The sequence below is a fragment of the Arachis ipaensis genome, chromosome B7 (genome assembly GCF_059453495.1).
Source record: "Arachis ipaensis isolate K30076 ecotype BB chromosome B7, ASM5945349v1, whole genome shotgun sequence".
NCBI classification, from domain to species: Eukaryota; Viridiplantae; Streptophyta; class Magnoliopsida; order Fabales; family Fabaceae; genus Arachis; species Arachis ipaensis.
Window position 1 is genome coordinate 131938728 of NC_142442.1, and position 72089 is coordinate 132010816.

The following is a 72089-nucleotide window of genomic DNA, read 5'->3' on the forward strand; positions in this document are numbered from 1 at the left end:
GTCGTTTAGGTCTCCAGCATGCACAACACATGAAACTGAGTTTGAAGCTGAATTTTCTTGTCTTACTTTATTTACGCTTCTTCTTGAGGTTGATGATGCTCCATTGGTGGCCATTATTGATATAGCTAGAACTCCTCACCACCAGCGTACACGAACAAATGCAATCAATTTAATGATTAGGGTTGTCACTCGAAATGATGTAATTTTGAGGGAGATAAACTTATTTGTCCAATTTTAAAAACCGAGTTAATATTCAAAATGGCTCCTGAAATTTGACCTTCGACGTAATTTAGCCCTTAAACTTTCAATTGACTCAAATTGTACCCTAAAATTTTGACTCGTACCTCAATTTGGCCCTTCCGATGTTTTCCGTCATCGAAAAGCTGACATGGTAATTTTAAATGATACGTGGAATTGTAACGGTTAGATGATGTGGCCAAATTTTTTAAGACATTAATTTAACCCCTCACAATTTGAACATAAAACCTAGCGCAGCCCCAATTTTCCCAAGTCGTAGTAGTCTCTCCAAAAGTTGGAGCAGCAGCCAAGGCTTAAGTAGTTCTAGCAGAGCTCATTTGCATGGTGACTAGGTAAAAAAAATGATTTGTATAGAGAATTATATTCATTGATTTTACTCTGTGTATATGCTTATTGATGAATTATATTCATTGTGGTACTTGTTGTTTCAAATAGTGGGAAAGAAAGCTAATCCTGATGCTACTTTTCTTGATATTGAGAAATCGTATTATAAGAAGGGGAAACACGTTGAGGTGGAAGAAGTTCCATTTGAAGGTTCTAAGGAAAGGAAGCCATAGAGTGAATTGGATAGTTTGGATTTGGTGCGGCCTATTCCGCCTAAAGGGGCAACCTTCCAATCCAGTGATAACGAAGTTCCATTGGAAATTAAAAAACCGAGCCAATAGCAAAGTAATGCAAGGAATGTCAATAAAAGTATTCTGAAAAAGCCAACAAAGGTAAAGTGGACTTGTCTATGCAAGTTGCACTACAGAAAAAGCCGTAAAGGTATGTGAAATTACTATTATAATTGTATATTTTTGACAATCTTATTTCGTTGTCTTATTAAAGCAACCAAAAGCGGAAGTACTTTGTTTAACCTTTTTTTTGGTATGTGTGCATGCATGTAGCTTGAAGGGGAATCTGCACTAATTCATCAATCAGAATTATCATGGGATGCCACTTTGAACAACCCAGCATCATACTTCAAGATTGGTGAGACTACTATGATTTGAGGAAATTGGGGCTGTGCTAGGTTTTATGTTCAAATTGTGCGGGGTTAAATTGATACCTTAAAAAATTTGGCCATGTTATCTAATTGTTATAGTACCACCTGTCATTTAAAATTGCCAAGTCAGTTTTCTGGTGACGGAAAATGTCGGAAGGGCTAAATTGAGGTATGAATCAAAATTTTAGGGTACAATTTGAGTCAATTGAAAGTTTAAGGACTAAATTGAGTCGAAAGTCAAATTACAGGGCCATTTTGAGTATTAACTCTTAAAAACCATTCTTTCACTTATATGCCACTTGTGCACCTGTAACACCAGGTCATTAAAACGGGAGTCACGTTAGACTTTTTCGTTTGGTCTGGCGGAGCCATTTGAACGAAGAGACTAATATGTCCAACTTTTAAAGAGGTGAGAGATTTAAAAGTATTTTTAAATGATCAAAGATAAAAATATCCGTAGGATAAAAGTCAGTGACCTATTTATTTTTTTTCCTAAAAAATTTTAGTTAAAAAAAAAGAAAAAAATTTAGTTAAATTTAATTACAAAGATAATTTATTCACCTAATATTTTTTTTAACTATGTCCTATTTTTATACTGTTTGTTCACCATATATTCAATCTTAATTCTCATCATTAAAAATAGGATAAAAAACGCATTTAAGCCAAGGAGAGAAGTATATTACGCATATAAGCCAAACAAGAATATGATGCAAGAATCAGCCAAAGCAAAATATAATGTAATTCGAAACAACTTTATTCGAATTACATTCCTTAATAATTCGAATCAATACAGCTCGAATTATTCCAAACCATTGCCTACAAGTAATTCGAATCAACTTGGAACGATTTATAAAAGCATAATTCGAATTGTGTCAATTCGAATTAGTAGGAACACGTGAGTAGGAGGAAGTTTGAATCAAATTGATTTGAATTACTCACTTTTCGAAACAAATGGTAATTCGAAACGAGTTGATTCGAATTACAAGGGGGTGGCTTATATAAGGAGTTCGAACCAAGGTCATTCGAATCAGTTTTTCATTCTCATACCCCACCAAATCCCAGAGAAAACGACCCAGAATCGGTCCGAGAAAGACTAGAGCGGCATACTCAGGCGATGGGGGACGATCCGGGAAGGCTGTATCGACTGGATGGAGTTGCTCATATCGCCGGGGTGATCAACGACGAGGTTAGTGGTTTTTGATAGTGGTTTATAATATTGGTTTATGTTAGTGGTTTATGCAAGCGGTATTGCAAGTAGTTTATGTTAGCTATTTTGCATGCGGTTTTATTGGCGGTTTATGTTAGTGGTTTGGGTTAGTGGTATTGCATGCGGTTTATTCTAGTGTTTTTTTTTTTTTTGCAATTTTGATGTTGGTTTATTTTAGCGGTTTATGTTAGCGGTTTAGGATGGTGGTATTGGAGGTGGTTAATTGAGTGGTTTTGCATGTGGTTTTCGTAAGTAGATTTGCATGTGGTTTATCTTAGTGATTTTTTGGATGCGGTTTTAGTATGCGGTTTTGCTCGTAGTTTACTACAATTTGCTTTTGCATGTGGTTTTTAGAAGCGGTCTATGTTTGCGGTTTTTGTATGCAATTTTGGTAGTGGTTGACTATATCTGCTATTGCATGTGGTATCTGTTACTTGTTTACGTCGTGAATTGTATCTCTTAGTGGTATTGTAAATCGTTCTAATTATGCGGTCCATGTAATGCGCAGCCCCGGCGTTGCATATCGAGCATGCGGCGGCAGCAGGGGATGCGACCCGATGAGAGGTATGTTCCGTACTTGCAGATGGCCGGATTATACCATCTTGTGAGACTGAACGATAGATGGTTCCGATTGGACGAGCCCCTTGTGAGTGCCTTCGTGGAGAGGTGGCATCCGGAGACGCACACATTCCACATGCCGTTCGGAGAGTGTACGATCACACTTCAGGACGTCGAGTACCAGTTGGGGTTGCCAGTGGACGGACGTTACGTCAGTGGTTGCCTGACAGACTTCCACGTATACATACAGGGTGGCAGGCCAGCTTGGCAGTGGTTCTAGGAGTTGCTCGGTGTGTTACCTCTCGCGAACCAAATTCAAAAGTTCGCAGTGAACTGCACCTGGTTCCAGGAGACTTTTGGAGAGTGCCCCGAGGGGGCCGATGAGGAGACGGTGAGGTGCTTTGCCCGTGCCTATATCATGATGTTGTTGGGCACCCAGCTGTTTGCCGACAAGTCCGGCAATCGTATTCACATCAGATGGCTACCGTTCGTGGCTAGGCTTGAGGAGATGGGTGGCTACAGCTGGGGGTCGGCGGCACTAGCATGGTTGTACCGGTGCATGTGCCGAGTGGCCAACAGACATGTCGTGAAGTTAGCTGGGCCGTTACAGTTACTTCAGTCCTGGATCTTTTGGCGGTTTCCTGGTTTTAGGCCTGCTGGGTATGATGCGTTCAGCTGGCCCCTAGCCTCGAGGTACCACTATCGTAGTCTACTATTCATCTTTATTTTATTTATTTTTAGTTTCGCATGCAATTTTATGCTTTTTCGAATCATTCATGAATGCGCAACCATGTTGGAATCCTATGCAGGTGGTCAGGTTACAATCCTGGGGTTAGCGAGAAGAGACCGCGGGTGCAGATGGCTCGACTGAGGATCGACATGTTACAGGCTAGGGATGTGAGTACGCTAACCACCTATGTATAGTTAGTGTTTTTTTCAGTTTATATGGTATAACGATTTTGTCTAATGGATTTGATTTGCTTTTTTCTGTTTATATGGATGCCCTATAGCACACCTGACGTCCTTCAGGTTGTCCATCCGGAGGTCTTGGAGCCTCGTCATACGATGTTATGGCGGTGTGTGACGTCACTGATATATTTTACGGTGGTTGAGTGGCATCAGAACCATGTGCACCAACTGAATCAACCATGTGCACCCATTCCTAAACTCAGAACACTTGCCCACATACCGGCAATAGTCAGACTCAACTACCTTGTACTGTACCCCTCGGCGGATGCTGTAAGTCTTCACACTCAACAGGGCCTCATCTTTATCCTGAAATTGTTGACCAACCTGGAACTCTGTCATACCAGCAGACCCTTCTGCATCTCTAGCGCCAAATCCAGCAGGCTGCCCAAGATCCCCCTCCTGCCTCATGGCATCCAGGTCCAATGATGAAAAATGTGGAGGGTACTGCTGTGTGCCAGAGCTAGAACCACCTGCAGCCCCTCTCGGGTCACTCGCTCCGATATCATCACCACTGTCATCAGCAATCATATCCGGCTCAACATCATCGTCCTCTGGATCATCAAACAATCTGTCTCCAACACCAGCCGGTGCAGCACAATGTACTGAGGTCGGAAGATATTCCCCTGTTCCAACCTCGTCGCCAACATTGCCGCTGAGATCAACAGCGAACGAAGGGGAGGCGACAGGCTGGATGGGTGGCTCGTACGCAGGGACGGAGGAAGAAGCAACGACGGGTCTCGAGCTAGAACCGGCCACCGTGGCTAAAGTGTTGGTATTCCGGTTCGAATCCCCCGAGCTGGATACCACATCAACCAACTTTGCCAACAGCTCTGGTGTCCTCACCTCGGGAAACTGCCGGCGACAATGAAACATGACCTGCAAGTCCTCATCACTTCCGATTGTGAAACAATCATACTTCACGGTATCTTGGAGCACCGTGGTTGGAATGCGATAGAAAAACTTCTTAACCCTTTTCACACCTTTCAGACTAAGTTTCAACAGTACAGAGCTAACAATGTCATCATAGCTCGTCGTAGGCCTCACGATAATACAGAGAGGATCCTTATCGGTGAACTTCACACCGGACCGAGTTTTTCTCTTAATCGATCCTCTGTGGTGAACCAACACTAGAAAACTATCCTTACTAGCCATCTGACCCCTCTAATGAGAACAACTCACGTTCACATCATATATATACAGCTCTTCTTCACAGTAATTCGAATCATCTTCATTCGCACTATATATATGTAATTCGAATCAAGACATTTTGAATTAGCCTTTGTTACCAAAAGGGAGTAATTCGAATCAACATGATTCGAACTTCCTCCAGCATCACGTGATGTTAGTAATTCGAATTGACATAATTCGAATTATGCTTCTATAATTCGATGCATCTTGATTCGAACTACTTTGGCATATGAGTTGGGAATAATTCGAGCTATATCAATTCGAATTATGTAGAAGTATAATTCGAATTTTGTTGATTCGAATTACATTAAAGTTTGCTTTGGTTGATTGATGAATGAGAATCTCATTTGGCTGATTTGCGTAATATAGTTTTCTTCTTGGCATATATCTGTTTTTTACCCTTAAAAATAGGTATATAGAAGAATCATTGTTAATTATGTTGGATTGTGGAGATGCTAAAAATTAAAAAATATTAAATATAAATTGAAATGTAATAAACTAATAATTGAGAATTTTCTTTAGACAGAGGTATATTATTAGGAATGGAAAGTTAAGTATCTAGATTCCTAAGTAATAAGAAAGGATAATGCTAAGTAAGAAGAAAGTTGGGAAAAAAGTGATGAAGATTGTTTGTTTTAGAATAAAAAGAATATTATAAAAATAAATGTACATAATGCATATTCTCTTTAAAAATTTAGTTATTATCTTTATTTTCACATAAATACATAATAATTAATTTAATAATTAATTTTTAATATATATTTAATATTTTTGAATTGATTTATTTGTAGTTAGTTTTTTTATTGGTGTCTTACCAAAAATAGCAAGAAAAAAAAAACCTAATTATGGAAGGTAAGAGTGACGGGTGTAGACGTGGCAGGATGACGTGGCATGAGAAGCTGGTTGGGTTCGAAACGTAAAATGCAAGCAGCGAGAGTAGCACAGTAGTAGCCCTAGACTCTCCTAGTAACGACGCGGAACATTGTTTGAAGATTCCTAGTCTCCTCGGTGCATAAACTTTGACTTTCTTTTCTTCATATTTTTAAATTTCCACAACTACAATATAATACACTCTAGTAAGTTGTTTATTTATTTATTGTTTTTTAAGTTTTAACTGCGGATCGGAGGCTTAAGATAAGAGTAATGATTTGATGCAAGAAAAAGAAATGAATCATATATGATATGAGGGGTCAACGAGAAATAAAATAAGGGTGTTAATATGTGCGTAGAAGTGGTCATATCCTTGTGCCATTCTATGACCAAAGACTAGTCCGAGCAAAGAAAATCTCTCTCACTCGTCTCTTTTTCTTTCTTTTCTCTTGGTCAAACTTTCTTCCTTTCCATTACCTATTTTCTCTGTTTTCCCACACTTTATTTTTCTCGTATATACATATATCATCTCCATGCTCATTGTTGTTACTTAAAAACGAAGAGCCATTTATTCTGTGGCATAATAATAATGGAGAAGATGATGATGATGGGATTGGGAGAAACGAAGAAGTTGAGAGAGGAGCTAGTACAAGGTTTGGAACTGGCGAGACAGCTCCAAATCCATCTTCACGTGGCTTCCACTCCCCATGAAACCCGTGACTTGTTGATCCAAAACATTATCTCTGCTTTTGAAAACGCCCTCCACATCCTCAGATGGACACCGCCACCCGCCGCCGTGGACCCCTCAATCTCACCTGCAATCAGAATGTCCCAAGAGTCTCCACCTTTGAGCACCGGCAGCCCCCGCAGCGAAGACTCCGATAGAGATTTAAGGGATCACGATCCCAATGCTTCCAAAAAAAGGTACACAAATTATACTAACAGTAGCATTTAATCTATCAGGTTATTACACACTTATATAAGTTTAACAAATTACACGTGGCATGCGTGAATAACATGATGCAAGTTAGTTTTCCAGGAAGAGTTTGCCAAGATGGACAAAACAGATTCGAGTTGGTCCGGGAATGGGAGTGGAAGGGCCTCTTGACGATGGATACAGTTGGAGAAAATACGGCCAGAAAGACATTCTTGGAGCCACCTATCCAAGGTATATATACCACCAATCAAAGTAAATTAAACTCCACGTATATTTATACATAAATACTTCAGGACTGATTTAGTAGCGAATTTTTTGCATACACGTAACATTTTTTATATTCTATTTTATAATCTTAGTAAATTTAGAATTAAATATTTTATAAAGTTTGTGTACATACATACGTGTATGCAGAGGGTACTATAGGTGCACACACAGAAATGTTCAAGGATGCTTGGCAACAAAGCAAGTGCAAAGATCCGATGAAGACCCCAACATGTTCGAAATCACATACCGAGGATCACACACATGCACCATGGCTTCATCATCATCCAACAGTGCTTCACTTCCTGCACCCACAACTAGTCCAAGGAACCCAAATAATAATGTTCTGCAAAGCCTTGACCAACAACCACCTATGATGAATGAATTACTCTTGAACCTCAGGGCAGGGTTGAGGGTCCAAACAGAGAATCTGGATAACTGTTCTTCCTTCAACTTCCCTAGTAATTCAAACCATGTTTTCTCATCACAAACACCACCACCACAACCTCAACCTATGCTTGGTGATAATAATTTTCCTTCCTATATGTCCCCTGCTACTTCTGGGATAAGCCAATTCTCAATGTCTTCTGGGAATCAGATCAATGATATGATCTCTGCTTCAAATTCAAACTCACCAACCGTTGGATTAGACTTTTCCTTTGACCAATTTGATTTGGACGGTCATAACAACTTCACATTCGGTAACCCACAATTTTTTCCTTAGTTTAAGTTTTTAGAAGGAATGATTTTGACTATTCATAATTCTGAGAAGTAGTGAATAAAAATTAAGAAATTAAAATAATATAGAGTTGCTTTTTTTTTTTTTATCTGCTATGAAGTTGCAGACTTTTCTGGCTTCTAGGAAGGAAAAACATTGTATTTCCATGTATTTGTTTTTAAGAATCTTTAACTACTTGTACCTTAAGAATATAATGTGAAATATAATTCTAATATTATTTTGTTCTAAGGTAACTTTTCGTTTCTTCTCATAGGCAACTCAAGCTATCAACTTAGTTATTTTGTATTTTAAAGATATTTTTTAACATAATAATAATTTTAAAAAAAATGAATGAATTTATGTATTGAAAGTATAAAAATCATTTTTAATAAAATCATTTTTATAGTATTTTTAAAATATATCTTTAGAATACATATAAAATTTTTAACTTTTTTAACTGTACTTTTATCCTTTTTTTTAATTTTGACTTTGACTTTGGATAGAAGAATTTTAGCTTTACTAACAAAAAGACACTAATGCATTTGTATTTCTTTCCAAATTTTGTCAATTTAGTGTTTTGATGTTCTTAATTAAGGTTTCAAGAAAGAATCAGCCTAATTTTTTTATGATTCGTAAAAATGTATGAAATTTGTGCTACTTAATTATGCTGATAAATAAGGAAGAGGGAATTATATCATAAATTTTGTAAGTAAAATGTTACTATTATTTTAAAAATAAATAAATAAATGAATAATTATTACTATCATAGACCTTTAACTGAAGGTTTGTCGTTGAACTGGTCTCGTTTTGCTTATTTCAAAAGGAAATCAATCTTTATTATCGGTCAATTAATTAAGTCCCCAAATTGTTCCTTTTCCACCATGAATGAGGGTTGACCATGAATGGAATTAAGGCCAATATTGCTAAGAAGTTCAATGATATATGGGCTTCAAATTTGATGTGTTGTTCTGAACTATACCACTCATGAAATCCAATAGAGTGGGCCTTGGATTTGCTATCTTCATAATATTTTCTTATTTTGTTTTTGTCCTGGTTATAAGTTAATTATTGAAGCGGCGCTTCTGTGTTTACTGTTTAGTTTGGTATGACTTTATAAAAATTAAATTCAGGTTTAAACTATCTTAAGAGTTTTTTTTTTTTGTCAGTAAATTGGACAGCTCAATTTTAAGTACTCTAATAGATTAGATAATCTTCAATCTTAAATACACAATACATCCACATATTTCACATACTCCACACATTTATTATATTTTTTCTCTCAAATGCATCCTCTAGAATTTAAACTCTAGACTTTAGTAGTGGGGAGGAGGTGAAACGCGCCATTTGAGCTAAGACTCTTCGGCAAACTATTTTAAGAGTTTAATTGGTCTTCAAGTCAACTTAGACATATAAACACACACGGTTGAGGTCCAAAAACAAAATCACAAGGGTTGTTATCAAAAGTTTAGGGTGGTCAAATTTTTTTAAAGTGAAAAAAATAATGAAACATCGATCTAATCAACTTTAAATCAAATGATGAGATTCACATATAATAAAAGTTATAAATTAAACCGTGATTAATCTCTTATATTATTATTTTACAAATATTTTTATTTTAAAGAATCTTTTATATATATAAAAAAAAGTAAATTATTATTTCTATTCACAAACGTTTAATTTATAACGGTGACAAATGAAAAAAATAATTTTGTATTTATGAAAAATTAACTTTTTTTAATAATATTATTCAAATACTAAAAAATAATTTAAAATTTTCAAACTATTCCTCTTGACCTAACTTACCTCATTGTTAATTTCTAATCTCTAATTTTTCATCACTACTATTTCAATGGGAATGAATCCTTTCCAGTGGAAAAAAAACTGGATAGTATTCAATGTAAGATCTCACTTTTTATTGCTCTTTCTCTCCTATTTAATTTTGGTCCCACTTATAAAATTAAAAGTGAAAAATTTTATTCTTTTAAGTATTTAAAAAAATGGAGAAGATCCATTTTCCTATTCCAATCACAACCCTCCACTACCATTATCTAAATCCTTCCTCATCCAAATTTTGTTCCGGACTACCACCACCAATACCACCGCCTCCTTCATGTTCTCAATTTTTGCCCTTTCCACCATACTAACATTCACATTTACGAAATTCTCTTTATTCTTCTCTGTGGTAGGAGCATTCTTCTCTAAGGTTGATAATACTAACCTCATTCGATGCTATTCAATCTGATCCCACGCATTTAAGTAGGTGGGTAATCCGACCCGCAACAGGTTGGGTCGAGGTATAAGTAGGGTCTGGTGTAGGTTTATGTTTAAGGGTGTGTTTGGGGTTCACGTTGGAGAATAAAAAAGTCCGTTTAAGTGTCTTAAACGTCCCATTATCATGTTTGGCAACTTTTTAGGGTGTGTTTGGCAAACGCGTTGAGGAGGAAAGAAGCACGTTTGAGTCTCTTAAAAGTTTCACTTTTATGTTTGGCAACTTTTATTCTTCTGAACGCAGAAGTGATTCTGCCTTTAAATGTACGTTCAGGAGAAGCTAAAATTTGTAGCTTCTGCGTTTCACGTTCATGGTGGCTGATTATCTTAGAAAATTAGGTGAAAATTTTATTTCTTTTTTACCAATCATATTCTTCATTTTCTTCTATACAAAGGATACTAGTAACTATTACCATCACAGTTTTCTATAGTTCTTCCTACTTGTTCTTAGTTCCAATTTTTTTTCATCAAAATAGTTCAAATTTGTTTCAATCACTAGCAAAGTGAATATTTTAATTTTTTTATTATTTTTAGTACTCACTTTCATATTTTAATTTTTATATTTTTTATTGTATTTTATATTTATAGGATAAATATTTTTATATTATTTGTGTAGTATTCTAATTTCTCATGTTATATTTTTATATGAATTTTTTTATCATTTACTATATTATTTTTTATATGTATATTTTTTATGAAATTTTTTTATTTTTGTTTGACTTTGTTCATGTGATTTTTATTTATTTTATTATATTTTTTTTATTCATTGACAAATGTTGTTGATTTTTTTTATTATGCTCTAATTTTTAGATATTTTTATTATTATTTGTTCATATGAATTCTTTTTTTTTCTATCCTCCTTTACTGCATTGTATTTATGTTGTGTATGAATTTTTTTTATTTTTTTATTTAATTTTATTCATATGAATTTTATTTACCTTTTATTGTATTTTTTTTGTTCATATGATATATGTTGTTGGTTTTATGACATTTTTATTATTTCTTATTTGTATCAATTTTTTTATTCTTTGATGTACTCTATTTTTGTTTTGTATTAATTTTTTATTTTTTATTCTGATTTTATAAAATTTGTAATTGTAATTATTATATACTACATTTATTATCAAAATTTTATAATATAAATTATGATCTTATAAAAAAAAGACAAAATAAATAAAAACTAATTATAAGTAACAATAGAGTCATAGATAATGAAAAATAGTTGATACAATAAAGGAAATGGATTATAGTCCAAAATAATACTAAATTAAAGAAACAACATTTATTTTACTATAATCAATTTTGATATAAAGATTGCCAAACATAAATCACGTTAACACAAACTTATTTTTCATCAAAATCAATTTTGCAAAATTAATTTTATGCAAACTCCCGTTTGCAAACTGTAATCCAAACACACACTTAGAACTCTTAACCCAGAAGTGCTTTCACCTTTGAACGTGCGTTCACGTGAAGCTAAAAATTACCATTGGAGGAATTAGATAAGAAATTTATTCCATATCTACCAACTGTACCCTTCATTTCTTCTATAAAAAGGATGCACATAACCACATAATTTCACACTCTCTATATGTTCTTCTCTGTATGTTTTTTGTTTCAAATTTTTTTTCCAGATTTATTTTTATCACTGTCAAGGTAAAGATTTTAATTTTTTTTATTATTTTTAGTTCTTTCTTTCATATTTTGATTTTTATATTTTTTATTGTATTTTTTATTCATATGATAAATATTTTTCATATCATTTTTTTGATATTATTTTTTTAATTTTCTATTGTTATATTTTTATTGTATTTTTTTATTTATATGACAACTATTGTTGATATAAATTTTTATTTTTATTAATTTTTATGATATTTTTATTATTTTTTGTTTATATAAATTATTTTTTTATCTTTTATTGTACTATATTTATGTTGTGCATAAAATTTTTTATTTTTTATTTAATTTTATTTATATGAATTTTATTTAATTTTTATTATAATTTTTTTGTTCATATAATATATGTTGTTGGTTCTGATTATTATATATTATATTTGTATGAATTTTTTTTGTTTTTGTTTTTTGTTTTTATTGTACTTTATTTTTGTTTTTATTATATACTAATTATAAGTAACAAAAGAGTCATAAATAATAAAAATTTATAGTCCAAAATGACACTAGATTAAAGAGTACTAACGACACTAAAATAAATTATAAAATATTTTTTTTGTTTAATATTATAAAATGTATAGTACTCCCTTTTATATTTTTATTTCTTATTGTTTTTTAGTTCATATGAATTTTTTTATTATTTACGGTTCTTTATGTTTAATATGTAAAGTGTCTTTTTTTTTATTTTTATTTGACTTTGTTCTTTTTTATTTTTTACTTATTTTTATCATTGACTTTTTTTTATATTATTTTTTTCAGTGTTCTAATCTCTCAAGTATGTTATTAATTTTTTGGGTAAAGTATTAAATTGGTCCCCTATGTTTGGGCGTATTTCTGTTTTGGTCCTTAAGGTTTAAAGTGTTCTATTTGAATCCAAAAAGTTTCATTTAGCATCAATTTAGTCCCACAATGAGGTCAAAATTAAATAATTAACGAAATGTCCTACATAACATTAGTATAAGAACAAAATCGATAATCTGGAGAACAAGTACAAGCTCTAGAAGTACAAAATCAACCGTTGATACAGCAATACATTTATTTATTATTATTTTAGTTCTATAAAAAATATTTTATTTATATTATAAAAAAATAATAAATAAATGTATTAATATATCCACGGTTGATTTTGTGCCTCTAGAACTTGTACTTGTTCTCTAGATTATCGATTTTGTTCTTGTGCTGTTGTTATGTAGGACATTCCGTTAATTATTTAACTTTGACCTCATTGTGGACTAAATTGATGCTAAATAAAACTTTTTTGGATTCAAATAGAACACTTTAAACCTTAAGGACCAAAATAGAAATACGCCCAAAGATAGGGACCAATTTAGTACTTTACCCTAATTTTTTTTATAGTATTTTTATTATTTCTTGTTTATATGAATTCTATTTTTTTTGTCTGTTATGCATTGTATTTATATCTTATACGAAGTTCATTTTATTTTTTTTATTTGATATAATTCATATAAAATTTTTTTTATCTTTTATTATATTTCTGTTATTTATATGATATATATTGTTAGTTTTATAAAATTTTTATCGTTTTTTACTTACGTGAGTTCTCTTTTCATATTTTATTATACTTTATTTTTGTTTCGGCTTTTTATTTTTTATTCGATGATATAAAATTTATAATTATAATTCTCATATATTATATTTTATTGTAACTTTTTTATAATAGAGATTAATTGATCCCATTAAAAAAGACAAATTAAATAAAAAATTATTCATACCTATTAATAAAATTATGAATGTTGAATGCTAAAAAAGTCCTATATTGTCAATTTTTATATGTTACTTTAATTTAGTAAGTAAATATTAACATTATTATAAAATGAATTAAAAAGATTTATTCGAATATCTAAAGTAAAATAATAGAATAATATTCAAAATTATTTTAATTGATGTCTCTTTTAGTAATTTTTTATCTAAAAGTGATTTTGAGTAGTATAATTCAAACAACATTTATTTTATTATAATCCATTTTGACATAAAAATTGCCAAACATAAATCACGTTAACACAAACTTACTTTTCATCAAAATCAAATTTACAAAATCAATTCTATGCAAACTCCCATTTACAAACTGTAATCCAAACACACACTAATTCTTCTCCACTTATACGCACTCCTGACATATTATAATACGCATTTAATAATTATTATACATGCATATAAAGTTGTTGGTGATCGAACCCACATCTTCCCCCTTTTATAATTTTAATATGAATTTTATTATAATTTTGTTGTTTTTAATTTTAATATGAACTTAATTTTTTATTTTTTATTTTATTAGTATGTTTATGAAATATGAAATGATTAAATATTGAGTTTGATTAAAAATATTGATTGGTTGTGGGTAGAATCAATTAGCATCAGGTGTGAAACTTTAAGGTGTGGGTATTAAGGTTAAAAGATTTTCAATTCACGGATCGAAGAAGTTGAGTTTTAGAGAGATTATGATATGGGGTCTAAACTCTATCCTATTTTATCTATTCTCAACTTAATTTTTTTTCCTAGCTCTCTCCATCACACGTGGCTTCAAATACACGTCATCCCCCACACGTAAACCATCTCAAAAATTAGTGTCATTTGCGTAGTTTTCGATTGAAGTTGAAAAATTGTGAACACTAAATAAATATGCAACTCTAGCCATGCTTGAAAAATTCTCGCTTAGTTTGGTTACTAACCCTAATTGTCTTGGATTAATTCTAAAATGGACAAAACTTGAAAACTGTAAGCAAAAGAAAATTCTTGGCACTACCAATTCGAAAATAGTTCATCATGGTAAGAAGAGTGTGGCAATATTTTTTATTAGGAGAAACGAACGACGACGGTATGGTGGTAGTGGGGTGGCTGCGACAATGATGGTGGTGGCCTAGTGATAGCTAGGGATAAGAGTTAGATGAAAAAAATATTTAAGTGATGTGACAAAGGGGGGTGATAGTGATGAAGGGTTAGAGATTAGGGGTTAGTATAGGTTAGGTTAGAAGGGATATTTTAGAATTTTTAAAAAATTTTTAGGATTTCAATAGCTTTGTCAATCGAAATCTACTTTTCATGGATACACAATCAGTTTTATTTTTTGTTAATAAATTTGTCAACATTATTCTAAATATTTATTAAATATTTATGGGTAGAAATGATAAGTTTATTTATATAAAAATGAGTCTACTAATTAAGCCTAAAAGTTAGTTTCACCTAAGATACAAGAATCAAGAGGGGGAGACAAAAAAAATTTGCTCCTCCTCCGCCAATAAATGAAGTGGGCCGAATACGCGGTCCAAAAGTTTTAGATTGTGCCTTCTTTTTGGCGTGGTGCTCACCATATTCTTTTAATTTTTTTTTATCAAATTATTTAAAATAAAAAATAAAATTTATAACTTCATAATCAATTAGGTTTACGAAATATTTGATAAATTTCATAAACTTGAAAAAAATTAATTTAAAAATAAAATATATATTTAATCTTTTATTTTATGTAAAACAAAAGCATACATTTGACTGCTAATTAATTCAGTCCGGTCTGTTAAAACCTACAAATTAAGCGAAAAGAGTTTACGCAGATATTTTTTACCGACTCAATTTTTAAGTTTGATCTTTTTTTATGGATTAAATAGGCTGGTTCGATGAACTTTTGCTAAGTTTTACAGGAACAAAAATGAGAATATTCTGTACTTATTCTAATAATTAATGAAATTCATCTTTTTGTTTTTTTGTGACTAATGAAATTCATCTAGAAAGACAAAAACTTACTCTCGATTATTTATTATTTTTCTTAAACAGCTAAATCAATAATAGAGATGTAAATATGATAATGTCATTGTTTAAATCAACATGAGAGAATCCATATATATTCATTTTTTCCTTTTTCAGTCCAATGTATGTAATCTTTTTTTTTTGTAATATTTATTTATTGAAGTTAATTAAAGAACATACACGCAAATTTAATTTCACCAAATTTTTCTGTATATGCTAACAATTCACTACTACGGTATGTGCTAACACTGCTTCTGTATTTCAATTTTGGAACAAAAATAAAGAATTGACGAAATGAAATTAAAGCTGGTTAACACAGTAGTACAGTGGTGAAGAATTACAAGAGAGTCATCACTCTACACTGGTTATATTAAAGTACACTAACTAATACATAAACTACAATCTAGCAATGAATTTAATAATAATCCCTACTGTAGCCTCATGTTAAAGGGAAGAAAATGGGAAAAAGAATTAAAATAAAATTGCATGTAAACTAATAATAAATGACTCTTTTCCCACGTTCTCTGTTCATTAGTACAGCTACGTACATAAACACAGTAAAAAAGATAGTAAAAAATAGACAGGAGATGTTGGTTTGGAAAATAATAATGGACCCTTTTGAAAAGTAACAATTCAATAGTGCATATATAATAATAATAATCTCGCTAGCAGAATGTTTGCTGTATTTGTTGGGCTAGTTCGTCCGCACTGAGTTGGCATTCAATTCCAATCTATACAAACAACAATACCATATATATTGTCATTAATGAAAACCTATACAAACTCAATCATAAGCTTCAAAAATAACATTTCTTTGAATTAAAACCAATTTAATTTATTATGTCTTTTCATATAATTAAGGACAAATGTCTGCAAGGATTCATAACGTATCCACCCCTTGTCTCCCCGACATATATAGTGAAAAAAATAAAATAAAATAAAATTACACAGTTTATTAATCGGTATCCTATCCTATCTCAATACATGCGTTATGTTATTTATATGTTAATGTAATAAATATTGCATCATATGGAGACATAATAAAAGTGTTGGGTGTTACTAGGGAACTGTATAAACCTACTAGCTATTACCGTCAAAAGAAAAATTTGTTGTTACTTCATTAGTTATTATTACCGTGACCAATATTTAGTTTGCTGAAGGTTCTATGTATACTTGTTTTTTAATCATTATTTGAGGTAGAGTAATAAGAGCTTCAAAGTGTTTACACTGGAATATGTAAAATGATTTTTACTATTAAAGAATTGAATGTTTAGGAAGAGATAAGATAAAGGTTTATGCAAAACACTAAGTATTTATGTTTGTGTTTGAAATGAATACAAAAATTAATAATAGGAGAACAACGGTTTTTTTAAATAATTTAAATTTAAATAATATGTTAAAAAAATAAAATTTAATTTAATTTTAAAATTAAATTTTAAATTAATTAAATATAATTTTTATTTTTGTTAATAAATCTAAAATACAATCTATTATTTATGATGTTTTCATCTCTTATTATTCACCTAGCGGAATTATTTCCTAAATTGGATGCATGTGAAATGACTGAGTCCTTTCTTTTTCTTTATGATTATAGAAAAAGTATAGGTAGATAATGAAAATATTAAACAATGTGAATAATAGATATATTGGATGTTCATTTCATTAGGTGTATGGATGATTATTTTAATATTAAGATTTAGGTGGATAATTTAAAAGTGTAGTGTATTTTTATTTAATTGGTAATTGTTTATGTTATTCAAAAAAGTCATTGTTTATTTAAGACTCCCCATTTTCATAATATATAGTCGAGTAATGCTAGGGGCAGCAACTTTTGTATTTTGTAACCATCAATTGGCCATCAATAATATTTTTAATTGTGTGAGATTAAATCTAATAGTGTAAGATCATTCAATTTTTTTTTATGGTTAAATGCTAGCCAATTTTTTAAAAATTGCTGACCCTGAAACTTAATTTCCCTATATAGTCATATGAGTTGCTTTACCTTCATTGCATTATATCTCTTACTAGTAATAATGCTACCACTTTTTTCCTTAAGGGATGGACCACTTTTAAGTTTTAACTAAATGCAAAACAATTAGATATAGAAAGAAAGATATTATATTACATTATATTATTTAAAAAAGAGAAAAGAAAACGTACCTTGATAGTGAATGAGTTAAGCATGGTTTCATCAGCAGTGCTGATATTAACTTGAAGAATTTCAAGCGCAAGATCTTCAAGCGCTGAAATGATCTTCAATGCTTGCCCGGGAATTCGCTGCGACACCGTTTTGAGAAGAAGGTGAGGACCCGAGAACTTGACCTCAACCTCAGCCATGGCAGATTTTGAATTCGCAACGAGCTCGTTGATGTCATCATTGATGGAGGAAGCGGAAGACGTAGTTGGAGATGGCTCAAGAGAATTCGATATCGACGCCGCCGGCGAAATGTAACTGCTTGCTGCTGCGGCGGCGGGCTGCAACAGCCTGCAGGGCGCCGGCGGCCTGTATGGGCTACCCGGTTGAGGAGTCCTTGGGCTTATGGGCAGGCTTAGCCTAGGGCTCAAGGGTGGTTTCCGTGGGCTGAGTGGTAGTGATAGTGAAGTCCTTGGGCTTGAGACGAGCCTAGGGCTTAGAACATGATCAGTGTAAACTTTTCTTTGTTTCTTTGCTTCAAGTGCTTGAAGAACTTGTTGCAACTCGTTGATGTAATCAACCACGCCTCCAATTATGGATGCTTGATCACCCTTATTATGAACCACCAATCATAGATAGATAGTCAATTATTGATTCCTTTAATCAAATCACTCAAAAAAGAGAAAAAGAAAAAATAGGTGAAAACTTAGGTATAGAACTTGTTGATAGTTGTGAGATGTTAAATAATTTAATAAGTTTATCTAAATTTTCATTTAAGGAGTCTCAATTAAATTAAAATTTTCAACAAAAAAAATATATAAATAATTATATTTGTAAGACTGCTTACTCGCTTGACGTAAAAACAAGGCATGAGGGATCTGAGGACGGACAAATGCTCGTTCATCTGCTTTCTACGGTTGCGCTCGACCGTGATATGAGACATCCTTTGTTGTCCATCCTCGGCGGCATTGGGAGAAGGCGGTGGCGGCGGAACAAGTAGTTTCCGTCGTTTGGTTGGAGGCGAGGGCAGTGATGATGATTCAAGTAGGGTGGGAAATTGTACGGTGTTGGTGGGAGTGAAGTCATCGAGGCTCTCCAAGATGGCAAAGAGATCGTCTCCACCAAAGTCTTTGTCTTGGAAGATATCTGATAAGTTGTTATCATCCATGATCCCCCGCCAAAGATGGTAATAAGAGAAAGAAGTGAGGTTTGTTTGAAGAAGAGAGAAAAAAGGGGTGATTTTATTGAGGGAGTGGTAGTAGTGATAGGGACTTAACAATGGGAATGGTCCGTTGGATCTCACAGGGGAATCATGAAGGAGGGCAGGAGTCCCAAGAACACTACTGATATCAATCAGAATCAGACTGCTATGCAGGATATCAAAAACTACTACTGGTGATGATGCACAATTGAATTCAGAAAGCTAAGAGAACCGTTGGACGAGAGTAACTGGATAACTGAATGAATAAAGGGTGTTAATTCTTTTTATATATGCTTGCCACTTTAGGGCTTAAAAATAATTTTATCAGATTAGTGCTATTATTATTTGAACTTTTATACTAACAAAATCAGATTATAGGAAACACAACAATTTAGATCTCATTCCAACTAGATAGAATATTTCAAATTTTAAAATGATATAATTTTTTGTGTCAAATTCTTGACACTTGCTTGTTAAGATGAAGACGAGTAAATTAACTACTCGATCAATCTAATTTAGTTAAGATTTGAATAATATATATTATGTTAAATATTTTAGCTATACATATTTATTAAATTATTTAACCATTTTTAATTATCATTTTCACTTATATACGAAGATATTTTCATTTAAAATTATAAAAATAGTACAAGTAATTAAATTTGGATTTGAAATATTTTTACAAAATTTTGTTAAGTGATCAACAATTTTTTAACTAATATATATTAGTAAAAATATAATCACGTGTGAATGTTTTTTTTAATTTGTTAAAAATATAATTATTTATGTGTTTATTTTTATTAATTTAAATTTTGAAGAGAAGTGATTTCATCATATAGTATTAAAATTTCTATAATCGAAAAGTCTTAAATTCAATTCTGGTTATCTCTTAAAAAATAGTATAAGACAAATAAAAAAATATCTATTCAAAAATTTAAGTAAACTAAAAAAACTCTTATTTAAAAAGTTATGTTAAAAATATAATTATTTATGTGTTTTTTTTACCAATTTAAACTTTTAGAAAAAAAAAATTCCATAACGCAATCCATGTGTGCAAATTGTTTACAATATAACTACAATCTTATATTGATTTATCAAAAGTACTATGGACATAAAAAAATAGTCACCAAATTATTTATTATTTATTTGTGTATAAATATATGTATTAATAAAATTATTTTTAATATATATTTTATATTTTAACGTGTATTTTATACTTATAATTAATTTGGTGATTGATTTTTTACATATAAGTATAGTATGGTTGATTTATATATGTATTTGTGTATACATAGAAAGACTTTTTATAACTAGTTGGGAGAGTCGATTTAACTCCAAAAAAATGAAAAATTATTTTATAAATGATCAAGAGTATATTTAACAACATAATATTTCATAACCACATACAAACAAAGTTTTCATGATGTATAGCATATATATAATTATGGTGCACTACACGAGAATAGGTCGATGCAACCAACAAGAAGAATTAGGTATAATGAGAAACATTTAAATCATAAAAAAAAATAGGTATATACATTGCCCCTTAGAAGCAATGCAAGTGTAAGTTATTAATCACCACCAATGAGAGAATTGTTTTGGCAATTAGGTACACAAGAGAGAGAAAGAGAGAGAGAGAATGGAGGTCGATGATGATATCTATCGTGTTGCAATCGCCATTCATAATAATAAATACTTCTGCTCTTATTCATTAATATTTCACTGACATGTTTTTAATTTTTTGGGAATGAACAGTAGTATGTAGTAAAAGATTTAAAAAACTTGATGAATTGATGTCCCTTCAATTTATTTTTACTGATGATGCACTCAATTTACACACTACTACTACTGAATTGATAGACACTTTGCATATCATTAATAATACTTCATTGATTATACTTAATTTATTAGTAAATCGAGTACTATTAATTATTAATGAATTTTTCATTAAAAATCATCACAGGTGTTTTTGTTACATGAAGAATTGATCGATCAGTTTTAATTGGCTACTTCGTCGTACCTATTCCTTATAATAATTTCTCCGAAGTTGAAGTTCATTTTACTTACTATATATATGCATGTTTGAATAATGAACTTTTAACGCGTATAGACTGTTAAACAATCTCTTTCATGTGTGTTTCGTTATAATAATATTATTTGTTATAAAATTATTTTTTTTTTTCTAAATTTAAACTAATAATAAAAGACATATAAATAATTATATCTCTAATATTACTTAATACTAGCCATTTAAGTTAATAACACAACTCGAAATCTGTATCTATATCCTAAATTTGTCTATAACTCAAATTTGAGAAATAAGATAAATTTGATAACCCCATTTTATTTATTTAGAACTTAGATAGGTATTTGTTGTGTAGCCATTTAATTATCCCATTTGGAACCTTATTATAAACCTTTCTAGGTGACAACGACCGCTCTTGTTATCCATGGTATGAATTCGGCGGGATTAATATGTGGATCCTAATGGTCTGCGATTGGGGAAAGATATCTAGATAATATAATAATATAATATTTCATGAATTTGAATTTAAAAAAACAAAATAGATTATCGATATTTTTTATTGTATTTGTTTTGCACTAACTCTAGCTATAGCTAACTTTTTTTTCATTAAAATGTTGACTTCCTAATATTTTTTTAAATAATTATATTAGGTAGGTATACATTAAAATCAGCTACTGGTATAATATACATATTAAAATATAAAATATATTAAAAATAAATTAAATAATACATATATTTATATATAAATATATGGTAATTAATTTGATGGCTAATTCTAATGTATAAATAATGTTTTTATTTTTCAAATTAAGCATAAAAGAATATGTATTGGGCTATAAAAGTTTTTAATATTAACATTTAATTATATACTAATCATATTAGGTGTATAGTAAAATCAGCTACTAAAATTATCAGTCACTAGTATAAAATATATATCGAAATATAAAATACATATTAAAAATAAATTAAATATCACACATATTTATATACAAATATATAGTAGATGATTTTGGTGGTTTAATTTTGTAAGAATGGTTCAATTTGAGAGCAAAAAGAATAGAGGAACCTTGTTGTATAAAGCAACGAAAATCAGAAAAAGAGAAGAGTTGAATAGAATTTGTTATTGATGTTATATGAAGTTAGTTACAAAATGAGATGAGTCTTTGTTATTTATACACTTTAAGTAATATCTGATATACTCCTATTCTCTATACCCCTCAAACTAAAGGAGGTTTTCAAAAACACCACCCTTAGTTTGGACATAAACTCATTGAATATAGTTGCTAGAAGAATTTTTGTAAAAACGTCAGCAACTTGAGCATAAGAAGGAATATGGACGACATGAAACTAGCCTTTAGAAACTCTATCTAGAATGAAGTGAAGATCTACTTCAAAGTATTTGCTCCTACTATGAAGCACATGATTCTCTGCTAAGAGTACAACTCCAAGATTATCGCAGAAAATTGAGGGGGCAATAAGTGAATGAATTCGAATTTCTTCAAAAAGCTTCTGAATCCATATAAGTTATGTTGTCGTCTCAGCCAAGCAATGATACTCTGCTTCTGTCAAGGATCTACTAACTACTTGTTGCTTACGGCTACTCCAGAAGATTGAATTACTACCTAGAAAAACATAATAACCGCTTGGAGATTGTCGATCATCAACATTTGTGACCCAGTCAACATCTGCAAAGGCCAATAGACAAAAATCATAACACTTTGTCAATTGTATTCCATGATTTTTCATACCTGTTAGATAGCGTAGAATCCTCTTAATGATTTTCCAATGATATTCATGTGGTTGATGCATAAATTTACTAACCCGATTCATTGAATATGAGATTTTAAGATGGGTGAGAGTGACATATTGAAGACTATCTACAATTGATTTATATAGGTATAGGATCTTCAAACAAATCAGTACCTTGTAGAGTCAATTTTGAAGAGGGCATCATAGGGATAGGCATGGGATTGGAGTGACTTATAGTGATGTTTTGTAATAATTCATTAATATACTTAGCCTGTGAAATATGTAAATCACCATTTGATAGAAAGTTGAATTCTAAACTCAAAACATAATGCAAGGTTCCCAAATTCTTTAAAGAGAATAATGAATTTAACTGATTGATAAGTATTTGAATTTCATCATTGTTATCTCTTGTAATTACTATATCATCAACATATGCAAGTAAGAATATAGTAGAATGAGTAGTAAATCTAACAAATAATATTAAGTCTGATTTAGTATTGTTAAAACCAAACTTATGAAGAGTGGTATGCAATTTATTGAACCATGTACGAGGTGCTTGTTTCAAGTCATATATGGCTTTATCTAATTTACAAACAAGAGAAAAGTTCGATGAGATAAAATCTGGTAGTTGTGACATGTAGACATTCTCAAGCAAGTTTTCATTTAGAAACGCGCTATTGAAGTTAAACTGGCGCAAAATCCATCCCTTAGACAGTGCAATAGAGAGTATAATTCTAATAGTAATGGCCTGTATCACAGGACAAAATCTGGGAATAATCAATTTCCTCAACTTGGTGGCATATCTTTGCTACTAAACGAGTTTTATACTTTTTGATAGTGTTATCAGGAGCTCGTTTAATAGAAAAAATCCACTTATATCCCACAATAATTACATTAGGTGGCAAATGAACTAAGGAGTGAAACCTCACCCCGGCCCCTGACAATTTTACGAAACCCTTTTTCGCCCCTTAAGAAAGTATAATCTCATCGCGACCCTTATCCATCACTTTCGTTAGACATCAAAGCCCTTCCGTCAAAGTTTTCGTTCATAGGAGGCGGAGACAAACCTACATGGATGGTAACATTTCTACGTGTAAGAAACCGTACCTATGTGTCATTGGATACATTGTGTGGGAGAAATCGACCCCTAAGCAAAACGCTAACATTAGTGAAGTGTTATATAGCAAAAAATGTTGCGTTTGATATCAGAAGCGTTATATAGCCAAACTCTTCCATTCATCTCCGTTCTTTGCACTACAAATTATAGAAAACCTTAAAGCATCACCCTCTTTCACGCCAGAAATTATCCAGTAAGAGACACAGTAACGGAGGACGAACGGCGATATGATAGTGTAGTGTCGGCAAAGAGCTGACGTTATCGTGACACTGTGGTGATATGCTGTTCGAGGAACACGAGGTAGGCTCTTTGCTCTGTCTTTTAGCATTTTTCTAAGTTTGGTTGTGGTCCTGTGAGTGTGGTCCTGCTAGGTGGTCCTTCCTTTGTAAATTCATTGCACGCAATTTGGAGTTAGTGACTTGCTTGTTGTTAGGGCGACAAATATGTTCTGTTTTAGGGTTGAGGGTAGAAATCAAGTAATGAAAATAAATTAGCAATTTTTAATTAATGTTGAGTCAGGTATCATGAGTTAGTTAAAAATTGATTTTATTAGAGTTTAGTTTAATTTACTATTACTATGTTGTAGATGGCTTATGAAATTGTGCATGTGTTTCACCATGGAGGATGGTTTGAAAGAAATGAGGATGGTGTGCTCAACTATATGGATGGTAAGGTTCACAAGTTTCCTAAGTTGGATATAGACTTGGTGAAGTTTAGAGACTTGGTGGAAATGCTTAAGGGCTTGGGTTACCAAACTTACAAGGAGATCTACTAGTTAGATCCCATTGCAAGGGATATTAAATCTGGACTCCACATTCTGAAAGGAGACAAAGAGATTAATGAGATGTGTAACAACAAAAAAAGAAAAATGTAACTCCAAAGAAGAAGAATGTCACAACAAAAGAGGTTATGGGTCTCTCTCCCAGGACTCGAAAGAAGAAGGCAGCAAAAAGATGTGTGGACAAGACTAAAAAACATATTTTAACTTAACCAGATGTTATGGATTGGCAGAATATTGGGACTACAATAGCAGAAAGCCCGAATGATGATTGTGGAGGCCCAAATATCAGTATAGAAAGTCTAGGAGATGTCAACGGAGATAAGCCCAACTCAGACCCAATTGTTGAGGAGGTGGATAGTGGTGATGATAATCCTTATGTATATGAGTTTGAAGCTTTTAACTCTCCTATTTCATCTGATGATGAGGGAAGACCAAGGTATCCAAAGTATGACAATGAAACTGATTATGGGGATGTTGAATTTGAGGTAGAAAATTGTTTGACACAATGACTCAGTTCAAATTAGCTCTGAAGGACATGTTTGTATCTGAAAGAAAGGAGCTGTCGTACTTGAAAAATGAACCTTTGAGAATTAAGGCTAAGTGTGCTGAAGATGGTAACCCTTGACTGATTTTTACCTCATAGAATAGCCATGAGCTTTGTTTTTAAGTGAAGACTTATCAAAAAGAGCACACATGTGGAAGAAACTTGACAATTAACATGGCCACTAGAGCGTGGGTAACTAGCAAGTTGGTAAAGAGGATGGTAACACAGCCAATGCTAACCCCTAAAGAAGCAATAGAGCACATGAAGCAGGACTATAATATGCATATCAATGGAAAATGATAACTAGAGCATTAAAAGCAGCAAGAGAAGAAGTAATGGGGAATGAAAGGGAGCAATATGCCAAGGTCCGGGACTATTTAAATGAGATCATTCGAAGCAACCCAGGTTCAACAGTTTTGGTGGCTTTAATCTCACAGCCTGAAGCACTACCACTATTTGATAAGCTCTACATATCCCTAAATACATGCAAGCGTGGGTTTAAAGCTGGTTGTCGTCCCCTTATTGGTCTAGATGGTTGCTTCCTCAAGAGATATTTTAGTGGTCAGCTTTTGTCTACAGTTGGTCAAGATGAAAATAATCATTTTTTGTGATTGTATTTGCTGTGGTAGGCACTGAGTGCATCGAGACATGGAAATGGTTTCTGCATTGTCTAGAACATTATTTAAGGTCATCTACAGAGTTTGGTTGAAATTTTATTAGTGACCAACAAAAGGTAATTATTACTAAAGTTGTTTATGTTTGTTAATTTCATTATTCCTTTGTTGTCTCGTATAGGTATGCTTGTTAAATTCATTATTATTGTTTTGTTGTTTCATATAGGGTTTGCTAAGTGCCATGGAATCGGTGATGCCTCGGGCTCACCATAGAAATTGTGTCCTCCATATTTGGAAGAATTTTGTAAAGCAGTGGAAAGACAAGCAATCAAAAGGGCTTGTTTGGCAATGTGTAAAGAGTACAACTCATGCAGAGTTTAAAGCTAGAATGGATAGACTAAAAAAGATTAATCTGTCAGCCTGGGAGTATATGTCAAAATTCGAACCTGCTATGTGGACCAAGAGTCGTTTTTCACAATATCCTAAGGTTGACAATATCACAAATAATATGTGTGAAGTCTGGAATACGAAGATTGTGGATTATTGAAGTAAGCCCATTTTTACCATGTGTGAAGACCTAAGATGTTATCTTATGAAAAAGATGGCCTTCCATAAGAAGAAGTTGATGAACTATACTGGAAAGTTGGCTCCAGTTCAACAGCAGAGGCTAGATAAGATTATTAAACTAGAAAGTAACAAATAGAATGCTGAATGGACAGGTGATGATAATAGAGTCATATTTGAGGTTCAAATGAGGAATCACAAAGTTGGTGTTAGCTTTAGGAAAAAAACATGCACCTATAATGCATGACAATTAATAGGTATGAAATTAAGATTTTGTAACTAAGATTCTTATGCATGAATTAGAATTGTAATTTAAACTATTGATGTTTTTTAGTGCATATACTATGATTGCTTAGGTTTGTCATGCAAGCATGTTGTAGCTACTATTTCTAGACTCCGCAAGCTAAATCTTAAACCGAAAGACTTTGTTCATGAGTGGCTTACCATGGATGCCATTCGGAAGACTTATGAGATCATCATCAAGCCTGTGAATAGTGAGCAATACTGGCAAGAGACATCACTAGCTGATTACAAGCCATAAGCACCATTGATCAAGAGACCTCCTGGATGTCTAGTATTAAGAAGAAAAGTGGATAAAGTATCTGAGAGTCAGTTGGCTAAGAACAATGGCACAAAGGTAAAGAGGTCATTCCAGGTTACATACAGTAAGTATGGAAAAAAAGGTCACTATTACAAAACATGCAAAGGAGCTCCAAGAAATCTCAACTGGCAACAAAAGAGAAAAAAGCAAAGAACTATTGAGACTACTACCAATCCAACAGGACAACAGCAACCAGTCCAGCAGATACCATGTAGACCTAAGTTTATAGTGTTTGTGGTTTTAATTGTCTTTCTCATAAAATTCACAGGGGTTTAAGATTCCCTTATCAAAATCTTAAAGGGTTTAGTCGTCTGAAAAATGTAGATTATGGTTTAATTATCTTTGTTTATCTGTTTGCAACATCAGGATGTGCTTCCAGCTAGCAATGTTCGAGGTCCAAATGTAGTTAATCCAGATGTGACAAATGGTGCACCACTAGCGAGTGAAGCAATTGATCCTATTGTAAGAGCTTCTTGTATATACTTTTTGAGTTTGGAACTTTACAAACATATTGAGCCTAAAGTTTAAAATTGGTTGTGCATATAGGCTAAAGCTAAGAAGCAGAAGAAGAAACAACCAAAAAAGGGATTTACAATGATACAACAACAAAGAGAAGCTAAGATCTCTCAATCTGCACCACCAGCTGAGGTATTGGAATATAATATATCAATCTCATAGTGTTTGTGAATTTAATAATTGAAATTTGTCATTGATTTGAATTATTTACCAGGTTCAAGAGGTCATTGTTAATCCTCAACCTAATTCCACAGCTTACAATGACATACCACCAGGGATCACACCAATAGCAAGACTATGGAGAGCAAAATAGCCTATTGTGAGGCCATGCTTGCCCAATTTGAGCTTTCATCGTGTCACACCAGCATCCAAACCAGCACTTTTTAAACTAAGTAACAACAATGGAGTTTCTTCAGAGGCATTGGCAGCCACAAGCTCTACACAGTAGCAAGGCTTTTCCAATTTATCCCAACTCTAAGTCTCAATGAATCCTCAAGCTTAAAGGCACCAACTAACTCCACTGCACCAGAAGCTTTCAATCCTCCAAGGAAGAAGTGAATACTAGGACTTGCTTAATATAAGTTTTTATTTTGCTATTACAAGGATGATGTAGTTGTTTGTGTTTATTTTGGATTGTTAGTTATGACTTTTGTTGCCATGTCCACTTATGGTCATGCTTATTAAGCATGACATAACACTATGGATGGTTAGTTTGGTATGTTTTAGGATTTGTGACAATGCACTAAAATTGCCAAAAACTAATGGCTAATGATATATTGTGCTTTTGGATTATCTATCAATGTTAACAGTTTAAAATATTAGTCTATTGAGCAAGTTGAAGCAAAATTCAATGACTTCATACATAATTAAACTAAAATTACATAACATTGTATGTTGCTTCAATAAGTCTCCATCAAAGCTACACAATCTTAAATTAATTGCTTAAACAATAGCACTAAATGCTATGCATCAAAATAGTTCCACAGAACTCATACAATTAACACAACACAAACATCACAGTAGTAGCATAGAAGATTATAAATCCTAACACACTCCAAAATCCTAACAATGAAACTCTTGTTTTAATCTGCACTCCATTTTGTAGCAGCAGCTCTAATTTCATCAGTCTCTTTTCTATCTCTGATAATTTGCTTTGCACATCAGTTTTTTGCTCTCTCGTATCAACACCCTCCAATTTGAAATCAATATTTTCTGCAATCATCTCATCAAGCCATTTGAAGTATTTACAGTGTTGTTGTGGAATCTACAAATAACAAAAAAAAATCTTATAACATAATACAAGTACCAAAAATCAGATTAAGATAAATGCTTACTTACCTTAAAGTAGCAGCAGCAAAACAACCTACTAGGGTTTAATCTAGTTCCAGATTCGAACAGGATTGCATAACGTCCACAATTGCAATGTGGATGTTCGAACTTCTTCTTCCTCTCCATTTCGATGGTGTCCACTTTAGCTTCTCCACAACGCATCAATCTTTCGATAGTTCTCCATGAACGCCTAATTGAAGCTGACAATTGCTCCGTGAAGCTCATCTTCCTTGTTAGGGTTTCCAATCCTTTCAGTAACGAAGAGAACGAAGAAAGTGAATGAATTTAGTCCCTTTTCATAACAATAAAATACCAACATTTTGTTGAGTGTGTAGGGGGCAAACTGTCCCATAGAAACTGCAGCTGACATGTAGCAACGTTACGTGACACGTAGGAACGTTGCTGCTTCTTTTGCCAGAGAGTTTCGCACAAGGGCCAGATTGTCTGGCGGAAGTGATGGATAGAGGTCGTGATGGCATTATACTTTTCTTAAGAGGAAGATAGAGGTTTTGTGCGTTTGTCAATAGCCGGGGTGAGGTTTTACTCTGAACTAAGTGTCAGGTTTGATTTTGCATTAATGCATTATACTTCTCTTACATAGTCTTATACCAATATAAACAATATAAACAATTAATAGCATGAGGGATGTTCCTTGGAACATTGTTAATTAAATGTGATTTAGAGAGAGTGGTAGCTAAGACTCTAGGTTTGAGTCTTCCAGTTCTAGATATTGTATGCATAGGGTGAATATTTCGAGAAGAGGGTAAAGATGAGTGAGTCTGAGATGTGGCTGGCAATTGAATTTCAATGCTAGACATAGGAATGGCAGATAGGAGTAGGGTGATCTTGGACAAATGAAGTATTAGTAGCTAGTGGTAGAGAGAGTAATATTGTTATTAGTAGTTTTAGAAATAGGTTGATATTGAATAAATGAAATGTTAGTAGTAGTAAAAAGAGTAGAATTGGAATTAGTAATTGTAGAAGGAGAGGTTGTAATATGACATACAGTTTCTGGAATATGAGATATAAGTGAAAGAGTAACTGATTTTGTAGTACATGAATAAAAAAAGTTAGTAAAGTTAGTGCATTTTCAAACATAGCAGAATAAGAAAACAAATTTTCAGAAAAAATAACATTTCTAGCAACTATGATTTTTTCTTGTTTATTTAAACATTTAAACCTTTTGATTGTGGATCATAGCTTAAGAACTTCAGATCTGTAATCCATTTTGTGTTTATTGAAAGGTCTAATGTGAGAATATTATGCACAACTAAAGATCCTTAATATAGAGTAATCAGGTTTGTAACCATGTAGCATTTCAAAGGGCGATTTCAATTTTAGCAATTTAGTTAGAAGTTTATTAATTAACAAAGTAACAGTAAAAAAAGCATCTTTCTAATGGATCAATGCCATTTTAGCAGTAGAAAAGAGTGTAAGGCCTATCTCAATGATATGTTTATAATTCCTTTCAATCACTCCTTATTGCTAATGTGTATGAGTGCAAGCTAATCAATGGGATATACCATTAGATTATACAAAAGTTCTAAAATCATGAGACAAAAATTCTCTAGCACTATCAATTTGGATAGATTTGATGAAATGTCTAGTTTATCTCTCTATAAGACACTTGTATTATTTAAAGCTTTTAAAAACTTGTCACTTTGAAGTTAACAAACATAAATAGCAATATCTGGTAAGAGCATCAATCAAGCTCATGTAGTACCTAAAGACCTATGAATGCTAAGATTGTCAAAAGTATATAGACCATTCTTAAGTATTCCTTGAAGGAGATCTTTCTTGGATACTTAAGATTTTATAAGATAGTGAAATGGATGAAATTCAAAATAAACACCATTGTCTAAGTAGAATTGTGAAACACTAATCAAGTTTTTGGCAATTTCAGGTATATGTAGTAGGTTATTTAACACAAATTTGTTTTATCAGCAGAATTAGATAAGAAGGAATTACCAACTTGATTTATACTAATACCTGAACCATTTGCAAGATAAAACTAATCTGGACTAGTATAATCTGGTGCAGAAATCAAGCTTGAGCTATCATGATTCAGGTGATGGCTAGCACCTGAGTTTGCATACAATGATGAATCTGAAATTATAGGTGTTGTAAGAAAGGATTGTGGTTGATGAAAAGCACCAGAATGTGGAGGAGGTTGATTTGATTGAAATTAGAAGACGAAGAATTACTGGATTGATTAGAATCTTGATAGTTGTGATCACACCTAAAAAAAACAAGGTTTAATTACTCCGTCAGTCTTTATAGTTTCACTGAATTTTCAATTAGGTCTTTATACTTTTTTCTTTTTAATTGGGTCCCTATACTATATCAGATTTTGTAACTAAGTCTCTATCGTGACAAAAATGTTGGAATTAATAGAATATTCTATTAAACTATAGAAAATATTCAGTCAAGTGTTAGACATATTCATTTTGTTTAATTAATTATTCCATTAATTTTAACGTTTTTATCATGACATGGACTTAATTACAAAATCTGACATGCTATAAGGAATCAATTGAAAAGAAAAAAGTATAAAAACCTAATTGAAAATTCAGTAAAATTATAGAGACCGACAGAATAATTAAATTATGAGCAATGTAACCTGGTTTGCCATAAACTTGGCAGAATTGATGATTATTGAGTTGTAAAGAACTCCTTCTTCCTCTAAAAAATTGACCTCCATGAGTTCCTCTTCTTCCACTATAACCACGAGAATAACCACTTTGTGTGAGAGGCAAATTCTGAGCAAGATTTGCCTATGCTACAGAGAATGAAACTTGTCTAAAATTATCAATAGTATCTTCCTGAGAGAGTAGCAAAATTTTAACCTCTTTTATACTAAATAATTATGACTTGGCTTGAATAAGAGTAATGCAGCTTGAGTAATCTTTTAGAAGACCATGACAAACAACATCAAGGTAATCTTTATTTGTAATCTGATATCCAATTACAATAAGTGAATCTATCAGTTTTTTTTATATGAGAGAGATATTCTAAAATTGAGATTTTTTTTTTCATATTCTTGAGTTAATTTTTCAAGAATTCCGCTAGGGAGACAATGAGGAATCTTGACAATGTGTACAATGGGCTGGTAGCCATCAACGCGGAAGGTAGGTCATCCCGCCGTGCGTCCGTCTTACAAGGGTCGTCTCTCTCTACCGCGTCGGAAGCCATCCCCAGGTCGTTTCAACCACCGCATTATCTCTCTCCATCAGTCGTATTCCTCGTCGATTAATGCCTCGGACTGGTAGCTGCTACGGCACCCATCCCCGTCCGGCGTCGACCTCTCAGCAACCGCACAGCTAGTCTTATTCGTGCGTCTCCAATTCGGCCAGAAGACCTCGCACCCAACGGTGTCTCTGTCCTCCTCAACGCACATCTACGTCGCCGCACAGCTTCCTAGTGGCTGCACAAGTTCCTAGTGGCGTCGCCGTCACTCCCAAAATCCCCTATCGGCGGAGCTCTCCACCCTCATCGGTGCATCAAAGGGTTAGGTGGTGACTAAAGGTTTAGTTGATAACTAGATATTTATTCAATGAATTTTGATGCGTTACTTGATTGTTCTGCTTCTAGACACCAAAGTTGGATTGTGAAAAATTGGACTCTATTGAACAGTTTGTTGTTGTTGCTGGTTTACTTGATTTTTCTATTTCAACATTCAAAATTTTGTCAAATTTTGGCTTAGTTAGTACAGTAATTTTGGTATGTGGTACGGGCTTATGAATGCGAAGTCACTTAATTTAGTTGACCGTAGTCAATCTTTATTTGGTTCAACATGGATGATTATTTTACTACGTATCTGGATGGTTGATTTTCATTCTAGCGATTCCTGTTTTTTTTGTGTGTGCTAAGTAATTGATTTTTTTGCATCATATGCTCTATAGATTGTGAGTTTGTTAAACACTTGAGCACATATTTAGTTGCGCACAGATTACTGATTGTTTTCTTAAATTGTTTAGATTGGTGATTGGAAATTTTATACTTGATGACTAAGGGTTTAGCTGATAACTAGATATTCATGCAATAGATTTGGCTGAGTTACTTGCTTGCTATGCTTGTGTACGCAATGTTTGGATTTTTAAATATTGGACTTATGTCAATAGATTGTAGATATGGCTGGTTTTCTTCCTTTTTGTATTGTAGCCTTCAGAATTTTAAATATCGGTTTAGTTAGTACCATAATGTGGATGATTACTTTACTATATATCTGGATGGTTGGTTTTCATGCTAGTGATTGCTGTTTGTTTTGAATTGTGAGTTTATCGAATACTTGACACATATTTAGTTGAGTACAAATTACTAATTGTTTTCTTAAATTGCTTAGGTTGGTGATTGGAATTTTTTATACTTGATGACTAAGGGTTTAGCTGATAACTAGATGTTCATGCAATGGATTTGATTGAGTTACTTGATTGTTCTGGTTCTATACACCATGGTTGGAGTTTGAAATATTGGACTGATTTAAACAGATTTCTTATTAGTTGACCTAGTGAATGGTTATTCGAAATAAGACAGGTGATTATATTACAATGTATACGGATGGTTGAGTTTCATTCAATAAATTAATATTTGTTTCAGTTGAGTGATTGATCTTTTGTTTGTTTTAGTTTATGGATTTGTGAATAACAATTGGTTTACTGAGCATTTCACCCCGTAGTTACTTTCAATTATGTGAAAATGTGTGAAATGAACATGTAAAGAAACTTTCTTGTCTTGTAATTGGTTATATTTTTTTAGCTTAAATTATTGATTGAAACTAATTGTAGTTGATCTAGAGACAACCTATATCTATATGTTTCTGAATTTGGGTTGGATTTTTTTAATTTGTAGGTATGGTTCCACGGAATTTCAGTAGTTATTTCTTGGTATAAGATCTTTAAAGGTCTCTATTTGTGAAAAGAAAGATGAAAAAGACAACCTTTTGGTTCTTTCTTCTGGGAATTTATCTTCTATTAGTGCAGTTGGAGAAGAGCCTGTTTCTGGACCAAGTAATGAATTTGATCAACATTCTGATGCAGTTTTATTTGGTGATGCATGTTTTGCAATGCATTATGAATCTTTTGGAACTGATTTATTGTGTCACAAGTGTATTATGTACCTAAATAATACTAACATCCACTACTATCCACATATTGTGGGATTTTTTGTTGGATTATTCTTAAGTTGTCTTTCTATAATATCAATTTTGAGAACTCTACTTCCAGTGTGATACTTCTGAGGTTTTAAATGTTTTATCAACTTTTGGGTCACAGAAGTTTGGCATCTCAAATTATTTTAAATTTGGTTCCTCTGATTCTGCATGCATTCCATTGGATCATTTTCCATTTGTTACAATTCACACTACTGACTCTCTTCATAATATAGAGTGCACTTATATATGCTATTCCTGAGTGGAGAAAATATTTTACTTTGGAGACAAAAAAAATTAAAAGTTCCAAAATTAACATAAGAAAAAGGTCCAGATTTTTTTCACGTTTCACCCTCAAAGTCCAAACCCAAACGTATGGATGCTTCATTCTTTTTTCGACTTGGATGATTCTATTGTTGTAAAATCAGACAAAATTATGTTAAACTAAGTCCAAATCAAATAAACATTCAAATTAGAATGAAAATAATCATTTGCCTAACTAGTAAAATGAACACTCGACCTATTTTGGATTGACCACAAGTTCTAAACACACCAATGAATTTTTTTATTTATTAGACACTTTAATAGTGACATATATTTTATAGTTTATTAATTTATATTTTAAGAAAATGACTAACTTAAATAGGATTAAGCGTGTTAGTAAAATTTTAGTTTATAATAGGCACCATGCTCATAATATTTTTAAACAAAATCTTCATTCTTTTTTTGACTTGGATGATTCTATTATTGCAAAATTAGACAAAATTATGTTAAACTAAGTCCAAATCAAATAAACATCCAAATTAGAATAAAACTAACCATCGGCTTACCTAGTAAAATGAACATCTGGCATATTTTAGTTTTCCTTTTAATTTTTTTGTTTACATCAACATAACAAAATAATAAATTGTATTACAAATAGTATATCCAAAATAACCATTTACTTTAGAATGGAAAAAACCATCCGTAATTATAGTAAAATGAACATCCGATTTAGTTTAAATGGCTTAAAGAAAAATACAATTTAATATTTGTTTTACAGACCTAAATATCACATAGCCATGTTATTTATATCATTGTCTCAACCGACATAGAAGGAAGGAGCCAGTCAAGATCAAATGAGTATTTAGTATGAATCAACATCAATATCACAATATAAAATATCACATCAGAAAATGTTGAATAAATAAGAGTAGGTGAAAAAAGAGTAGCCAAAGATAGTTAACAATAAAGTTAAAGATCAAAGTGCAAAAATATCACACTAGAAAAAGCAATGTACTAAGATTAGGTGATAATAAATCTCATATCTATATCAATTTGAGTAAATCCAAACATAGAAAAATAACATGAAAAAATGATGTGTAACTATATATCTTAAGTGACAATGAAAATACAAACTAATTAGGACTGATTTTGTTTTTATGCCACAAGAGAAATAAATACAATAGCCACACTTTACATATATACATGAATACACTAAAAACAACAAATGATATGTCTATGTTCTCAACATCTCATGTTCTCTTGGAGAAAAAATTTGGTAATGAAAAGCTAATATAAGTTTTACATAAAATTAAATTGAACTAATTTTCGCATAATTACTTGGAACTTTTGACCTTGAATTCCTCAACTGCAGCTTTAACACCAGTTTTGGGCAAGAAGGTAGATTTAAGAACACTCTTAAAGTTAAGAGCCTTCCTAATCTTAACATCAGTCCAAGTAGCACTCAAAGCAATGACCAACAGCACCAAACCCTTCTTTTGTCGCCTCAGCAGCCTGATCTCCATATTTGCAGTATAAAAATGTCCAATATCACTTTCGAACTGTTAGAGAATGAATGGAAATTCAACCACACATCTAATCTATATTTATTTAGACAATGTTTTGTGTTATCTGTTGACTACTTACTAACACAATTTTCTTTTATGTATTATATAAAAGTTTGCTACGAAATACAACTTAAACAGAGACATTAAGCATTAACTATAAATAGTTCCCAATTAGTTTAGCGAGGGGTTATTACTTTCAGTTACTACTTACTAACCATATTATTCTACCAGACAACTCTTGACGAACATGATGCATATACTATCTATCTCATTCGCTCAGTGAACAATCCATATTACTCCACACATGATTAGTTTGCAATAGGTATTTTTAATGATTAGTTAATCACTTCATCAATGAATATTCATCCACAAAATAAGCAAACAATCCTGATTCGATATCTGTTGGAGACCAAGAGGACCCAAAGACCTTGGCTCTTCTTCAATATCATCCCAAAAGCTTTGGTCTTCTGAAAGCCACAAAATAATAGTTTCTGTAAGTCCCATCCATAAAAAAAAATCAACACGAATAAATTAAACATCCAATCTCATAAAAAAGAAACTCCAAAACATAAAAACAAAACACAAAATATCGAACACACTTTTATTCAAACCTAAAAAATTAATGCCATGAAGAACATAAAAATTGAAACAGCACTGCAAAGAGGAGATTACCGTGTTGGTAGATGTCAGTCAGGGGAAGCAGGATCGCAACAAGTCCGATGGCGAGCAGGGAGGAGGCCATCAGGCAGCGTGGGGTGGGAGGTTCAACGGCCGCGCTAACGATGGCCGATGTCACGACAGCATGGTGGAGGACGACATGAGAGAGGACGTGTCCGCTGAGGCGCGATTGAGGAGGGCGACGCGAGGGGGCTTGGTGCGGTGGAGGGTGGCAACGTGAGGGAGGAAGAGGGGACGCCAGTGATAAAAGGAAAGAAGAAGAAGAACGACGTTGAGAGAGAATTAGAATTAAGGTTAATATTAAAAAAAACTGACCCTAATATTTGAAATCAAAATGAATAATTATTAAAAATTAATTAAATTAATTATCATATTATCTTAATCTTTTTTTTATTTTTATTGTACACATTATATACTAATATTATTGTTTCCCCGTACTTTTTTATTTCTCAATTGTTTAATCTTTGATTTGGTGATCTCAACAACATGTACTTGAAGAGTTTGTCATATCTTAAGAGTAGTAGAATTCTTCACCGAAACTAGAATTCAAGAACACACATTAAAATCTTGTTGCATCTATTGTGAATATTTTTTAGAAATTGTGCTAATAATTTGTGCAGCTTTAGAATCAAATTAAGGAATAATCTTTTCTTTTTGTATATGATTTTTTAAATTTTGTTCTTTGATCGAGAATAATGCATGTTGCTGTCAAGTGACAAAATTAGATTTATCATTCATCTAATTTGTCAAGAATCGAATTCTTTTTTTTTTTTTTTCTAGAATTGATTGCTAATGCCATAATCAGAATCTAGCTCATAAATGTACTAATTCTCTGTTTAATAGATTAAAATTTTTATATCAATCACTCACAAGTTAAGCTCAATAAATAAGATTCAAAACAAAATCTTTTATAAAATTTGGCACAGTCGTTATTATTGATAAATTTAAAATTTTAAAATAACGAAAAATACTACTACTCTTACCTTTCTCGATCTCATGCATTGAAGGTTCCACACATATTTTAATATTTTTTAGTGAGATGACTTTATTTATATACGGACAATGCCAGGGGATAATGACTTTATTAAACAATATAAACAACCATCAATCAAATAAAAACACACTACACTTCCAAATTAACCTTCTAAATTTTAATATTAAAATAACCATCCGTACACTAGTAAAATGAACATCCGATATATCTATTGTTTACATTGTTTAATATTTTCATTGTTTACATATACTTTTTTTATATATATATATATATTCTTTGGTCTCTTTTATGATTTTTCTAAATTCATTTTGGGTATATATGATTAAATGTCAGAGCGAAAGCTCTTTTTGCTAACCATGTATATATATACGAAATTGATGAGTTAATAATAATATAGCAGATAGTAACCAACCAATTATATCTCAAATGATATAATCTCCTTATACTCACTTAAAATTTATGGATTCGAGTCTCAGTCTTAATTTTAGAATATAAATAATATAGTGATAGTAGCAACTAAAAAGGGGACATTATGTAACAAATTAAAGAAGAAGGAGGAGGTTAAGATATATATTAATGGAGGGGCCATGGCAGAGATAGATGACAGAAGTTTAAAAGTTCAAGTCAGGTTATATATACATACAACTTCGATTCTTTATGGCTGGGAAGGGGAATCAAACATCAAAGATTTGAACATATATATTATGGTATGAAAGTGTTTTTGCTTTGTCTTTACGGAAAAACCGTTATATATGGGAGAATGTTCCGAGACGAAGTCAAGTCTCTTAGCAGCCAGTTACCATGATGATATCAATATCATTACCTCTTACCAGTTACCAGACCACACTCCATAAAAATCGCTGAGATGTATCATGTTCATATGTGTTGTCCCTTTAACTTCTTTCTTCATTAGGTTTTCCTCTTTTTCCAAAACCATGCATTTACACTTAAAAAAAAAGAAAACTTTTAGAGACAAAAATTTTTAGTGACAATAATATATATAATGGCTGCTACATGTTTTATTTAACTTATATTTTTGCGATAATTATATACTTGTTGGGATTATTTTTATTGTTAAAAGTAATTTTTTTAGTAGTGTTATAAATATAATATTTATATATATATTTGAACTAAATTTTCATGAAGCTATATTCCTTTTTAGAAAACTTTTTAAAATTTTTAAAATATAATCATTTATATATTTTTTATTAGTTTTATAATATAGTATCAGAACTTTGGCAACCTAAAAATATTTATAGAATTTGATTCTCGTTTACTTTAAAAAAAAATTTAACATAAGATAAATAACAAAATATTAATTATTTATGTGTCTCTTTTTAAGTTTTTAGCAATTCAAGTTTTTGGGCTTCCTCTAGCATGCCAGAAGAAGACTCATCTTTGTCGAGAAAAAAAAATTATCCACAGACTGCTATTATGTTAAGAAAGAACTTTAGACTATATAGGAACTAACCTTTTTTGAGAGCTTTTGGATAGTAACAAATGAATTTATATTATCAAGTAAGATTAATTTTAGAAAAAATAAACTAAAGACAAAAAGGTAACAAAAGTAAAATTAATTGGACTAAAATAATTACATTATATAGGATTCGAAACACTCTAAAATATTTACTAGTGTTTGGCTGAAAAAAGTTGATTAGCTAACATTATTCGTTTAATAATCTTGCTACGTTATCAACAGTATTTCTGCCAACTTCTACTAACTCTTATTTATAATTGTGTTTAATGGAAGTGTATTTGTGAATGTGTCTAATAAAAATGTCTTTTTTATAGCTGTGTTTAATAAAAGTGTCTTTATAAATATATTTTTTAAATGTGTCTCTTTATATATGTGTTTAAAATATAATAATTAATTATTATTGACAATAAATTTACCAAAGTGCCACGGGTAGACGTCCTTTTCCGTGAGGAGACATACTCAAGGAAAGTGCTCTAGAGGTCGAATTTTGACGCCGTTTTTTGCAACAACCTCTAGAAAAATAAGATCTTTCCATCCCCCACGCGACGTGCGGTGCTCTTCCAGCCGCTGGACCCTATCTCCGGCTGAGCCGTTTCCAGGGTGGGCAGGCTGTTAAACAGAAAAGATAACTCTTCCCGAGGTCCCCGCCGACGTCTCCGGACTCCCTAACGTACTTTTCCTTTGTTTAAATACGTTATTAGTTACATTGCGGAGCTTTTTGAATTCACAGTGCAACTAATTCGTACGTATAATTAACTAACTTCTTGTCTCCCAAATTAAAAGCATCATGAGAACGAAGAAGTATTCTTTGAAGTATAAGCTGTTAGGAAGGAACCACTCACTTAAAGATACTTAAAATATTTTTTTTTTAAAAATATTTTTTAACAATTAAAATTTAATATATGTAATCGATTAAACGGTATTATTTTTGTTAAAATTAGACTAAACAAATCGATTTGACTAAAAAATCAGTAAATTAAAATTTAAATTGATCTAAATTAATATTTTTTTATAAAAATGACTACAATATTTTTATTATAGAAAATGACTTAAAATATTTATCTCTCTCTTTTTATATATATATATATATATATATATTGAAAACTCTAAAATCCTAACTCAACTCTTATCTCTATGCTATCGTAAGATTAGAATTTAGAGTTTTCAAATATATATATATATATATATATATATATATATATATATATATATATATAAAAGAGTATTTTAGTAATTTTTTATAATTAGAGTATTATAGTTATTTTCTATAAAAAGAATATTAATTAAATAGATTCAAGATTTGGTTTATCGATTTTTTGGTCAAATCGATTTGTTTGATTTAATTTTGACAAAAATAACACAGTTTAATCAATTATATAGGTTAAATTTTAATTATTAAAAACATCTTTAAAAAAAGACATTTTAAACATCTTTATATAAATAACTCTCTATTAATAAATATTAAATAAGATAAATTCTAAACTAATTTATTTTGGTTTGATTTGGATGGTTACATATTTGTGTGTAGGTAGAAAGCAATCGGAGAAAAATAGTAGAAAGGGAGGGCGGAGAAAGTGAAGAAAATGTGGTGTTGATGAAATAAATGAGGAGGGTGGGAGCAGAGAAAGAATGTGTTTGTATGGCATGCAAACGTTAGTGATGACGATGCATGGTACTGGAGGCAAAGATCTGCAACTTGTCCCAATTCACATTCTAAGAGAGAGCCATGAATATTATTAATGTGGTAGCACGGCATCTCCGTGTTCACGATGATGATGATTCATGATTTTTGAAGAAGAAATTACCAATGCAATAAGCTAAGCCTCTCTCTCTTGCTATTATTCGGGGTCAGTGTGTGGCAGTGTGGATGGTACTACCTATCTACTACTACTCACTAATTGCATTGCATGGGAGTGCGTTTTCATCACTATTCAACTTTCTATCATGCATGCTTTTGTTTCTTTCTTTGTTTTTATCACATTTACTCCCCCTCCAAATGCGTCCACTATTTTCCTATCATACATCAATTTTCACATTTACCCCCCTCAACTACCATCTGTCCCTTTCTCTTTCCCTCACTTTTTCAGATATATCACTCCTTCAATTTTAAATAACCAAATTAAATACTACTATACTATATGCTATCGTTTAAGATCAAACCTAAGGAGGTTTAATTTGCATGCATGCTGCCAAAATATTAGTATCAAATGGATTTTGACAAATTAAATTATGTAGATATATAATCATCCAACTATAACCAATTTCAGTTAGTTTAGTAATTAGCTCACTAATCTACTTAAATAAGTGTCAAATGTTTAAATTCTGTCTTATACATGCAGTAATTCATTGTGAAATTAAATAATAAACTCTTAAATAAATTGAATTTCGATCCATGACGAATTAGTTATTGACCTACTAGATCAAGAAATATCGTAAGCAACCAAAATTATGTAGATATATAATCATCCAACTATAACCAACTTCGATTAGTCTAGTAATTAGTTTATTAGTTCGCTTAAACAAGTGTCGAGAATTTGAATCTCGTCTTATACATACAGAAATTTATTGGCCACTGACAAACTCTCTTAAATGAATTGAACTTCAATCCACCACGAATTAATTATTGACTTGCTGAGTCGAGGAACAACCAAAATAATCATCCAGCCATGTGTTTTGCTATGTAATACAAACTTATTGGATGGCATTATATTAGGAAGTTGCAATAGTAGACCTTTTTAACACTTGCTTCAGATTCTCCTACATTCATTATAAATAGTTTTCTTTTATAGTTGTTTTTTAGGTACATTTATCTTTTCCTGTAGACAAGTGCAGAGTATAGTTTCTTCAATAGTTCAATGTCAGTGGCATAATTGGCATTTTTCTGTTTTAGAATCTTTCCATGGTTACAGGCTTAGAACTAATTAGTCTAATGGATCTAAATATAGCTAGTTCTAGAGGCTACTAGGCTAGTGATGAATGATGATAATATATAATCTATGAAGATGCTATCAAAAGCAACTTAAATTCAAGCATATATAATCTGTCTCAATCATTTATGGGGCTGCCAACACAATTTAAACAGGGAATATAATAATGTAGGACAAAATTTAAAAATATATACCATCAAGATTACAAATATGAAAAATGAAAATGTTAATTAATGTGATGGGGCCCTTCCCTTCCTAAGAAAATTAAACTTCATTCATATATCCCAAAATCTGAGAACACATTCATTGCTACCCACGCAATGTATGAGCAAAACATTACTGCTTATTTATTTATTTTTTGACAACCAAAAATAAAATGTAACGTCTCATATTTTCCCTTTCTCTCTCTCGCTCACCCCCTATTTGGCCGCTGGCGATGAAGGAGGAAGGGGCATAATGGTAATTGTGCATATGATGGATATGTTTGAGGCAGAGTGAGCTCCCACTGAGCTTCATAAGGTTTGATTCTTTGTTAGATTTGCATGCCCCATCCTAGATTGCCATGTCCCCATCCCATTTCCTTTGACCGTTTGAGCTTAATATTTGCTACACACAATTCTATTAAAGTATTTCATTTTTTAAAAAACTATTAAATCACTAATATTTAAAAAAAAACTCACTTATAATAATTATTTTTATAAAAAAATTGATAATTAAACACTATTAGATAACAATTTAATCAAACATATCAAATCATGTAATTATTTTACACTATTAATTTTATATAAAGACGATCGTATATACGTTTTTATCATTTTTTTTGTTTGTCTTTTCTTAAGTTAATATTAACTAATTTTGCGAATTTTTTACTAAAAGTGCTAATCCTCTATTTTTTTTTGAATTTTTATACGTTATATGTAATATTTTATCACAGTTAAATTTTTTATTGAATTTGCATGTATTATTAAATACCATATAATAGAAAAAATTATTATTTAACGTTAATTAAGTAAAATATTGGAGAACAAGAGAAATTAAAGTACGTAAATTAGGTGGATGTTATAATAAAGTGGAGTAAAAAAAAGCCTTTTAATGAAGTAATGTAGCTGAACAATTAGCATGCAACACATGGAAGGTTTTTAATAATATTTTTGAGACAATAAAAATTCAGTCTAAAGAATTTAAAATTATTTTATTTGATATTAATTAATTATTGTTAGAATAATTATATAATTCTAAATGTAATAAATATATAATTATACACGTTATATATATAAAATTATAAAATTATATTATATAAAATAACTTTAGATATTATCTCTCTGTCAACTAAAATTACGTTTATTGTTTATTTGATCAAATTTAGTTAACTATTTTTAATTTAAGAAATAAAATCAACTGTATGTCACCAAATACTAAAATCTATTCATATATATTATATATATACATTAGTTAACCATGCTACTTTATCAAAAGAAAAAGAAAAATTTTGCTCCACTTTATCATGGAAAATAGCCAACAATGATGCAAAGTATCGTGTTACATGTATGACTATTATGCATATGATTATTTTTGTTGTTTTGTGGGGTGGTCGGTCTTGTTTGATTGTTATTACTAATAAAAGACATTGCATAAATTAAAAGCAAGCAAACAAGTTTGTAACAATAATGTGTTGTTTTTCTTAGCAGGATCAACATTGGACACTGGACATGCTAGTTTAAGCCTCATATGCAGGAATTGCAGTTACAATGCAGTCAGAAAAGATCAGTAATTCACAGTAAAATTGTACAAATGAATGAACACTACCGTAGAAACCAGAGCTAAAAGAAATACATTTGCATCAACCTTTTTGTTCTTCTGTATTGTCTTTTAGTAGTATATAATTCAATTAGTCTCTATATATATGCCAATGTTCGCAGTTATCACTGCAGAAGAACGCTATATCTAGATAGACAAAAACAAAAATTCCTATTTCAATCATCAAATAAGTTTTGTATGTGTCTCATAACAATTTGGAAACACTTTTTTTCTCTTTGCATAGAAATTAACTTAGGTAAAAAGTTAAAACTCACTTATTGTTGCTTCCGTATGAAATTGATAGTTAAAAATAAGAATTTAATTTTGGTTTACAATAAGTAAGAATAACTACTTTTCATATTAATCACGTGAATAATCATTTAAAAGAATGAATGTAAATATATGACTGTGTAAAACACTTTACATTATCAGTGTATTAAAATTAAACTCTAAAAATAATTAAATATTGTACATCAAAATGAGCTACTAAAAATAGACACCATATATTTATATACAAATATATGTATTATTTAACTCATTTTTAATGTATATTTTATATTTTAATATATATTTTATACTAATAACTAATTTAAAAGTATACTTAGTATGATTGAAAAACAATAGATAATAATTTAATCAAATATGTTAAATAATAAAGAAAAAGATAAATAGGTCCTGACCTTTTGTCTCGCAGACATTTTTGTCCTTGACTATTGAAAAATACTTTTAAGTTCCTGACCTTCACAAAACTTGAACGGATCAGTCCCTCCGTCCAAATGCCTCCATCAGGGACTGATCCGTCCAAATTTTATGAAGGAAGGTCAGGAACTTAAAAGTATTTTTCAATGGTCAGGACGAAAATGTCCGCGGGACAAAAGATCAAGGAGGTATTTGTCCTTTTTTCTAAATAATATAACGATTTTTAACTATCAACTTCATATGAATACAAATGTCATCGAATTTCTAATGTTAACATATGCCTGCAATTTCACATGGTGACACCACATATGAATATATGATATATCATACTCCACAAATAGTACTATTGCCGAGTTATGAAAGATGAGACAAGGTTGTAGTGGGTGGGGCTCACGCGCAATCTTTCGAAATTGTGAAGCATGCATGTTTCTCACATCAGAAACACAAGAGCAACATAAATGTGGCCATGGAAAGTGTACCTGGCTTCGTTGGCATGTCGGGTTTTCACGTAATAAGATTTAAAAAAAAATGATTCTTTTGGGTGGTGATGGCGACTAGTGAGATAACAATTATGGTTATTAGTGTCTTGTGTTTTTGTTTTGATTATTATTATTGTTAGCCATGGGAATGTTTCAAACATATGGGGACTTTGATTTCACTACAATATATCTCCTTTCCCTTTGGCTCTTACTGAATTTTCTCCTATTATAGATATTTTGTAGTTATTATATAGGTTTCTTTTGGATTTGATCATTGGTAGCTATCACATAAAGTGCAAAACGAGATGTATACATACGAAGCGTAGTTATTACATGAACAATGCATTATATTCCTCATTCAACAATACCTTGTCATAATATTCCTACTTAATTGTTTATTAGTTTCTCCATTTTTTGTTATTATTATTTTTTTTAATGTTTAATAAATATAGTTTATAATATTTTGAGTCGGACAAAAATATCAACAAGTGGCTGTAGTTTAGTGGTAAGAATTCCACGTTGTGGCCGTGGAGACCTGGGCTCGAATCCCAGCAGCCACAAATGTTTTGTTGCTTTTATTTTAATTGTTTTTCAATCCCCTTTTTGGGCCAGATACTAGTTACTTTACTTTGGGCATTAGGCCTTTTCTTTATGGGCCAGATCTAGCCCATTTAATTGGACACGCTCATGTTTGGGCCTCAGGAATCAAAGCTAAGCCCAAAACTGCTTTTGAACATGGTAACGTGGGAAGCACTTAGATGGTACACGTCACAAGCCGTTCTTTCTGCCCTTTCGGTGTCGCTGTTGTTCATTTTCCGTTTTCCGTTGTTCCCTCTTTTATTGTCTCCCTTTACACGCCAATGTTCCCTGCAACAAATACTATGCTTCTGGAACTTCACAAAAGAATCACTCACTTCATTCTTTCAACCTTCACTTACACACTTACTTTCCATCTCTCTCGATTCCTACCAACACTCGTATGTAAGTTCGTTCACCTTTTTTTTGGTTTTGTGTCTCTATATTTTGTTTTATACGAACTTCACTGTTTTGTGTTTTGATGTTTTATGTTCTGTAAACAAGAACCTTGAGCTCATTAGTTATTACTTATTAGGGTGTCAATGTAGCTTGAATTGAATTCCATGAGGTTTATGATAGTATGTGAAGAAACACACTGACATTAGGTTGAAAGGGCAAAATCGGAACTTTATGCGCGGGGTTTTGCATGTGCGGTGTGGTGTGCATGGCATGGGGTTCTGCAAAAGAATTGTGTGTGAATTCTAAGGAATGATGTGGGGAAAAATTGTGAGCATGGGAAAAAGGGATTTGGGGATTAAAGTTTAAAATTATAAAATTAGATGAAATGTGGTTTCACTTAAGATCGGAATGTTCCCTTTGGAATAAAAAGTTAGTGAACATAAAGTCTAATCCATGAATTTTAACAATAAATATTTGGGTGTGCTGTGTAGGTACTGATTATTAGAGAATCTTACAATTTGATAAATTTTCAACCATAGTGTGTAATTCATGAATTCTTCTAATATCTGAAAATCTTGAATGCAGGGTTTATGAGACTGGAATCATATGAGTAAGGTTGTTTGAAAGAAAAGAGAATTGCACATTGAAGATATTTTGGGGTTGGATTGTTGTCCGTGGATGGAGATAGGTACAAAGAAGATGAAAGTCGATAAAGAAATGCTAAACCTCAATGACGTGGTCAGCATTGTGTCAAAAAATTGTCGGTGTAACGAATTGGAAGAGAGAAGCAAGAAAGCTGAAGGGAGGTGTGCTGAGTTAGAATTTGAGCTTCAAAGGAAACATAGTCAATGTGAAGCACTCGAGGCTAAACTTAAGGCACTGGAAGCAGATAAATTTGCTGCTGAAGAGGAGTTGAAGGTTTTGAGGGTTTCTAGTGAGAAGCACAAAGAGGAAACACAAATTAGCAATGAAAAAGAGAGAGGGGAAGCAACAATTGACAACTTGCCAGATGATAATGAGGTTGTTCAGCTAATGATTGAAAATAAGGTTTTGGAATGTGAGAAGAAAAGGGCCGAGAGTGAGGCTGAGGTATGGAAAGATAATTACAAGAAAATGGAATTACGGGCCATACAATTGGAGCTAGGAAGGGGCCATGAAAGAAACGAGAAACAGGAAGCAAGCAACTGGACTACTGCTACAGTTGGTTCACATCAAGGACCAATCTCAAATTCTAGATTTCATCCGGCAAGACAAGCCAGAAAACAGTTGAAATTTCTAAATGAAGAGAGTCCCTGCAAAAGGATGGCTCCATCTACGCCTCTTGGTGCAAAACCTGCTTCAGTCTGTGTAATTGATATCACTGACAGTGATGATGAACCTAATATTATCCAAACCTCACCTGTACTAACTCAGGGTGGTGGAAATATTTCTGTTCCAACATGTTTTGTAGCCGAAATTGGAAAGATGTCTAACATTGATGGTGGAAACAATGAAAAAGATTTGAGTGCTGGTGAAGATGTTCCTTTTGTTGCCACCCTTAAGAGGAAACGAACTTGTAATGTTGTCACAAGTGAGTCTGAACATGATGATGCCAATGATTGTGATGATGATGATGATGATATGCCGATTAGTAAGCTTAAGAGGATGCATATTCCGAAAGCAGGATCAGAGCAAGTTAAATGTGACGTAAATAGTTCGGCGACTACTACTACTTTTGCATATAACAAGACTATAGGCACTGCAACACCTCGACGGCGCCTAGTGCCTCTTAGAAAATGTGCAAGAGAACGAGAGTGTAAAAAGAAGTCTTCAAATAGATCTAAGAAGGCCAAACATCAAGAAAGTATAGCAACAAATTCTTGCGAATCAGAGGAAGATTTGTCAGACTCTGAAGATGAAGGCTTGAGTGATTTTATTGTTGATGATTCTGATGTATCTAATTGTGATGATGCATCAAGCAAGTCGCACACTGTATCTAACGATGATGGAGACTCTGATTCCAGTAACTCACAAGATGTACCTGATGATGACTCATGCTCTGATTCGCAGGAAGAAACTGATAGGAAAGTGGACTTTGGGATGATACTATCACAAATTCAGAGGAGGAAAGACCACAAAACGAAGTGGGAGTATGAAGCTGACATGCTTGCAGCATTTGGAAAGGATCCTGAACTGTGTATGAAGGCTGTCTGTGCTCTTTATCTACAACAAACATCTGAGGAACAGATGAGCAGGGGATCAATGTATTCCAACCAGCGGGGATTCAGCAAGTTTGATGCTCACAGGTTGTCACAAAACCTATTTGACCCTGTTTTACTGCTTCATTCAACTTCATATCTTAAAATGTCCTTGCTAAAGTACTTTGTTTTTAGTTCATTTCCTGCTCTAAGTGTTGAAGGGAATAGGGAATCATATATTGAGAGCTTGGTACTTTGGTAGTCTATTTCTGGATAAAATACTCAGTTTCTATTTCTTTTTGAACAGTATTTTGTGTCATGGCTTCATAGTAGGTAACAGAAATGTTTTTGGTACTCGCACTTTTTTATACACCAAGTCATCTCTTTTTCATTCGCCACGAGATGAGGTTTGAAACCTAATGATTTCAGTTCCCCAGCCCATCTAATGATAAAGGAGAGTAAGTTGGCTCAATATATGAGGGAAAATGAGTACATCTATCAAAACTCAAAACTGAATATTGTATCGAATTCTTGTGTTAGTTGCAGCAATTTGAACTAAACCCCCCAATCATGTGGATTCTATATATCTATGCTTGTTCATGGACATTGGCAGGTTTCTAACACTTTTCCTTTCACTTACAGAGGTAGTACATTGGCTGAGTTCCTCACTAATGGAGATCCTCTTGGTGGTTTGAAGAAGAGTGTGAAGGAATTGAAGGAATATGACCCCCAAGCAGTTGAACTGTGCAGAACTCTGGCCATTCGGTACTCAAGACAATTATATGAGATCTACAAGAACAAAGAGTATCCTTTTTTTTCTTGACACTGGCTGCTATGGAATCCTTTTTACTTTGGGAAATGGAGTTATGTCTATTATTAAAGCAAGTATTCCTGTTTTGGTTCCTCTGTATATATTTTGAGTATGGTCTTTAACCCTTCATCTGTATCCATATCCATCTATCTACATGTAAACTTAACCTGCAATTTGCAATCATTATATGTTTGATCTACCTAAAGTCTTAGGCTATGTTAGGGATTTTTTGTTTTAAATGATAGCATATAGCAATCATTAATAGAATAAAGGAAAAAGGAGATAAGAGAATTAATGTTTTATTGGTAAGGCTGTTCAAATGCTATTTAATCTAAATAAAAAACGATTAAAATCACAAAACATATAGATCGATTTGGTTTGATCTCAATTTTTCTCCAGGACTATTGATAATTTGGGGCATCGGTCTTAAATGATTTTATTAGTATGAAATTCTAAATAGCTCAAAGCAATAGCCATTTTTAGTTTCAAGAGCAAACTAAAGATTTTTCTTGTTTAGATTAGTTACAAATGTTTTTGACATCAACATCTATCTATCTATCCCTTTTTTTTTTGGTTCTTACATTCCACTTCAAGATTTGAATCCTGGTGTAGCCTGATGAGAAGTCTAACAAATCTTTCATCTGTGTCATGTCTCAGCTGCATCTATCTATATATATGTATGCAAACTATTCTATGGACCTTTCTATATATGAGAGATCCATTGATGTGAAAATTAACAAAATAATTCTGTCCTAAACCATGTTTTGTTATTTCTGATTTTTTCCACCATCTCTTTCCACATTTGAAGACAAAAGAATAGGAAAACAAAATAAATAGTAAAGAAAATCCTAATTTTTAAGAGGCTTTCCCAAACTTACGGATACACCTTACATCAAATCTCAATTTTTATTATAAAAGAAGCTCCACATACCTATTCAAACTCACCACCCTCATCACCTCTTTTTCCTACAACTTTTTGTGTGATTTCTCTCTCCTTTCTTTTCTTCAAAGGGAGAGAGAAAAATAAAAGAATAATAACAATAAAAAAAAAATAAACAATCAATATTTGTAATAGAAAGATGGCATCTTCAATGAGAGTGGCAGTTTTTCTTGGCATGATTGCAGCTCTTATTTCAATAGTAGCTGCTACAGAACCCGCTACTTTATCTATCGATCTTAGTCACATTCCCACAAACGAAACTCAACTTCTTACCGAAAACAGTGGTAATTTAATTTCCCTATTTTTCTCTTCATTATTATTTTATTCTTTAAATATCATTATTTTTATTGATATCTTAATATTAATTCATCATGTTTTAGATGGTCACAGTTTTTATTCATTTATCTATACTTTTGTTTGCAAAATGTAGGTGCTGCTTCATATGATCAAGCAATTGCTAGTGTCCTAATGTTGGTGGCTTTGGTGTTTACCTACCTCTTTCATTAAATGAAGGTCAAGGAATCCCGCTGTTATGGTGATAATAAGAGAGACACATTATTTATTGTAACACCACATGGGAATATTTTTGTTGACTAAATAATTATTTTTTCATTCTTTTTTTACAAGAGCAATACACTACAATTGAAAACAAAAAGATTATGGATTCCTAGATTGTATTTCTAGCTCCAATAATGATATTCAAGTTGTTCTTCTTCTTCTCTATTTGTTTTTTTTTTTTTTACAAGAGGAATACGAACTTTTTTTTTAATATTGGATCTATACTGGTATAATCTATCAAAATGTCTAAAAAATTGTATTTAACGTGATTGTAAGAATATACAAAGCGTCACCGCCGTTTTCAATTTTTTTTAATTAAAAAAAATAAAAAACGTCAAAACGTCAATAATGTTTTCCTATTTTCAATTTAAAAAAAATTATCCCATGCAAAACGGTTCTGCCGTTTTGTGAAAAATATATATTTTTTTATTTTTTAAATGAAAACGACATTAAATTATTTTTACATATAAAATGTTGGTGACGTTTTGTGTCTTTTAAAACGTAAAAAATTATTCCATACAAGAGTAAAACTCACATACACTAAAATATTGAGGCACACCACACAATTTGTTCCAATATAAAAAAAAATCAGCCGAAAAATACACTACAATTGAAAAAAAAAAAGGTTATGGGTACCTTGATTGTAGTTTTATCTCCGATGATAATATTCTAGTTGTTCTTCTTCTCTATTTGTTCTTATTTTCGTTTGTCTATTTCTTTTTTATAGTTCCTTTAAAATCACTTAACTATATATAATAAGAAAAAAACGACTAACCAAGTTAGATTAGTTTAATGCTAGCTCATTAGTTGTTTAAGCAAGTATCGATGATGGAGTTCGAATTTTACTTTATACATGCAGTAATTTATTGAGTAGCGATAAACTCTTAATGGAGCTTCAATCCAATAAATAATAAATGATTAATATTCTTTTACACTTATTCAAAATGATATTTGACGGTTTCTTTTCTTTCTTCTTTTATTTTTTTCATCTTGGGACCAATTTTTATTTAAGATAATGTTATTCGAAACAAAAATATTTTCATGAAACTTCATGCCAATAAAATGAACATACAATATCATATCGACATATCTAATAAAAAAATCACATTTAGTACATAATAGAAAAAAGAGAAAAAGAATAATGTAAGTCCAGAATTTTTGACAATTTTATTATAAATTAATTTCAAGTTTAATTATTTATTTATAACTTTAATTTTAGAAATTTTTTTATTAAAGATAATTAAAGTAAGTTTTAATTAATTGAGTTTGAAATAAATTAAGATTTTTATTCAATTTTATAATTATTGAAGTATTTTCTATATTTAAAGTATAAAGTTTAGTAATTGTAAAATAATAAGAATTTTATATGATTTGGTTTAAATAATGGAGATTTTGGAATTTAATACTTTCAATTTTTACACACAAAGAAAATTAATTATAGGTGTTTGCTACGGTACAATGATAAATTCATACGTACCGATACATTTAAAATATGGACAAGTAATAACAAGCCACGTGGAATTTATTTTCTACATCAGCATTTCATTTTTTCTTTTTTAAATATATATTATATCACCACTTTTACTAATACACCCCTTTAATTAAATAAAAATAAAAATATTTTTTATTTAATTTTAAAAAAAGTCTTAAACATCCTTACTTTATTCGATTAGACAAAAATATCCTTTTAAATCAATCAGATTTTAGAATTTAACTAATTTCAATTTTATATTTTCAAATAATTTAAACAACGAAACAAAAACATATCTAAAAAATAAAACAAAAATCAAAATTGTTCGTTCAACTCAAAAACTGTCTTGGATCTGTTCTCTCTCTCTCTCTCTCTCTCTCTCTCTCTCTCTCTCTCTCTCTCTCTCTCTCTCTCTCTCTCTCTCTTCCGCTGGATCTCTCTCATCTTTCTCGGCGTCGCACTCAAGCTCTCTCTCTCTCGTCTCCGGTCTCGTAATCAAGGTCGTCGTCCCTATTCTCATTTCTGAGACCGGTCGTCGCCGTTGCTTTCTGTCTCGTCATCGTCTTGCACACAGTCGCGCGCCTTCGTTGCGCTCTTCGTCGCCGGCGGCAAAAGCAGCAGGTCTTGGGGCTCGTCATCTTCTTCCTTCGAGTCTCACCGTCAGCTTCCCTCGCACAATCAGAAGCTGCTTCATGATTTGGTGAGTTCTAACAAATTCTCCTGCTCCTATCATCTGTAATCGAGAACTTCGTTTTTCATATGATCGGGCTTATAGTCAGAGAATATATTTATGTCACTGTCTCAATTCCCCTGGTCCCCGACTTTTAGATGGATACCAAATTGGGCATATTTTGTCTTAGGACAGTGACATTATGCCTGTTCTATTGTGAATGTTATCGAAAGCTTGGGTGATGCAAATGTGGTTCAAGATGGGTTTAAGGTTCATGCCATTTTGGTTAAGAATAGTTGTTTTGATGCTAGTTTATATTAAGGTCTGTTTGGTTAGAATGTATTTTAGGTGTGGGAAAATTGAGCTTGCGCGGAGGGTGTTATATGAAAGTTCTGAGAGAGATGTTGCTTTGTGGGGTGCCATGGTTGCTGGTTTTGCACACCATAGGATTCGGATTGAAGCATTACAGTATGTGAGGTTGATGGTAGATGAAGGAATAATGCTGAATTCGGCTTTGATGATGGGTGTTCTTCCCTTAGTTAGGGAGCTTGGCACATTGCGGATAGGTCAAGAGGCTCATGCTTTGATGATGGGTGTTCTTCCCTTGGTTGGGGAGCTTGGGTGCCATGATTTATAAGCATGCTTTGGCCTGGATTGAGTTTGCTGGTACCTACAACTTTTCCTGAGCAAATTTGAATCATAAGCTAAGCACACACTTCTCTGTGGAGTTTGTAATGTATACTATACTGTATATGGAGTTTCAACACTAGCATTAGTTGTAGAATGGGATAGTTCATGTTTTCTACAAATTCAAGTCCCAGTTTGGAAGCCTGGAAGTCCTACATGACATTTGAGTTCTTTGCTATGGATTGAAAACTCTTAATACGTTTTGAATTATCAGAGATATATTCAGTATTGGAATCTTTTATTTGTAACTTGTAAAGTTAATTTCTCTTCGTTTCTATCATGGATTGGTTCCAAATGTTAGTTATTATATTTCAGGTTGTCGGAGACCGAAGAGGAGCAGTGTTTGGAAGCTTAGTTGAAGGGCCTCTTAGACCATCCAATAAGAAATACCAGGTCAAACCAGAATTCATTTATCCAAAGATTATCCAATAGATTGTATCTGTTATTGTATTATTGATAACAAATATTTGGTACAGGGAACAAATAGTACATTTGTTTTCACAAATATTTCTGGCCATCCTGTTATATATCGTCCAACAGGTATCTTCTTCTGTCCGAGTTTGAACATGTTACTCTTTCATCCTTTTTGTTGTCATAATTATACGATGCTTAGCTAGCAATCAAAATCCAAGATTAATGAATCAGTGTTAGTTTTTCTTGTTATGTGGTGCATTGACATTTGAATCTATGGTGCAAACCTTAGAAATTATACCCATGAAGATCATTAAAAGGTTAAATTTCAGGAATTGTGTGACATATAGTGAACATAATGTCATCTTTCAACTATATATAAGAACCATTTCCTATGCGCCAATGAGGAATGCTTGAGTTTACTTTTATTCAGAAATGTGAGAATGTTGTCTGCTATATTCAATTATTAGTTTGTCAATGAGAGTTGAATTTGCTCCATCATAATTTCACATTCATCCAAATATCTATGAATTGTTAAAGATAATAAAAATGCTATCATGTTCAATAGTTGCCTCTAATAGAATCTTGGAACCTTGAATTCTATTGCTAAATCTTCGGCCTCAGCATCAGGCTTTTCTCAAATTTTGGAATACTCTGAGTGTTTGTTATGTAATAGGTCTCGTTCAGATGACGAGAATTAGAGCTTTATACACATGACGGTCTATTGATTAATGCCAATAGTCTTGCATTACATAATTCCTGGTATTAAGTTTGGCTGGCTTAATACTAGTGAATTATATATATGAAAGCACTAATGGGTTATCATAGATGATATGCAAGTAATAGGTAACACAATTCGTAGGTTTTAGGAACGTTAGAAACTATTTTTCAAGGTTACTCAGTTATGTGTCTTGAATTTTGTTGGAGTCATGTGACTTATTCTTTCCTAGCCTATTTTGAAGTTCTTATGTCTTTTCTTTTAGAAAGTGGTTTGATTTTTCCAACCCTATTCCTCTGTTCATATGCGTTCTTATTTGATCCTAATTGTATATGCCTGTTTGAAATTCTTGGTGAATCTGTCTTTCTCTGTTTAAGCTCTTCCTGTTGAATTCATTTGCTCCTTGATGGAATTTTGAACTTGCTTGATGCCTTAAAAAGGTCCTTGGAATTCTTGAGAAATAACTATTGATTGGTTTGTCTTTCTTGATGAGTTTTGTATTTCTTCGGATCAGCTGAGAATTTGTTCGATCTGTCGTGCCTTTTTAATTTTGTTTGAACTACTTGATTTAAGATTCTTTCTCGAAATGTGAATGAATTTTCTTCCTTGCATTTCTCAACTTTTTTGAATATCCTTATGATGTTGCGATTTCAATAATACATTCGAAATTTTGGTTTTACACTTTTTAAAGAAGTTTTGAATTCTCTTTGAAGAAATTTCTAGTCGATCTTCTCTTGCTGTATTATATCCATAACTATTCTTTAAATTCGATAAAGATGTTTTGAATTTAGCACGCCCTTACTTAAATGAATTTTTGAAGGCTTATGTACTTTGAGACTTTACCTCAAATTCTCCTTCTTGGACAAAATTTAAATTCCTTTCAACTTTACCGTAATTTCACTACATACCTCTAATTGACTAAATACCTAAGTATCTTTTTAGATTTTTGAGGAATTACTCTTGGTCCTTAGCCCATTTAAAATTCATCTTTCCAACTTTACATATTCTATATTTACCTTAAAAATAATTTTAACGTAAAACAACTTCATCTTTTCTTCTGACCCTATTACAATTTATGCATATCCTTGTTTAGTTATATACCTAAGTATACTCTAAGTTTCTTGAAGGAAGATTTTGTTTCTATTCTAAATGACCTTCATTTTACAACCTTCACATAACTTATTTCAACCTAAATATGTTTTGAGTAACGCAAACATCTATACTTTGTTAAGTTCCCTCAATTGTTTATTTCATATCTTCTCTTTTTACTAGGTAAGATGATCTTTCTCTTAAGTTTATCTATTCCTTGTGGACATTTCATTCGATTGCATTCCTACACATTCTCTTAGATTTTGTAAATGACGTCCTTGACTTTGGTCACTTTCTTGTGAGTCTTGTACTTTGATTCAGCTTGAATTCAATTCTAACGAATGCACTATTTCCTTCTCATCGTCTCCATTGAAGTTCTTTAATCTCTCCATACGTCCGCCTCTTATTTGTAAACTAGTATTTGAATCTTTAAGAACGTTTGTCCTTATCATTATACTTCTCTTTATAAATCTTGTACTCTTTGACATGATATTGAAATTGTTTTGGGTACGACGCCGACCCTTGGATCTTTGAAAATGTAAAGTGCCATTTTTAGTATGATGTATTGGCTTATGCGTTCTAAATCGTGCCGTTCAATTTGATGTGTCGTTTATCCTTCTCTTTTTCTTGAGATGTAAATTAAATTTTCTTGCTTCACCATTTGTACCTTACGCATATCTTGATCTGCTTACATTTCAGACTATGTTAAGACTCTTGCAATATGGCTATTGATTCCATATTCCTCCATGAACTATGAAACCCTCGTGATCATTTGAAGTTGTTCCGTAGTAATGCGTCACCATAGTCTTTAATAATTTCTCTTGTATGAAATCTCATACTTCTTTGACTCAGCTTGGATATGTTTCAAACTAATGTGCCGATTTTCTTCTTATTGATCCTATTGAATTTCGTTGATCCAAAGGTTATCCTTGAAGTTATCAATTGATTTCTTTCTAGCAAACTTCATTGCCAGAGCATCCTTGTTTACCTGGAATTGCATTCATTCTTTCAAATCTATGAATATTATCCTTGACATTTGTCTTTCCTTTCTAAAATCTTATATCCTTCTGAATAAACTCGAGATTTATTTTTGTCACGTGCGACCTTTAAATATAACAAGCGATGCGTTAGTTCTTAAGACACGGTTGGTGGATGCAAAAGTGAAACTTGTAAGTATGCGATACCGCAAGATGTTGTGGAGCTTTGTTTCACGCGAAAGAGTTTTGCGCATGTTGGACTTGAGACCGATGGTGGGTGTACGAAGGGAGTGGAGAGGTTGAGAACTCTCGGATGAGTTGTTTGATATAGTATGGTTGGTAATGGTGGAGATGCGTCTGGATGGAGTTGAAAGTTGAAATTCTGAAGTGGGTACGATATCTGTGGGCAAATGCTATATCTAACATTTTAATACCAGCCTGCTTTATAGCCTTTTGCCACGTTAACTACCACTTTACCTTGTGAATACCTATCTTGACTTGCACCCTATTTTGTTTTTTTTTTTCAAGTTTTTGAAAAATCTTGAAACCATATAACCTTTTTATATCGAGCCAATATTGTATTTTCTGCCTTACATCATACTTTACCTTTATATTTACATCTTATGAACATTTGGTATTTGAACATTTATATATATATATATATATATATATATATATATAAAAGCCAAGATTTCTTACCTTTCTAAAAAGTATTCAAAAAGTAGAGTGCTAAATTTGTGTATTATCCTATGTATTACTTCAATTTTCAAGGACGAAAATTTTTATAAGGTGGGTGGAATATAAGTCTCAGAATTTTTGAAAATTTTAATTTCAAGTTAATTATTTATTTATAGCTTTAATTTTAGAAATTTTTTTATTAAAGATAATTAAAGTAAGTTTTGATTAATTGAGTTTGAAATAAATTAAGATTCTTATTCAATTTTATAATTATTGAAGTATTTTCTATATTTAAATTATAAAGTTTAGTAATTGTAAAATAATAAGAATTTTATATGATTTGGTTTAGATAATGGAGATTTCGGAATTTAATACTTTCAATTTTTACAGACAAAGAAAATTAATTATATTATCTCTAATATTTGAATTAGAGTATTTCATTGAAATTAATTTGTAAATTTATGATTAAATAATATTTTCTTTAAAGATAATTTCGTTGAATTAAAATTTGTTTTCAATTACTCTATTACCCTTAATTTAGTAAAATGACTAAACTGCCCTTAACCCTAATTCTACTACACTCACCGCCTCCCTTTCTTCTTCATGTTGCGCAGCCTCCAACCCTCCTCTCCTCACTCTTTCTACGTTCCAGCCATTCACACATAAAACAAACACATTCACATGCACGGAGGAGAGATCCGAGAGAGGGAGTTTGCGAGGAGAGAGGGGATGCGCGTGTGGCGTCACCGTCGCCATCTTCGACTGAGTCGCCACCAGATCCACTGCTGCCGGAGCTTTTGGCCGTGCCTCTGCTACCAAGGAACGCAGCTGCCGCCCGAGACCCGCTGCTGTCACCGGGAAAACTTTGATGGTAAGGGTTTTTGAGTTTGGTTTACCTTCGTTTGAGATTCTAGAAACCTTATTGTCTCTGTGTGTTGGTTTCAGTCACCGTCGAGCAGAGCCGTCGTGGAGAACCGTCGCCATCGTCGAAGCTCTTGTCGCTGTCAGAAGCTGCTCCGCCGCCGTTTGGGTCATCGAGAACGTGGCCGTGATCACCGAAACCACCATCGGAGTTATCGCTATTCAGTACAGTCATTTTTCCTTGTCTGGGTAAGCGTCTCGTTTCGGAATCTTTGAAATTGGTATTTTCTATTTTAAGTTGTTAAGGCTCTGAGATTTTGATGTCGTAGGATCGAATTCTGGTCTTGCATGCTGAGCTCTATGACTGTGGCATACGACGTCAAGTTGCTGCGTTGTCACCGGAGCTGCCACTGCTCTGTTCTCTTGCTTATTTGTAAGTACAGTAAGCTGTTCCTCGTCCCGAACCTCTATAGTTGCTATTCTGCTATATGTTTCTAAGGTCCTTGCAACGTTAATGCTTTAGGATTGAGTTTCAATTCTTGTATGTCGATATTAGAGTTGATGTGGTTGTGGCTATCGCGGATTGCGCGCCAAGAGAAAAGGGTTTCGTCGACAATGTTTGGGTTTTGGGTTCGGCTTGTCGAGGTAGGGGCTTTTTATACAAACTAATTTATTTTAAATTGGAATTTTTATAAATAGATATGATTTGCTAAATGTATTTCTGGTGATTATGTAAGTCTTATGCATTGTCTGATTTGTCTTGAATGAATATGGTTGTCTGTTGAACTGAAATAATAACTGATTTTGTTAAATGGAGGTTTCTGATTGTTTTGATTCAAAATGATCTTTAATATTTGAAAGTTTGAATTTGGTTTTATTGAAAACTGATTTGGTCTTGAACCCATTAGAAAGGGGTTGAGGATTGATTTGGTTGGGACCCGAAAGGGTGGCAAAGTCCAAATTTTAGGGGAGATGCTGCCAAATTTTCATGAAACTTAAGATTTTGTTTTAAAAATGTGATTTAGAAAATAAATAAACTTGAGAGGTTCTATTACTTGGTTCTTGATTTCTTAAGAAATAGGTGTTTGGAGTCTAATCTGGTTAAGGAAAGTTTATGTTTTAAGATTGATGTAAATATAAAAGGAACCTATGTTTTGAAGTTTGATTAAAGAAATACTTTTGGAGGAGTTTTAGTGGATTGTAAAAGAAACTGAACTTTGATTAATTAAATTCGTTTTGCTATTGAGCTATTCTTTAAATCTTGACTTAGCAAGGTTAAACAATTCCGAGTCTTGGAAAGGTTTCCGATTTAAGAATGAAATAAAATTGGTTTTTGAGCTTAAATAACTTTGGTTTTGAAAGTGGTTCAGAACTTTTGGCTTACATGCTTTTGTTTTGATTTTAAATCTTCACTTTAATTGATTTCAACTTAAATAACTATGATTCCGAGAATTTCTAAAGAGTTTAAGAAATGAGGCAGGTTATTCTTCCCTAGAGTCTTGAGTCTTTGCCAAAGTTGTTAATTAATAACTCTAATTTAAAATAGTCAAACGAATGATTTAAAATTGAAGGATTGAGCCTTTTCAAAGAAAATTTCCTTTTGAGGTGATATTTAAAAGTCTTTTGGAAGTTTTGGAAAATGTCACTTAAAGTGACTAAGTTTTGAAAGAGAATTAAATTATGAGCTTGAAATGATTTGAGAAATTGAGGATTTTAAAGTGAAGACTAAAATGTATTGGTCTTGGTTTCAAAGTAAGGAGATTTGAGGAAAAAGTTACTTATGGCTTGAGTGATGATTGATTTGATATGAATTGTTAATGAAGTGCGAAAATGATGATGAATAAATGAATATGTGACTTTTGCACTTCTTTTATCTGAGATACGAGTTTTCCTGGGTAAAGTACCGTGGCTTGCCACCACGTGTTCTAGGTTGAGACTCGATACTCTGTTGACCCTATGACGTAAGGGTGACTGGTCACTTATAAATTCCCGGGAATGGTACTTCCATTGAGTGATTTGATATATATATGAGAAAAAGATATGCATAGACTCATGGAGATGCGCGTCAGGGGACAGTCCAAGGATTTAGCAAACCAGACTTGTCGGGTTGGCTTGATAACCGACAGATGAGACTCATCAGCCATAGGACAGGCATTCATCATATGCATTTATGTGACATTGTTTGGGTATGCATATTGTACTTGGTTTGCTTATGTGAATAATTATGTTTAATTGCTAATTGCTCTACTTGATGTAACTGTTTGATTGTGCTTGAACATTCCTATTTGTGTTTTTGACTAAAAATTGGTTGGTTTATGGTGGATTGATTGTTGATTGTTGGTCATTTATACTGTCTAGGAAAAACTTTTAAAAAGACTTTTGGATTTCTGAGAAATTAACAGCTTTCCCTTTTAGAAAGGATTTCGGATTTTGAATATTAAATCTTTGGTTTTGAAAAGAAGCATAAGGTGGTTATTAATCACTGTACGTTGAAAACGTTTTTATTTTCGTATCTTATTATAGCAATTCTGTAACCCTATAGTGAGAACGCTTTCGAGGATGATGTTCTCACTCCCCTACATGTTTTTTTTTTCCTTTTCAGGATACGGGCGACGAAACTTCAGAAGAGTTATATTCATTTTCTGTTTATTCGACATTAATTTGTATTACCTCGGTTTTATTTTTCTCTCGCCTTTATTTCTAGCAAGTTTTTTGCAAGAGGGATAGGAGTTTTGATATGTGAAGTTTGTATATTGGTATGATGTATATATATGTATTATTTGTAAGTATTGTAATCTGTATTGTAACGTATGGATGTATGTTTTGAATATTCGATTTCAATTTTAAACAAGCTCATATTTTAGTATTAAATATCTTAAGAGTCGTCGTAATACCCGGGCTATTAGAGTGGCGCAGCTAAAAGCGTGACGTTTTGATAGTTAGGGTATTACAAATAATACTACACATCTAAATATTTTTGTTAATTAAATTTAATTAAATTAGTCTAATATCAATAAAAATTAATTATAAATAATATTATTTTAAGTCTTTATTTAATTTAGTTGGACTTAGTTTATAAAAAAACTTGAATGTATAATATTACTTAAGAAAAATGATGTGTATATATATATGTTTGTAAACAAGTTAATTTTGCATTAGTGAATTTCTTTACATCATAAAAGATGTAGTCTTGTACACATGTTGGTTAACCACTAATGATTTATAAATATAAAAATTGATCGCAATAATTTCATATAACAGTATAGCACAATCTTTTTTTTTCCCTATTAACATTTGTCAAAAAGCTGAAGGTCAGTTAGATACCAAAAAATGATTATCTTGTATTCCTGTACGTAGGATTTTGTATCCGGTTCTAGCTTTGTTAGTTTATAATTTTATATAGTTATTGTTACTTGCTTTTTAAGTTTTCTTCATATTCATCATATTCTTTTATGAAAAAAGTTTAAAGCTAACCAAATTTATTATTTTTATTAGTATTTTTAGTTATTAATCTAATTTTTTAATTTAATAATCTAACAATATATGTTTAGCTTATATTTTTAAATAATATTAATTCTTTGCTGACAAAAATAATAATTTTTGTTGACTTTCTACTATTTCTTTCTTTTATTATATTCAGAATATGCTATATTCTCTATTCCATCTTAGTTTGTTCTAATTTTTTCTTTTATGAATGACATCAAACACTACAGTTTTTGCAATAATTAATATATAAATTTAGGGTCATAGATGCATTACTCCCACTTTTATGTGAGAGTATCATTAACTATCTTAAAAATATTTATAAAAGAATTTTGCTTTTTTGTTTTTGGAAGAATTCATAATTAGACATTTACTTTTCTGTTTATATTTTGTACACATTCTTCCTTTTCTTTTTTAATCACAGTTTCAAGAGAGGAGACATTTGCCTTTGTTAGGATTCTTGCCTCCTTCTACCACCGTCGCTCGTTCTCTGTTCCTCTTTCTCTGCGGTCGCTCGTTTTCTGATCCTCGCCATGAGCTGTTGCTGGTTCTCTGCTCCTCACCGTGTGCCGTCGTTGCTAATCTGCTTCTCCCCGTATCTCGCCGTCGCTTTCGTGCCTACTCAAAGTCAAAGCAACATTTCTTCTCCTTTCTAGACTCGCTGTCTCCGGCTCTCTGCTTTAGTTCGCTAACTTAATTCAGATATATCTCTCAATTTAGTTTCTTTTTTTTCAAAGTTTTGATTCCAATTTAAAAATGGAAATAATATGAGAAAGTCTGCTGATATATTTTTTTAACATGTGTGGAATTATAGCATTGGTTAGTTGTAGCAATTTTAGCACTTCAAAAAGTTATGTTTTTCTTTCTTTCAGATAGCATTGGTTAGTTTTAGCAATTTTGACTAGTTATATTTTTTGTTAGTAGAAGATAAAAATTTTGCAAAATCGTTTACATTTGTTGTTGAGAAGCATTGCTATGTCATTATTATGCATGGACTAGGGTTCAAGTTCAGAAGATATTATAGTAGATTCTTAAAAGTTATTGCATGTCAATTCGATCTATTATATTCGTATTATTTTTTATTACTGTCAAGCGATTACTTGGCTTGGGAGTGTGCTATTCTTGATTCGACATTGTCCTACCACGTTGGTGTATCATTATGTTCAAAATACAATTTTTAGCCTTTTCACGTGTTTATGCAGATCAGATTATTAACATTGTGATTGAGTATCTATTTTTCTTTTGTTTGGCTTGGAGTTGAAATTATCCCTATCCTCAATGGCCCAGTTTCATACTTGTTGGATATGTATAAAAAAATCATATAGAAACTTTTACAAAGAGTTCACTTCATCCCGTGCTTCTTCTTCTGAGATTAGTTTGACTATTGGATTTAGTGAGACTTACCAAGGATTTGAATCTGATCTTAGAACTCCTTTAATTACTTACACTGAATTAGTCACACAAATTAATGAACCTAGTTTGTGACAAATTGCCAAATGTGTTTATACCTAATAACAACATGGTTTGTATCAGAGGTAACAACTAGCAAGGTTTCCTTTAAATCTTTTGTACTTGAATTTGAAATTGAGCACATTGTTCCACTTATGTGATTGCTAATTTGCTATGCTATTTGTATTGTGAGTACAACTGTGATGAGTTTCACATCAGGCATCTTTACCCTTTTATTCGTAGCTCTTTTCATGCAACACTCGCTAACTACCATCAGGATGGTTGCATGTTAATCAAGCATAGTTGGTGTTTATATTACAATAGTTGAAAAAATTTGGCAGCAGATGACTATATCATTAACATTAGCATTTCCTTCATAGTGTTTTCATATCATTAACAATAATTGAAAATATTATATTTCGCTCTATATTTACATAATTGTTACTTCGATTTCTGGAAATAGATAGTCTCCCTAAGGACTGGAAATAATTCTTTAAATGGTGACATTTTTGGTTTAGTTTAAACAATATTGCATTGATTGCACTACTGCAGTATTGTCTTAAATAAATAATATTTTGGCTGTATTGGTGAACATCAGTATTTTTTATTTATATTTGTTGCTTACCCTCGTTAGCATAGTGATTGTAAATGGTGAAGTAATGCTGTCTTATTTTTATGCTTACATATATCTAATAGATGCTATTTTTAATTGTTGGGAATAAGTAGTATGACCACAATCCAATCAATCACGTGTCAAATAATTTGTTATTGTTATTATATTAAAATGTTAATATAATAACGTCCTTGATTAAATTTAGAGATTTATCATTGTGATAGTGATCACAATATTGAGAGATAAATCTTTTATAATTTAATCTAAATTGTTCTTGGTCATAGGATTATTAAAAAGGACATTAATAATCCGGAAAGATCAATATATATATATAATGGTCTTCATTGGATGAAGATTAATAGATCTCATTTATTAAATTATATATATAGATGGTGCATATAGAGATATGACCATTGAACTGACTCACTCTGAGAATTCCTAATGGTTATAATTACCGCATATTTGTTAATAGGATATTCTCAAGATGAAAATAGTAATAAAGTTTCCTTTGACCTGCGACTGTCATAGTAATTAACAATGTATTTATTATACTTTGGTTCCAGACACCTAATACCCTAGGGTGCTAGTTGAATGGATATTGGGTATGATTTAAATACTTGTAGAATTAATGATTAGTCAATAAGAAATTTGTCAACTCTCGGTAAAGAGTTTGAGCTCTATGATTATAATGACTGAGATAAATAAAACATTGACCAAGGAGATTGAATGAATGAAGAAATGAGTTTCTTAAGTCATTCATAGTTCATTATAATAATGGTAACAAGTTAGAGTTTGACAATTAAACCATACTCTAAAGGTTAACTAAGAGCTGGAAAGATGGAAGGAATTATACTTTAGTCTTCTAAGGTTCTTAGTAAAAATATGTTACTTCATACTATCGGGTCGTTGAGGAGTGTTGCTAGACGCCAACCTTGATTAGTAAATTTAGTATGACTAATTTACTACCCACTTAGTATTGAACCTATGGGGTCACACACTAACGAGTGTTCTGATCTTTGCTATAGAATTATTTAATTATTATTTTGATTTGATCAAATAAATAATTATATTAATTCAAATGGAATATTATTGTATTCTTTGCTAGCACTAAGAATATAATAATAATATGATAATTGAGAATATTAAATGAGATTTGAGAATAATTAGTTATTCTATTTTTGAATTTGAATTATAAATTTGAATGAGATCCAAATCGATTATGTTTTAAATTGTTATGATATGATTCATAAATTTGAAAGATTCAAGTTTAAAATAACAAGATATGATTTAAATTTGAATTGAGAATCAAATTTAAAATCAGTAACAAATCTCATACTATATATATGTATGCCAAGAGTAGAGGAATTACAGAAAAGAGGTGAGAATAAAACACAAGGATTTTATTCCTTTACCTCTACACACATAAACGTTTGTGAGCCTGATTCTTGGAGAAGAATTTTATGGCGTACAAAGAGTTGCAAGAGGTTTCTCAATTTAGATCAGATGTCCATTGGTCAAGGAGTTGACAGCAAAGGTTGGTCTCGATGTGGATACGCGTAGCGCTTTTGTACAATCGAAGGAGAAAAGGATTTTTACTAGCGTACTCAGGTATTTAGATCTGATCTATATTGTTTATTATTGGAATAAAGTTTAAGCACAAAAATAGATCTTTAGGATTACCTTATTTTTCTTCCGCTACGTGTTATAAACATATGGTAATCCTTCATTGATTATGTGCAACATAGCCATATAAAGTTGTATTAAATTACAAAAAAACTCAATTCAGTAAAAAATAAAGCTGAACTAGCTGTTTTCGTAATATCGCATGAAATGATGACAAAAGAGCATAACGATGAATCAGAACTTGTGTCACATAATTCATAGCAATGTTGATCTATCTAATCAATATAAACTCACCATCTCTTTCCACATTTGAAGACAAAAGAATAGGAAAACAAAATAAATAGTAAAGAAAATCCTAATTTTTAAGAGACTTTCCCAAACTTACGGATACACCTTACATCAAATCTCAATTTTTACTATAAAAGAAGCTCCACATACCTCTTCAAACTCACCACCCTCATCACATCTTTCTCCTACAACTTTTTGTGTGATTTCTCTCTCCTTTCTTTTCTTTCAAAGGGAGAGAGAAGAATAAAAGAATAATAACAATAAAAAAAAATAAACAATCAACATTTGTAATAGAAAGATGGCATCTTCAATGAGAGTGGCAGTTTTTCTTGGCATGATTGCAGCTCTTATTTCAATAGTAGCTGCTACAGAACCCGCTACTTTATCTATCGATCTTAGTCACATTCCCACAAACGAAACTCAACTTCTTACCGAAAACAGTGGTAATTTCCCTATTATTATTCTATTCTTTGAATATCATTATTGTTGATATCTGAATATTAATTCATGATGTTCTAGGTTGTTACAATTTTTATTTATGTTATTGTTTAATTTGTTTGCAAAATGTAGGTGCTGCCTCATATGATCAAGCAATTTCTTATGTCCTAATGTTGCTGGCTCTGGTGTTCACCTACATCTTTCACTAAATGAAGGCTGAGGAATCCACAAAGAATTATTTTTTTATTTTTTAATTTTTTTACAACAGGAATATACAAAAAAATTATGGATACCTGGATTGTATTTGTAGTTCCAATAATGATATTCTAATAATTGTTTATTTTCCTTTATTTATTTGTATTTCTGTGTGTTCGTTCACCTACATTATCTTTCACTCTTGTTAAACATGTCCAACTTATATATAAATCTCCACAAAACCTAAGCGTCAATATTGGAATGTTTAGTCAATGAGTTATACCTTAAATGGCATAATCTCCTTATATTTATCTAAGAAGTCGTGGGTTCGAGTCTTCCTATCTTTGGTAAAAAAAAATATCCGAATGTTTCTTCTCACTTGTTTAATTTTAATATTTTTTTCTTTTTCTTCAACAACAACAACAACAACAACAACAACAACAACAACAACAACAACAACAACAACAACAACAACAACAACAACAACATTCATAGGCTCTAATGGTGTGTATTTGCTAACGGTTTTAATTTGCTAGGATATCAACTTGTTTTTTTTTAATCATCAATAAGCCAACAAAATAGAAAACATGAATGGGTTTGGAGTTTGAGTTGTTATTTTATATAAAAAGTATAAGTAAAAGAAAAAAGAAATGCTAGTTAATTATGGACTAAAAAAAGTAGTTTTTTTTTTTCGTTTAGAATTATGGAAGGAATATGATGAAATGAAAAATTTAAAAGTAAAAAGAATTTTATTGTACAATTCAAATGGATGAATCCTTACCTTCTCTCCATTTTTCTTCGATCAAAATTCACTAACAATTCAACCCTTAAAAAGATGCAAAGTAGGGATAGATAGAGAAGGATGCTCACAATTCAGGTAAATATTAGTCGATAAGTAAAAATATATATACTCAAGAATATAGAAGTAAATTTTTTATTTAACTCTCAAAATTTTTTGATATTATAATTTTAGATAAATCAATCTATTTTACAATTTAAATATTATTACGATTTTATATTTTATGTACTTAATTTATGTTTTCAAATTTACATCAAATTTTGATTTTTTCTGACTTACTCAAGAGGGGTAAATTGAGTAATAAAGATAAATATAATTTTTGTTTAAAGATAATATATTTTTTGTTTTCTGGCGAGTTTATAAAAAAAAAATTTAAACCATTAATTAATATTTTTTGTGTCACTCGAATAAAATAACTTTTATAAAATACGAACGGTAATTATTTTTACATGTACTTGCAAAATATGAGCCCAACCCACATTCTCTTCTAATATACAATTTATATTCAAAATTTGGCACTATAAAATCGGCCCAATAGTATCAAAACTAACTCATGCAGTCTTATCCACATAGCTTGGACCGGCTTAAATATAGATATTCGAGATTCATAACCGTCAACTCATTGAAAAGTTCATTCACTATAGGAATGGGAAATCGATCCTTGACTGTAATATTATTTAAAGCACGGTAGTCAGTACAGAATGTCCAAGAGCCATCCTTTTTCTTGACCAAAAGGATTGGTGATGAGAAGGGACTATGGCTTGGCTGAATGATGCCATCCTTAAGTATCTCTTAAATCATGCACTCAATTTGAGTCTTATGGTGGTGAGGGTATTGATACGGTCTAACTCGAATTGACGTTGCCCTATCTACCAAAGGAATAGAGTGATCATAAAATCATTATAGGGGAAGTCCTGTAGGCTGCTGAAATACTATTTGATACTTTTGGAGGAGTTAAGCAAAAACAGGCTCCAAGGTAGGAGAAAGCGACAAGGGAGTAATTGGATTTTGTGCAGGTTGCTGAATTTCTACTGTGAAGACTTCCTCAATTGCATCAGTGTTGAGAAGATGTTGAATATGGTGATACTGAGCTTGCTTCGGGATGGAATTCTTCTCACCATACACTGTAACAAACTTTCCATTATGAAGGAATCAAAGAAAAGCAGCATCATAGTCCACAATGTGCGTTTTCAGTTGCGTGAGCCAAGGGGAACCAATCACCAAGTCACCTCCAGCAACATGCAGCACAAAGACATGTGGAATAGTAACTTTACACCCGCTCATTGTGACTTCCAGAGAAGGAATATAACCCTTAACATCCATAATGCCAAAATTTTCTACTATCACCCTCACACCAGGGACATGCTGCACTGGGATATTCAAGAATTTGGCTATTCGAGGCTGGAGTAAACTATCAGAGCTGCCTCCATTCAATAGAGCCTGAACCTCTAACCCTTGAAGGAGAGCTCTGATTCAGATAGTAGACGAACCAGAGGTACCATGCATGGCATTGTAGGATAGGTGATAGTCAGTTACTTGTTGCTCAAGGGTGTGTAGTAAAGGATCTACTACCTCTTCAATCACAGCTTGCTGTTCTAGATCCATGGCTTCCTCTTCTCCAAGTTGAAATAATATGAAGTGACAATTTGGGATAGAGAGTGATGTACTTCTCATCGCACCAATAACACAAGCCTTTGGCTCTCTTAGCCTGAATATCAGCTAAGGATAACCTGCGAATTGGATTTTATGGAGAAGAAGCTGAGGATCGTTGGGATGGCACTTGTAGTATTGAAGGTGAGCCTGTACATAGAGAAGGCTTAGGTTGGTTATAGTCAGGGTCTGAGGGTTAACAGAGCAGAATGAAGCCGGCGCTATAGTGGTATACAGATTGGGGGAGAACTTGTCCTCGTATAAATGGGCTAAGCTCACGACCCTCATCAAGGAAGGCGGACACTGCGCCTTGACCTCGCACCTAATGTCCTGTTGTAACCCACTGATGAAACAATCCCTCAAAGCATCCGGGGGATCAATGTGGGATCTGTTAGCCAATGCCACAAATTCTGCATAATAATAAAAAATAGACCCTTGCTGTTGGAGTTTGAAAAGAAGTTCTCTCGGTGATTCGAATAGCGAAGAACCAAACTCAATTTCAATTGATCTCTTCAATGGGGATTGCCAAGGGATCTCTTTAATTTCTTGGTGATATACGCTGCATCATCTGAAACCAAGGGATTGTCATATCTGACATGTGCATCATAGCGAGACCCACTTGTTCCTCCTCAGGAACCCGGAAGAACTCAAAATATTGATCAATAGAAAAAATCCAAGCTAAAGCATCAGATCCATCAAATTTGGCCAAGTTGCAGTTTACTTTTCTGGTTGCGCAATTCCATGCCAAGAATGATCCTCTCTGGAGTTGGTGCCATGGTGAGAACCCAAAACAACCAATCGAGCCTGAGATGACTCATTAGCGAGTTAGGAAATGGAGGCTTGGAGAAACTCAAATTTCAGATCCGTTGCTTCCTTCAATCGAGCTCGCTCAGATCTGTTCTCTTCTATCATCGACTCCATCATCTGAAATAGCTTCTTGACATTGGCCTTCAAACCCTTCATTCTGGTGTTGTCTGCCATGGTAATAAAAGCATCAAATGGAAGGTACTTAATAATGCAGATGGAAAAGTAATGTTATAATGATGATTTAGAAGAATAATTACGAGAAAATTGGAACTATATGAGTTTGTAGTATTACTTGAAGAAAAATAAACCATTAAAATAGTGGTATGAACTAAGAAAGGAAAGTGAAGTAAAAACGCAGCGATGCTCGTTGTGCATGAGGACCTGAATGAAGAGAAGAATTAATTAGAACAGATAGAAGGAATTCAATGTAATCAGAAGAGATAAGAACAGAATGATAGAATGGCACCATACCAGGCTCAAGCTACCCTACATAATTCTTCCATTTCGTATTTATGATGCGTCCTCTCATGCTTCTACGCACGTCCGAAGGAGATAGGTCAACAACCATGTGTTTCTACTCTGTAACTAACTTTCCCTTAGTAGAATTGCTTGCATTAGTGCTCACTCCCATATAAGAGGAGTGTTAGGGGGCCAGCAATTTTTGTATTTTGTAACCATCAATTGGCCATCAATAGTGTATTCAATGGTGTGAGATTACATCCAATGGTGAGAGATCGCTCACTTTTCCTTTGATGGTTAAGTGCTGGTCACAAATTACAAAAGTTGCTGGTCCCTAGACTTTTCCCCATCCAATTTTGTTGTTCTCTTTCTTATATATACTTTGCTACAAGAGATGAAATAAAACACTCATTTTATTCCAAGCATGACCCATAAGTGCTGTTGATAATTTAGAAGACCAGAATAACAAGTTTTTTTTTTTTTTTGTTATTATTACTAAAATCTAAATAGTTGAGAAATACTAATGTTTAGTTTCAAGAGCAAACTAGAGAGATTTCTCTTGTTTAGTTTAGTTTGTTATAAATTTTTACATCAATATCTATCTATATTCTATATCTCTATGTAACGTTAAATGCAATTTGCAACCACTGCATATTTCTAGAGATGACTTAAATCTACCAAGTTTAATTTATAATTGTGTCTGTTAATCAAGTATTGAAAATTCAAATTTTATTTTATATATAGATAAAATTTTAAATATTAAATTAACTGTTTTATCCGTTGAAGTGTGCACAAATCAATAAAAAATCAATTATGATAGTTAATAGTAAATATCCTAATTGTAAACCAAAAAATTCTACCAAATTAAATTTGGTGTATCAATATTATATATAATAAAAGTTATTATTAATGCAAAATTATGATAAAATCTATATTATTAGATTATCAAAACAAAAATGGTGTTTAAATTTAAGAGAGTGTGTGTGATTACAAAAATAAAATAAACAAGATAAATTTAATGAAGAAGTGATAATAGTAAAAGTATTAACTTTTTTTAAAAACTTTAAAAATGTATAGAAAAAAGGAATAGCCACAAAAAAGAAGTATTCAAATAGCCTCTTCCCAATTTGAAGACAAAAGAATAGGAAAACAAATTAAATAGTAAAAAAAAGTTCTAATTTATAAGAGGCTTTCCCAAACTTGCGGATACACCTTACATCCAACCTCAATTATTGCTATTATAAAAGAAGCTCCACCTATCTCTTCAAACTCACCACCCTCATCACATCTTTCTTCTACAACTTTTGTGTGATTTCTCTCTCCTTTCTTTTCTTCAAAGGGAGAGAGAAGAATAAAAAAACAATAACAATAAAAAAAATAAACAATTAACATTTGTAATAGAAAGATGGCTTCTTCAATGAGAGTGGCAGTTTTCCTTGGCATGATTGCAACCCTTATTTCAATAGTAGCTGCTTCAGAACCCGCAACTTTATCTATCAATGTTGGCATTCCCACCACAAACGAAAAAAGTGGTAATTAATTTTCCTCCTATTTTTCTCTTTATTATTATTTTTTATATCTTAATATTAAATTATTAATTCATCATGTTCTAATTGATGACAATTTTTATTTATCTATACTTTTGTTTGCAAAATGTAGGTGCTGCTTCATATGATCAAGCAATTGCTTGTGTCCTAATGTTGGTGGCTTTGGTGTTTACCTACCTCTTTCATTAAATGAAGGTCATAAGAGAGACACATTATTTATTGTAACACCATATGGGAATATTTTTGTTGACTAAAGATTTATTTTTTCATTCTTTTTATTACAAGAGGAATACACTACAATTGAAAACAAAAAGATTATGGATTCCTAGATTGTATTTCTAGCTCCAATAATGATATTCAAGTTGTTCTTCTTCTCTATTCGTTCTTTTATTTTTTATTTTTTATTTTTATTTGTTCTTTGAAATTTGAACTACCGGTGACAAATGGACACGGGAATGGTTCACTCCACACCACCAAATAGGTAGTAAATTTTTTTTTTTGAAAAAATTTAAAATTTTATTAGGTTAAGCAAAATAATAAAATTTAATAACCAATTAATTATAAGAAATGCTTAATAAAATTCATAAATCAACAAAAAATTTAATTAAAAAGTATAAAAATAGTTTTATTTTTTGGTTTATGTTAAAAAGATTACATGAGCGCCCACCCACCCATTCCATTAAAACTCGCGAGTTAAACGGACATTTTTTTAGCGGGCTAAAATTCGGTATGTATTTTTTGACGGGTGAAATAGGCCAGTCTGACGAGTTTTTGCCAATTTACCATTATCCCTACTTTTTTTTTTTTTGGAAACTAAATTGATTTCGTGCGGCTCAAGTCATTAGGCTTGAAAACAGAACG

At 32.0% G+C, this 72089-nt stretch overlaps 3 protein-coding genes, 1 long non-coding RNA gene and 1 other non-coding gene across 6 annotated transcripts; 4 read left to right on the forward strand and 1 right to left on the reverse strand.

The window, feature by feature from the left end:
* Positions 1-6519: 6519 nt before the first annotated feature.
* LOC107608264 (putative WRKY transcription factor 53) lies at positions 6520-8203 on the forward strand. Its single transcript, XM_016310106.3, has 3 exons — positions 6520-6959; positions 7075-7203; positions 7387-8203. Exons 1-3 carry the CDS (start codon positions 6625-6627, stop codon positions 7958-7960), a joined length of 1038 nt encoding a protein of 345 aa, XP_016165592.1. The 5' UTR covers positions 6520-6624; the 3' UTR covers positions 7961-8203.
* Positions 8204-16317: 8114 nt separating this feature from the next.
* On the reverse strand, positions 16318-18954 carry SPCH (basic helix-loop-helix (bHLH) DNA-binding superfamily protein). The gene is made up of 3 exons (XM_016309643.3): positions 18634-18954; positions 17813-18397; positions 16318-16383 (listed from the first exon to the last, which is right to left on the reverse strand). The coding sequence occupies exons 1-3, from the start codon at positions 18952-18954 to the stop codon at positions 16318-16320; spliced, it is 972 nt and encodes a 323-aa protein (XP_016165129.1).
* Positions 18955-45342: 26388 nt separating this feature from the next.
* On the forward strand, positions 45343-45414 carry TRNAH-GUG (transfer RNA histidin (anticodon GUG)). The gene has a single exon. It is a non-coding gene; the product is annotated as a tRNA-His (tRNA).
* A 197-nt stretch (positions 45415-45611) lies between these two features.
* On the forward strand, positions 45612-49016 carry LOC107605945 (uncharacterized). Of its 2 annotated transcripts, none has more exons than XM_016307898.3 (3): positions 45612-45835; positions 46415-48114; positions 48649-49016. In XM_016307898.3, the coding sequence occupies exons 2-3, from the start codon at positions 46508-46510 to the stop codon at positions 48827-48829; spliced, it is 1788 nt and encodes a 595-aa protein (XP_016163384.1). In that variant the 5' UTR covers positions 45612-45835; positions 46415-46507; the 3' UTR covers positions 48830-49016. The 2 variants fall into 2 exon arrangements, with proteins under 2 accessions (XP_016163384.1, XP_020961969.1); XM_021106310.2 differs by having other exon boundaries at positions 45638-45831.
* A 21943-nt stretch (positions 49017-70959) lies between these two features.
* LOC110264368 (uncharacterized) lies at positions 70960-71604 on the forward strand. The gene is made up of 2 exons (XR_002350457.2): positions 70960-71213; positions 71341-71604. It is a non-coding gene; the product is annotated as an uncharacterized LOC110264368 (long non-coding RNA).
* Positions 71605-72089: the final 485 nt, after the last annotated feature.

Coding starts and splice junctions, on each gene's coding strand:
- SPCH (XM_016309643.3), bottom strand. CDS start 18,954: ATGGATGATAACAACTTATCAGATATCTTCCAAGACAAAGACTTTGGT. Junction 18,398..18,633: donor CTTGTTTTTACGTCAAGCGA/GTAAGCAGTCTT, acceptor GTTCATAATAAG/GGTGATCAAGCATCCATAAT. Junction 16,384..17,812: donor TTAACTCATTCACTATCAAG/GTACGTTTTCTT, acceptor TTGTTTGTATAG/ATTGGAATTGAATGCCAACT.
- LOC107608264 (XM_016310106.3), top strand. CDS start 6,625: ATGGAGAAGATGATGATGATGGGATTGGGAGAAACGAAGAAGTTGAGA. Junction 6,960..7,074: donor CCCAATGCTTCCAAAAAAAG/GTACACAAATTA, acceptor TTAGTTTTCCAG/GAAGAGTTTGCCAAGATGGA. Junction 7,204..7,386: donor CTTGGAGCCACCTATCCAAG/GTATATATACCA, acceptor ACGTGTATGCAG/AGGGTACTATAGGTGCACAC.
- LOC107605945 (XM_016307898.3), top strand. CDS start 46,508: ATGGAGATAGGTACAAAGAAGATGAAAGTCGATAAAGAAATGCTAAAC. Junction 48,115..48,648: donor AGCAAGTTTGATGCTCACAG/GTTGTCACAAAA, acceptor TTTCACTTACAG/AGGTAGTACATTGGCTGAGT.